Source organism: Netta rufina, assembly GCF_964035555.1.
Source record: "Netta rufina genome assembly, chromosome: 1".
In the NCBI taxonomy this organism is placed as follows: Eukaryota; Metazoa; Chordata; class Aves; order Anseriformes; family Anatidae; genus Netta; species Netta rufina.
In genome coordinates this window covers 115,040,706-115,101,653 of record NC_140123.1, presented here as the reverse complement: position 1 = coordinate 115,101,653, position 60,948 = coordinate 115,040,706, and the positions used below count along the sequence as shown (strand labels likewise).

Here is a 60,948-nt window from a genome sequence, read left to right as displayed (position 1 = left end):
TCTGGAATATTGAGCTGACCAAGGTGTTTCCCAGAAAATCTAGTCCAATTTTGAGCACTGATTAGATTAAGTGTTAAGTTAATTCAAGCCAGGCTTTGTTCTTAATTGATCCTGATAGGAGCCAATCTTACCTAGATGTTTATTGCCACATTTTAGATAGCAGATTAAAGAACCTGTACTTAAAATAAATAAATAAATCCCTGTTCTCTAGAAAGGTTGCATTTTGTGATATTGTCACTGTTTTATTATTCTGAACAGCGTTCATAGAGACCAAACAAGTTATTTGTACTGCATCAAACACCTTTTCTATTATACATGTATGTGGGCAAAGGTTTGTGTTCTGTAGTTGCCACAGTCCTTCGCGAGAGACAGAATAAAGAAGAGGAGAGATGTGGAGTCAAGAGTGAAAATTCTGAGGGAGAATTATTCCTGGAGCTGAGTGATTGGTATTGTCTGGGCTGGTTTTGACAACATCAAGCTCTCTGAATATATCAAATGTTATCTTCCTTGAAACAATGACAACAGATGCTACATCCATCACTGAATCCTTCAGATGCTGTGCCGCCTGCCGCTCTGTATGACTTTGAGTACGTTGGAAAGGTCGAAACTTTTTGTAATCAATTCCATTAGGTCCCCGTCTCTTTCCACACCGGTGATAAACTCTTCTAAAGTCAATTCCCCTAAAAGGAAATCAGATACTCTTTAGGAACCAAGGAATGCAACAATCACTCTCAACCCAACACGAGGCCATTCATGCCAGGTTGCATCCCCCAAGAAGATTCCCTGTACTTCTCTGCTGATATGCAAATGTAGGAAGAATATTGTCATATGTTTTCCCATTTTGCATTAGATCTTAGAGCTCATGTTCACTTTTCTTTATTAAACAGATCAAATACCACTTTCACAGAAGTCTAAGACAACTATAGTGTTTAGCATCTTCAATGACAGATGTGTGGGGTTCTAATTAAAGGTTCATTCTGGCATAATTCAGCTGCATGGAGCTATTCTTACCAAGCTAACCAGAGTTTAGTTTATAGGTGGTTTTAACAGAGATTAGGGGATGATTTGCTGAGGATTACCAAACACATCCCCTGTGTTGACTACAAGGATTATTTAGAGCCAGGATAAGATGATGAAAAAAAAAACAGTTAAGCGGTTTGATTAGGGAAATTCTTCCAAGCAACTGAAATGGTCATGATTTTAAAGATTTTTTTGGGAGTGTGTGATTTTTTTGGACTCATTCTAAAATCAGGTAATACTTTGGAAATTTCAAGACAACCTCCTTTTTGCAGGAACAGGAATACCATTTAACCTTTTTCTCCTGCTTACTTCCCTGGCAGCGATCTGTCTGCTGGCAAAGTACACTGGAGCGTACACGATTCTCTGGCTAGAAATTATTCCAGTGATACTGTTTTTATTTGAAAGGGGAAACAGGCCTTAGTTTAAGAGGAAGAATAATTCTTTCCTCTTAAGTTTTTTATTAAAATCATAAAAATGAATGATTTTTTACTGAAGTAAGAAATTGAAAGAGGCCAGGCAAAAAGAAACTTGCTGGATGACTAAGGTCCCCTGCATTCTGGGGCCCAGCAATGTAAATCACATGCACTTCTGGTAAATGCTTAGGTAGATTAATTTCAGCTATTTTCAGATTTAAGCAGTACCTGCATTTTTTTTTTTTTTGTTCGTTTGTTTTGTTTTTGTTTTGTTTTGTTTCTGTTTTGGTTTCTGTTCATGGCAAGTTTGGAAATTTAACCTGACTGAAAACCAAAAATGATCAGCATGTGAAGAATTTGAAAATGACCCATTGGCAATAAAGGCTGCTTCGTCTTTTGTCATATGGTCTCCACTGCACTGTGAGCAGGCTCACATACACACTAAGTGAAAGGAGCCCCTCTGACACAAGTCCTGGCTCTCAGGCTGCAACGAGAGGAGTAAGACCCTCTCCAGTGGTTGATGTACAGTGTCCTGAGGATGTTCACTCCTCCCCTATCAACCTCAGTGCCCTCATATAATCCCAGGAGCGGAGCCAGAAGGTGCTGTCTCTGCATACTTGTCTGCATCCTTCTGCTTTGCTACTTGTCCACTCACTTCCTCAGATCTTCCCCCCTGCTCCACATATTCCTCTTACTCCCCATCTCCTCCCCTCTTTGTCACCTTTGACTGACTGGAACGTGCAAATAGGGTTCCTGGACTCGTCAGAGTGACATGCTGCATCGCTTTCCTGCTTATGCAGGTTTCAGTCATCAGAACTGGACTGTCTGTTTCATGGTCTGTCCATTCCCTTGAGCAGGTCTTGACTTCCCTCCTTTGATCCCAGGGCTATATATTTCAAATTAACAATATCAGAATACAAGTGCACAAAGAACACTGCAGTTACCAGTGAAATGAAGTTATGCTAGCATCTCCAGGATCACTGGGACTGTGATGAGCCTGAAATTTCCTTTAAGTAATGAAAATAAATTGCAAGGCCATCAGGAGATTTGTTTTAGGGATTGCTCCCTGCTGCCATGAGATTATTTCTTGTACTTTAATGTGAGGAAGGCCATCACAGCTTATTTGTCTATTTACTTTTATTTATTTATTTTATTTTTAATAAGCAGCTACAAGGAGGCAGCATAGCTTAAGATAAACTTAGAAAAATGAGTCCCATTTCTCAGGCTGAGTTAGTCCTGCTGCTTTGCAGCTATTTAAAAAAGTATCTAGTTATGGAAAGCAGTTTGAAAGGGGAGTATTATGAAGAAGATTCTGAATAATTCATGTTCTGGCATCTCATTGCTAATATTGAAGACACAAGTTATTTTTTAGCTGATGGTCTAGCTCAGATACAACTATTACTTGGAAGTAAACATGATCAAAGAAGGGGTCAAAGTAAAAAGTATCATAGTATTGCGGTTACATTCTAGAATATGACTGTGTTGTTTGGAGTCTGTAATTTGCCTTCACCCTGAAAATGGGTGAAACAGGTGGGAAAAATGTTCTACCAGCTATTCATATGCATCACAAGATCACTATTTATATTCTGATTATATATTACAAACAGCTTCCTTAAAAATAACTTGAATACACCAAATGAGACCTCAAAAAAAAAAAAAAAAAGCTACAAATTCTTGGCTGGGATCTGATCTTGCTCTGCAATGCTTTCCTAACATTTCTAATTTGTCAATTACTACAGTGGTTGCCAGTAGAAGGAGCATATTCATGGTTAGGAATAGGAGGGAAGACATTAATGTGTGAAAATTTTTTTTACTAGAAATAATTCCAAAGCAGTGAATTGAAGTCTTAGTTTCCAATTGTAAATCCAATTGGCTTAATCCAGTTCTCCTGAGAAAAAACAATAGTATGTGTCTTAGCATGTGTTAACATTCAGACTTCAAGAGACATCCACTACGCTGTCCAGTCTTTCAAACATGATAGGGCATGTGCAACTATGCATCTTAGTTGGTTTTCTTGTTCAGTTTAAGTAGATTAAGCCATTGTGGATATACCGAAAAAATACCTTCATTTTGCTGTGCAACCAGAGCACTGTCATTTCAGATGAACAGTGCAAGACCTTTGTGTTTTAGCCACTACTGCATGTAATTCCTGTGCCAGGTTAATAGGGGCAGTACTGTTTAAATCTGGATGAGTATAGATAAAGAAGAACAGACAGGTTTTCAGTTTATCTAGAACAGACAGTTCTTCAGTAGTATGTTCAACTCCCCTCCTTATCCTACCCTCTCTCGTGGGGAAAAATATCCTGCCATTATCAAGAAAACCTAGATTCTTACCATCATTGTTCACATCTATCTTCTGAAATATCATGTTTGTGAATTCTTCAGCGGACATGTTGGTGTGCCCATTAATAGCCTGGATAGCCTGAAGACAGAAATGCAGAAAGTTCTTTCAGACTTTTTTTCCTTCAAGTTGTGAAAACAATACACTGGCAACCGCAGTAATTGGGATGCAGCTCTTTAGCTCACCAACCCTTTCAAAATCGCTAAATAAATAGCTATTTCAAGTAAATCTTCAGTAATGAGGATTGGAAATTTAATTAACATAACACCGCCTGAAGATTACAGACCTCATTTACATATCTCTGAAGGTCTTCTGAAACCATGTGGCACCTCTATTCTGCAATACACTTTAGATTCCACACCAGCATTTTTATCTCACCCTAGAGAGTTCTGTGTGTTTAGAGAGTGCCCTATGCTCTGTGTGATTTAAATATAGTATTATTTTTCGCAGCTGAAAGCACATGATGAGAAAGCCTAAGTCATTTTTCTATTAAAAAATATTTAACTTAGTAATCACAAATAAAGTTAGACTGGCAGTCCTGAAATTTGGCAGAATTTACTTGTCCTCCAAAGAAGTTAAGAAAAGTAATCTCCCCCCCTGCTTTTTCTGTGGCAAAGGTATCCAATATTTGGAGTAAAGGTATAAATGAATACCTTTGCAAAACTGTGTCCCATTCACTGAGACAATCATTTTTGCAATATGGTGATCATTCTGGCCAATAAAGAAGGAGCCTATATGTTAATAACTGGTGGCCAATATGCAACAAATGTGTTTACAGAGTTGGACTCAGAATCAGTATCACATTTAGTGATTGAGAAAATAGATACATATCTATGTATAAACATGCATTTGTGCTATATAATGGGCACACTGTAGTTTTTTTTGTTTGTTTGTTTTACTTTTTTTTTTTTTTTTTACCATCTAATTATCACGAGATGAATGGTGTTGTGTAGGGTAATTCACCATATTATTTTATATACTATTTTAAAACTCATTATATAGAATTACAATGTAAGCTAAACACATTCAGCACTGATGGCCAATTCCTAACCGTCACTGTCTTTACCATACTTTGCACAGAGTTCCTAAAGGCAGCAAGAATTTTAGAAAATGTAGGTACATAAACTTGTTTGTATTACTCAATCATACTATGGATACTTTTGGTATTTTGTATGCCTGACCCCGATGCAGCCTTCAAAAGGCTATACCTCCATCAAAGTTAAATTTGTTGCACCACTAAGAGGAAAGCAGTACTTCCTGAAGTACTTGAATCACTGACTCCCACAAAATCCCCCTAAATAACAAAATAAATTATCCGGGCTGTTAAAAAGGCACTGACAGGGTGCCTAGTGCTCTGGCAAGAATTTTGATGGCTTAAAATGATCTGCTGGTCCAAAGCTTGTATAGCTGTAGGGACAGATGAAGTTTTAATAGGACTTATTTGATTTATATTAAAGTCTCAGATCTGATATATCTTTTTGGATAAACCCTTGATTACTGATGCTCAGTATAATTAGAGCCCTCACTGGCTGTGAGCCAGATTTTTATTTTTGTTTAGAGTTTCATCTATTTTCATCTAGCGTAAGTCAAATGACTTGTACAGGTTTAAGTTAAAAGTTCTCTTACTCCAAAAGAGAAGTAGAAGTTTTAAAACCAGCTAAGCTAAAAAAAGAAATCTTTACATTAAAATGTTTTTAATTCCCGTTTTGGATAGAGTCCAAGACAAAGGCAGCTGCATCAATGCCTTCAAGTAGAAAATGATGGAGACTTGCAACAACAGAAAGATGACATCAGTCTTAAATGAGGAGAAATGTGGGCTATGCTAGGCCTCTCCTTCTGCATTTAGAAAGCCATTCTTTAGAAGGAGATGCATCAACTTAATTTGTTTGACCACATGGCTAATCTAGCTCTGGTTCCTTTCATTTGAGGCAGCAGCTCTTGAAAGTCTCTAACAATGACTAGCCAGGCACCAGCAGCAAGACAGAATCTTGGAAAACTACTTTCCTTGTTTATTATGACATTAAATCCCTATTTAGATTTTATGCTCCCTGCAGCAAAACCTTGATCTGTAACAAGTTCAGTACATTTAGAAAGAAGTATTACAAGTCATTCATATTTGCAAGGAACCCTATAATATCTTTTGGTTGAAAGCAGCTACTGAAGTGCAAAATATTAGCTCACCAGAGCAAGTTGAAAAATACGGAAATCGTTGTGCGGAAAGAATTATACTGCTTTGGTTTGTGGGCTTGAAATACACCCATTTTCAGGAAAAAAAAATCTACAATATTTGTATCAAAATGTCAGTGCAGGATTTAATGATAAAATTAACTTTCCCCAAGTTAATTTAAAAAAACAAGTAATGGCATTTGTAGTAAACAAATCTAAAAGCCTTTCAAAACGAATGAAAATATTTGAATATTTTGACAACATCTACATTTTTTTTTTGTGCAGAAAGTTCAGTTTGAGAAGCCATTTTTCCACAACAAACTGGCACAAATGCTTGCAAACAGCTGTTTTATTCATTATGCTACTTCAGCTCTACCCTGCCTTCTTACACAGTTTATCTCAATAGTGTTTCTCCTGTTTCTATAGTTTTGCATTTTCAGTAAATCAGCATATATAGAGAATTATGGTGTAAAGTAAAATACTACTTAGATATGTTTATTTCAGTAAGCAAGAAACCAATGACAAGAGTGTCACTAGCCAGAACAGTTCTGCTTTTATGACTGTAAAGCATTAGGTAAAATACAACATGCGATGTTTCAACTAATGTTTCAGAGATAACGCGCTATGCCAAACGCAATTATGATTGGTCATAATTTGCTTACCGTGAATATGCTTAATAGTTCTTTTTTGTCAATACATCCATTTCCATCAGCGTCATATAGCTTAAAATACCATTTCAATTTTTGGTCAATTTTCCCTCGTATAACCAAATTTATTGCAGCTATGAACTCCAAGAAGTCTATAAATCCATCCTAAGAGAGAAAGAGAGAAAACCTCCATTTAATAATGTTCACTTTCTGTTCATTCTGGCAATTTCACAGAAACAGGTCATTGAATTCAATATACAAGCTGATTTATAAAGCACTTTAACGTAGGAATATCCTGTGGTCTTTAACAAGGATGAGCTCAACTGGAAGCACTGTATGAAGAAGTGTTAGCTCAGATAGTTTTGTTCTTTCCTGAAAGCTGCAGGGGAAGCAAATCAATTCAGAGCAATTTCTATTGACATTGTTTGAAGAGAAGAAAAACAAGTTTGTGGTAGGCTTCTACATGCAAAAAAGGGGAGTCTGGGATATCCAGTTTGGTACTGTTGAGATTTCTGCAGTGGAGCTGTTTATCTTCATGCAATTGCTGCAGAAATTTGGATATTTTCCAGTGCAACAGAGATGCTCCAGGTGTTATTCATCTGTGAGATAATGCAATAAGAATCGTGCCTGGTAACCGGTAACCTGCCATGAGCTCCAGATACTGTGGTTTATCCGTATAAACCACATCAGATCTCTCTGACTGATACATTTTTCATGGGATATAAAGCCTTCAGGTCATAAGCTAGTTTATACATGTAAATAGTGAGGATTGGGGGATATTCATAGGGAAGGAACATTTGAGATTGACTTAATTCCTTATTTTCTGCTTCCTTCTCTGAAGCTACTGATGGACAGGACTCCATGGTCAGGTGGTCTAAGCTACTGTAACATTTCCTCTGTTTCTGTAAAAAAGCAGTGAGGATGGAAGAACAGTTGCTGAATTTGGAAAGTACTTGCTCCAACTGTTTCTTCTGTGCATATAAAAAGAATTAGCAGCTGGTAAATTTAATCTTGTGATCTTTATATTGGTCAGAATCCAAACACTTGGAAAACCTTGGAAAGGCTGTCATCAGCTTCAGCTGGCCTGTGACTTAGGTGATTGGATGAGTATCTACTAGGTTTAGCATGTTACTTATTTTTATTGTGATACATCAGCATTAATGTGTCCTCCTGACTTTATTAGAACAAAGGAAAAGAAGTCTCATAAAGGCATGGTGTGACTCATTGCCGTACTTGTAGTGCTTGTTTCCATTTCTGTGCAAAGTTGTTCTGTACAAAGCAGTAGCACCTAAGAGGTAAATCCAATCCAACACACTGGATTCAGTGTAGAGGCAGAAATTGTGTATGCATATCTTATGCAGGCTGACTTATGGTTTCACAGACTTTCTGTGCAGGTTCTGCCATCATTGCTGGATTTACTGTAATTTTAATTACAGTAAATTCAGTGAAGCCAAAGATACCCCTCAACTGCAGTTTGGGATGAAATTAAATCTGACAGTAACTGCATGTAGTTTTCCAGCAAGATTAGGCCCAGTATTACAAGCAGATACTTTGCCAAAAAATGGCACATTATATACCACAAACTTTATGCTTCTTTCTGGCACACCAACTTGGATTTTATTTTTGGAAATATTATTTCAAGAAACATCTCATCAGATATTTTACATTTCCACCCCCTAATTTTATAGATCTATTAAGAATGCGGTTACATGCGTTTCACATTGCTGCCTCTTCATTGAATTTCATACTACTTACTGAAACTGCAGATTAGTTTTAGGCTTTCTTCATGTCTGTGACTAGATTAATTTTCTTTTTTTTTTTTTTTCTTTTTTCTTTTTTTTTTTCCTCCCTTATATTTCACTCTGGGTTTTGGAAAACTGTATTTTGTTTGCTTTCTCTTTATGTCTTTGTTTTATTTCCATTGCTCTTACCAGCAACAGAATACCAGAAGTTTGGAAAATGTAAAAATCAGCTTAATGTTTTGTAGTATGAACTCTTATCTAGTGGATTATTTGGCCTGTCCCAAGTGGGAAGAGACTGAGGACCAAGGTAAAAGACAAACAACCAATCTCTGAAACACATCTGAGGGACCCTGTGGTAACTAGGAAAGCCCCAGACACATATGGCTGTAGCCACACAAAGACCACCAGCAACGTGTTAACCTCAGAAGCCACTGCTCCAGAAATATGAATACTGAGAAGGCCAACATGTTTACCTACATGGTATGGAACCAGAAACATGTTGCACAGAGGCATTGACAAGAAGCATGCTGTTTTTCCTTTCTCCATCAAAAAACATAAATATTTTCTGCCTATAATGTATGTGATATGAAAGCTATAGAAATCATGATACACATATCCAGAGCTTTTTCAAAGAAAGAAAAATACTGCATTTTTGACAGTGGCATAGAGAAGCCTTAGTATAGTGCATTAAATAATGGAAAAAATCATAACAATAACCTATGAAGATAATCCCTCGTTCTTCAAGTACAATTAATAGTCCAATAAATGTATTATGATGTTATTAAAAGAATACTGCAGTGCTGATTTACCCATCTGCTGCTCTATAACCATTCACAATACAAATCCCTAGGTATCTCCTCATGTGTCTCCAGGCTCTGTAAAGTTTCATGCTGTGCAGCACACATGGTAAGGTATCTGTTGCTAATTAGGATGTCACTCAATCACAAGCAAAGGGACACCATAAAAATAGTAAAATAAATAATAAGAAAATAATAATAAAGAAAAACAACAACAAAGCACCAAAACCACAATAAGCTGAGTTGTTTACTAGCTGGAAGATAGAAATAATTTACTTCCAGTGCTTCACTGTGTTATTGCAAAGTGCTCATTCAAAATATTTTTATTCAAAGGAGTTAGCACTAGTGAAACCTGCTTATTTCACATTTTAGGACACTGGACAGAGTAAGGTGACTGATGGAGTTGTTGAATGTCAGGGCTTATTGTCTGTGCCTGTGTGGAGCTGGAACCTGCCTACCTCAAAGGCAACATGCTACTCAATACTGCTGGCTTTCAGAGGGAGAGTGAATTTATCCTCCCTTCCCTGCCCGCATACACAAAGTCTGCTGGGTTAAGCTCACAAGATACATCCTCTACGTACAGTGGAAAAGCAGGAAAAACTCCCTCCCCAAATGGGGGAAATCTCCCCAAAGCGGTTCTGAGGAGTGGGCCAGAGAGCCAACAAAAAGCCCTCAAAACTTCTTTTACATGTCCCTGAGTAAGTCTTATAGACTTACTCCTTACCTTAACATTTATTTATTCAAAATAAATAAATGAATAAATGTATTTTTAGCCTGCACCAGCTTGATCAGGAGAACCACAAGCTTAAGGGCAGACTGAACCACATGATGGTTGTGCACGCTAGTTCCCCTTGATGCTGTGATTGGCTTTCAGTTCACTGATGGGCATTTCCGAAGCCCTTTGTGACAGTGTTTCATTCACAAAACAAGCACAAAAGCAGATTCCAAAACTGGAAGGAGAATTTTTTGGTTACATGACACTAATCCTCAGGGACCACATGGATTGCCCTGCACTGCCAGGCCCTATGCCCACTCCCTGGGCTCCAGGTGTGCCATCGGTTGAGGCCCTGGCCCGCCCTCTGTCCCCAGGCCCTGTGTAGGCCCTGCCTATGTGATGGTTGCCCTGTGCTCATCCTGCCTTAGCTGCTTGCCAACACAGAACTGCCACATTTACCCTCAGCCCCTACAGGGATGAGTTTTCTCTCACTTCTTGGCCCCTTTCCAGGGCCTGCACAATGCTCTGCACATGCTGTGCAGACCTTGCCTCCTGACAGAACTGCCCAGCTGGGTGACCTGCCTTGGAAACCATGTCTTTGGGCTTGCTAAGCTACTTACTGTCAGGAGGCTGTGTCAAGCGGGCCTTTATGAAACAAGACTTTCTGTTTAGTGGAGATCTTACCAATTACGCCCAGCAAAATTTGTCCCTTTCTTTTTAGCACACCTGTGACCTGGAAACATCAGACTAATTTGAGAACAAGCTTCCATGCAGGCAATAAAGGCGGTCAGCGGTCTCACCCTGCCATCAGCTCTTGACTCTGCTAACAGAAGCTTCTTGCACTGACACATATCCCACTGCCCAGATCCTGATCAGTAGAAAGCAGCTCAGTGACATTAGGACCGGAGAAAGAAGAAGACAAAAGAGCTGAATGCCCAAAAATCTGAGCTCAGCCTCACAATATTGAAAAGGTTGAAGTAAAAGCAAGCTGGAGCTGTGAATATCTGTTCTGAAGGAAAAGATTCAGGTGAAGAACTTTTAACTAAATTGGTTTTAAGCAACAGTGAATACCACAGGGTAAAAGGCCTCTGTTCACTACAGTCAAGGTCAGACTAGCAGAATGACACAGCCCACATACTGGAAAGAATGGTGGCAAAGTCTGAGGATTTACCATCCCAAAATTGAACGGTCTGAGGCAATTCCACGTTTGAAAATAACTAGCTTGAAAACCTAGCTAGAAAGAAGCAAATGACAGGTGACATCTTCCTTTATGCCAGAAACACGAGATTTCCCTGAATCTGGACAAGGGCAACATGGTATATAAAAATGGGACTATTCATCAGTTATTAAACTACTCTGTTATCAGGAGATCCCATGTTATCATTTTTTTTTTTTTTTTTTTCTTCTGTGTGAGACATTTTTGTTTCAGGATGTCAGTTTATGTGCAATTGCTGGAGGCTGCCCACTTATACTCAGTCAGGACAGAGCTGTGTTCTGTGAAGGAAAAGGGCAGTGAAGGAAGGCGGCCTTATGCAACAACTACTAGTACTCAAACCCTGAAAGCCTGAGAAGGGCTTTATGCTTTGGTTCCTAGAATAGTGTTGTTAATCTTCACAGGTCCTTAAAAAACTCTCACAGCTTTAAATTATTTGGACACAGATTAAAAATAATTGAATTGGAAGCTGTGAATACACAGCTAATCCTAAACAGTGCAGTAACTCAGGGTTTGGGCAGAACAACCAGAACTGGGCATTTTGGGTATGAAGCTCTTGTACACAATTTACTGACAGTGTTGATGCAGCCCTATGGAGACAGACATGGGCGAGCCAGCTTTCTTCAGCCACACACAACAGTTACACATATAGAAAGGGATGATTTCTGTCCCCACAAAACACCACTAATTGTGAACTCATTGTCTTGCCCAGAGTACTGAGGACTTTATTAATTGTCTGTAAGAGGTGCCTTGTTTTCAGATTTGCTCCTGAAAATTCTCTAAAACTCAACATGACAGCAGGAGAATAGCTCGACAGACTTTATCTGGATTAACAAGTGTGCAAATATAGACTGTCCAGGTATTTCAAACCAAGGGCTTAAAACATTAAGCCACCTTCCCTCCCCACCCCATCTTTTAGACTGCTATTTAAACCTGATAACGGAGAGAGAAGCGGTTATGTATATATTGGCACAGGTCAAATAGCAGATTACAACAGCTCAGAATAACTGTGTGAAATTTATAGCTAACCCTGTGTGCTCCTCCCTTTCTGTCTAGCCCTACCATTCATAGTACTGGTTTCTCCATCCTCAGAAAACTAAAGGTGGATTCATTTTGATCCATTGCATCTTCCCCTATTTTTTTGCTCTTTTTTTTTTTTTTTTTTTGTTATTGTTTGTTTGTGTGTTTCTAATTTCTGAAGACTTTCAGCTGTTCATCAAAGGCAGCATACAGATTATTGAAGAAATACAGAGCTACTTCTGACTCTACTACTTTGACATGTCCCTGGGGTCTGATGGAGTTTGGGGCTTGGAGAGGACTCCAGGCCTCCCTCTGGCTGTGGCCAAAATTACCAGTTTCCTCAGTAAACAAAGCTGGTGTTTGTCATGGGGCATGGGGGAAACTCTTGGCAAGCAAAGGCTATTAGGTAAGGACTAAGAAAGAAGCAGGGAATTAGGAGCAGCAAATCGTTAAGTGGTTTTGTGACAGCTGCATACCCACTGTTACATAAAGAGACCAGGCTATATTGATCAGCCTGTTACACAAGGTTCTGCTTTGTCAAGCTCGAGACCTGTGATATTTGGGGACAGAAAATACCAGGCTTTCAGGTGTGTTCACCACCCTGGAGAAACTGTTTGAAATCCAAAATGCTAGAATGAGTAACAATTATATTTCTTCAAAATTAACAGCTCCCCTTCTCCCTCCTTACTCCAACTAGCCGCCACCACACTCCATTTCCCTTCAAGGTTACTGGCCAAGCAGGGAGACAGGGATGTCACCAAGGCACTGGGCTGGGCCCTGCACTCAGCCTGCAGCATGGTAGAGCAGCATCCAGGAGGGCTGAACAGAAGGAAAGCACATGCTCAAGGACCTAGCCCTCCACCAATGCCTACCAGATGATGGGTTTCAGCTTCCTCCACCCCCTAATTTTGAGCCTCTGCTTATGCTTTTAGGAGCATCCTTCTCAATTTATAACAAAACAGTAGGCAAGGAAAAGAAAACAACAACAAAAAACAGCCATGACTCCATAGCCTTCTGTTTTTCTAGCAGAGTTTTGTTGATAGTTTAAGCAAATTTTTCTTGTTTGACAAACCTATAGAAAAAACACTTTGAAGACACAGATGCCTTCTAGTGGCAGATGCTCTATTTGGCAGATGATCACAGGTGGATCATATTTTAGGCATTGATGCTTCAAGGAATGCATGCAAGAAAGCATTAATTAAAGCACATTTCCTATCATTCTCTAGACTACTCTGTACTATCAGATAAAGGACCTCAAGGAAGAAAAAAGTTAATACTTTACCTTCTTTATCTCATAAGCATTTTTTATTTCTGTAATAATGGAAGATTATAGATCATGTCTCATCACAAGAACAATATAAATTTAATGTCATTACATGAGTTTGTGACCAAATTAGTTAAGAGAGATCATCCAATTTCTGTTGCATTTCTTCTGTAATTCTTATCATTCCCAAAGCTTGGTTCACCAACATCATTATCACCAACAGATGCATTAATCACAATTGCATATTTTTGGATATTTCAAAGTAACACTAAAGCGATAAAGGAAGAAAAAACAAAATGTAAACTAGAAGTACCCTTCAACTGCTCTATTCAGAATTATTAAGGCAATAAATAGAAAAAAGCTATGGTTGTACTTCTGAAAAATAATTTCTTTAAATAAAAGAAACATATTATTGAACTCTTTAAATTAATTGTTCTCTTTATCTACATCATAATTTAACAAGCAGTATTTTAAAGTAATTATGATTAACTGTGCAAAGTTAATCTTCATTGCCTGTTCACTTAATGTGATAAAATTCAACATTAACTGGTAATGTTAGTAATATGCTCCAAGTGCTTTTAAAGCTCAATGACAACTGCAGAGTACATGCTAATTTGTGTACACTTAAATTAAATTTTCAAAGAAGCCCTACACACTTTGCTACAAAAGTGTAATTGCTTCAGCTTGATGTATAAGATTGGTCATTGAGTAGGTGCACAGGAGAAAACTCTAAAGCTTTCCTTTTGTACAGGACCTAAGGGCTGGGCAGTCTTAGGCCGTGCAGATCTCATGTGCTGGGTCTTATTGCGAAAGGAGACTTCTGACAGCCAGCTGCCAAAGCAGTAGTGGGTGCAGCAGAATTCATCTGTACTCAAGAATTCAAGAATGCCCCTGTACTGACATTTAGCAAGTGATGGTTTTACTGATATTATTAAAATAGCCTTTTAGCTGGCAATGACACACTATTATAGTGTAAGTTAGTACTATTACAGCAATAAATCCTATACCAAACAATTAGAAAACAAAATTGTGGGATTGCACCAATAATTATGGGAAATCCTTACTAAGTAAAGGATTTCTACAGCCTTTTTGGAATCAATATAAAAAACGATTTAAAATAAAATAACTGGAGGTAAGAAGAAGAACAAAGACATTCTTTAAAACCATCTATAAATTGAGTAATGTTTCATGGAGCCAGATTAAATAGTTATAGAAAATCATTTCTATTCCATGGAATTTTTTTTACAGTACATTTAAAAGGCACTTAGGCGTACTGACAAAAATGATATAACTATACTACTTTGAACACAGCAAACCATATTTTAATCTTGTCCTTATTTACAGTAATCAGACTAGTTACTTTATGTTTGAGATAATTTTATGCAACATTACTTCAGATTAAGGCAAAACAAATGGTCTGGCTTTGTTGGTTTTGTTGCTTTTGTTGGATTGTGTCCAAAACTAATGTGAAAAGGATTTCTACATGTACATATCAACTCCAAAAAGCCAGAATATTTCAAGAAAAGCTGTAGATTTCTGTTACTTCTGACAGAAGGATTATTTCTGAGTAAGAAACATTTCTATTCTTATTTTCATCTAGCCCTTGGTTTAGAAGCTAATTAATTTTTTGACACACAGGTTTTTATTGCTGACTTTACAATGTGACAGCTATGATTGCCATGAAAAGAAAAACATTTTAAAAATATTTCCTGTTGTGTGGACTTATTTAGAGGCAATTTTGAGAATGAAAAACTGTTCAAAACCAGAAAAAGCAAGATTTATACTTCTCTAGGCAAAGTGGATTTATACTTCTCTAAGCACTACCCATGTGTGCTGAGCACAATGAATCTCAAGAAGCACAGAAAAGAAATGACATAAAACCTCGCATGTCTTGCAACCACAGTATCAGCTTATATGGCTTTTGACCCCTTATGTGTAATGTATATGTTGTTGTTGCAGTCTTACTGCTGTGGTTAACCTGGCTGGTTAGAGTAAGCTAGGAAAAGTTACTTGCCTGAAAAGTTATGCCAGCCTAAATATATCCCTAAAACTACATATGCAGCTGAATTTATGTTTCCAAAACTATTTGAAGACTTAGGATACAAAAAACAAAAGCTGTTCAGAAAAGTTTGGGAAAATATTTCTATAATTATCATCCTCTCACAACTATAAGCTATAACATCAAATGTGTGTCAACTTTGGTAGTGCCACTAGAGATGTAGGGATACAACAATCAGCCTAAGCAGTTTCTTAGGCAGCCTGACAATTCTTATCATAGCAGCTATTTGGGGTCCTCAAGACACTTCAGAGGAAGGCAGTCCAAGAAAGGAAGCCCAACTGGAGAACCAAATTTTAAGCAAAGGAAAGTTAACAGAGATACCCTGAGTCATTCTGATCTCATAAGAAATAGGAACGCTTAATATTTAGGTTCCAGGTAGTGTTTAAAGTATTGCACACTGGCAATGCTTTAAAAGCTCTTCATGCTCTCACGGGAACATGGAAGGCAGCTGTCACATAGTGACAGGAAACCACTGCATAGTTGGGCCATATCAAACATTTACAACTTATCATATAATGTCAAAGAAAATAACATTTCTTTGTCTCTCACACTTCTTAAGAAGGGGGAAAAAGTGGAGGAAAAAGCAACTGCAAGTCAATGAGTTGCAGTTTTCACTAAAACATCTATGAAAAACATTAAATATTTCTGTGAGCATTTTTATATTTTTCTAAGAATGAACTACAACCACTGCTTTCACAGAGGATTTCATAACATATAATGTACCTTTCCTTCTACTACAATACCCAAGAGGAGATATTGGCTAATCCCATTCAAGCCACTATAACCAGAGAGGGTAATATCTATTTATAGTCAGACCACAGAATAAGATGATGAAAAGTCTACCTGAAAATCACTGTAAATGAGAGTAAAAAAAATAAAGGCACAGAAGTACAGTAGGGTAGAGTGAGGAAAAAAGGAGTGGTTATCTGGCTCCCAACAAAAGATGTTTTGAGATTTAGTTTTCATTGCTATGTAGACATTTTGACAGACGACTGTTCTATTGAAGTAACACATTTTTGTGTTTCTTATTACCTGTTCTACAGTAAATAATGTGCTATGACTTTCTTTCCCTTTTCAAATTTTTTTTTTCTGTCCTAATCTGCCTAATGATGTCAGTTGAACTCTATCATAGGGCTACTTTAAATATTAAATGAAAAAGCACAAACTAGAAGGATGACTACAAATTAACATCAGCAGTTGATTACTTATGTAAAGATTTTGTAAACTCTTTGCTATGGAACATCCATTTTTCTGCATCTACCAACTTAATCTCTGCACAGGAGGTTTAGCAAAAACTGCCATTCTCTGTTGAGGACCATCGAATGCTTTACAAAATGTTAGCAGAAAATCCCTGAAATTGCATGTTTTTCCTCTGGAGCTACATACCAAAATCCTATTAATCCTCTTTACTCTTCATAGAGTACCTAACTTTTAAAATACAATTTTCTTACAAAGCAACAAGACATTTATTCTTGTAGCTAGTTTCAATTAATGCTGAAACAGGCAATAAGAGAACTACTATAGCTGCATCCCATTTTTCAGTACACTGTTTCACATGTTAAATGGCTATGTAAATTTTGTCCTTCACAGGTCACAAGAACTCAATCAATCTGTTCTTGCAGAATTCAATTATTAAATTTAGCAGTTGCAAACCTATCTAGAAGCCATTGGACGTGGATGACAGTAATCTGGATTTTTGTTTAAAGTGAGAGTATGATCCTGAGAAGACAAAGCTTGTGTCACTAAACTTCAACAGAAATGGGCACTGACTGGGAACAGCTTTTATCCATTGAACAGATGCACTCTGTTGAGACTTTGGCTTGAATACCTGTACAGGGCTATTCTCTGTCACATACAAACATGCAAGATTCATGGGTCCAGGAAGCCCTACAGTCACAGTAGCACTGCCTCTTCAGCATGGTAAATTAGTGCAATATTCCTTGCTAACATGCTTTGGCTATGGGCAAGGCCAGAAGTAACCTCAATATCTCCACACGAGACTGAACTGTGCTGTGAAGACGTACCCCCTACTGTCACGTTGACTGACCATAAAAAGGGTACTGAACTATTATCTCCAATTTAAAGAAATCCGAGGAACTCTAGGGTTTGGCTTGCAACTGAATTTATGTTAACAGTTATATGGATGATGTGAGTGAACCAAGCTTTGACTAGGCTATCAATCTGTCACTAACTGGTAAAAACAAAAACAAACAAACAAAAACCATAAGCTGCTATCACAATCATTTTTTTCACTGTTCCCAGTTCAATGGCAAGTGATTTAGTGATTTTTTTGTGTGTGCTTTTTTTTTTTTTTTTTTTTTTTTTTTGTTCTAAATCAAAATCCTAAGTAGACAAAAGATGTCTGTAACAAATCTCAACTGGAAGCAGAAAGGTTAACAAGGAGGTGAAATGCAATTCAGTACTCTAATTTTTTTTCCCCCACAAGCCTCATTGTCTTCCTATGAGGCTAATGGTTCACATTTTACCTTCTAGAAATTTTAAACTGGGCATATATGAAACATGGAGGAGAAAGCCTATGCGTTTTTTTAAGAGTGTTTAATTATAATATTCATGATGGAATATTTCTAGGCATGGGTGACCCCAACTTACCTCAAGAAGCATTAAGCTGCTATAATTGAAACTGTAGTTTAATCTCAGGCCCAGCACTTTAGCACAGCTTTCTGAGCAGATTTCTATTTGTGTGAAAACAGAAGCCCACATGAGAAATACATATTTTATGCTGACAGAAGAGGACCTGATTAAATGACTTAAGTTTCCAAGAATTAGTTTATTCAGATTTAGATGAACTTTAAACCCGTCCACAGACCATATGATTTTATATATAAACTTCAGCAATAGAAGTCATGACAGTGTTAAACTATAAAAACCCCACTTTTAAACCATGTTTTTGTCTGGCTACAAAAAGTTAGACAAGGGAAAAATCAGGTCATTTATCTATAAAAGTCAGCTAGGCAAAACATGGGAGAATGTTCAAGTTTGCTAGCTCTCCAGCTAAACACCACTGCTATATAAAAAGGTACTATTAAGCGAAAAGAAATCATTTCTATCAAGAAATTTTATATACTCCACCACTCACTGTGGTAATGACCCCTTTATTAGAAAGCAACAACCAGAGTGCAAAAGCAAAAGAAATCAAATTTTGACCTACAAACCTGAGAAGTCTCTGTAGTGCTGAGGGAAACTGATTGTAAGAAAAAGCCCAAATGACCAAATTATTTCTGAATCCATGCCTATTATGCATGCAACCACTCACATACATTAACTTCAGCGGTTTGCAGATGAAAGATTATCATCTGTTTAATATTGCAGAGTGCCTAAATGTTCTACATAATGTTGCAGAAGGATAAAGACACCTTATTTATACAATCATAGCTGCCATTTAAGAGCCCACAGTGTGATACTCCCAGTCAGCTATCCATTGACCACTCTTCACATATCTGTACTTAACTAAAAGCACCTTTCAGGATGAAAGCCTACATTTCCACCAAAAACCCCTGCAGAGAAGAAAAAGCTGTAGCAAGGGTACAGGACAAAAAGTGAACATGTGGAGTGAGGAGATCCTCTTATTTTAACTCATCAATAACATACACTGTTCCTTTCTCCTGCCCTGAGAGGCTGGTCTGTTGCTACTTTATTCTCAGCTTAACCACATAAAAGCATCATGGACAGGTACTTGAAAAGTGTTTGCCTGATACTTGTTATTTCCAAAAGTATACCTTAAAATAGTGGTTTTCAGTCTCAGAAACAAACAAAAAATATAATTAAGCTTATGAAAACAGTGTTGTTAACAACAGAGTGATAGAAAAAGAAGCAAAGCAATTCAGGCTGTATGGTAACAGAAACACAATCATTATAACTGAATAGAGATTAAAATACAAGTAATCAGAAATACAGAACAGAGACATGGAAAAGGCAGTAATAGGAAATACTTTCTCCTGTATTGGCTATACAGCCATAGCCTGCTGTCCCCTGAGAATGTATTCATAAAAGGTGTGAAGGTTAGCAATACAATGAGTAGTAAAGCAATTTTTCTGAGACTGATTTCCTCTACATTACCCCACAGATAGAGAAGTGACTATTAGCAAGGTGTTGCCATTTTAAATGCATCTGGCCACTGCCACAGCAACTAAACCTGAGCACATGTTCTTTCTGAAAGCTGCATTTATTTCACCCTCCACACTTCTATATCAATCCAGAGTTGTAGAGTGATCTGCAGAGCCTGTGCTGGTAGGCAGTGTCCTGGGACACTCCAGAACTGCCATGAGTGGAGGGCTCAAGCTGGCCAGCTCCAGGACCTAGAAGCATAAGGCAGTCCTCAAGACAGACCTAGGAAACAACCCACACTTGCCCAGCAGTCTGTCAGTTGTTAGATTCTTCCACGTTGTTTGCCTTCTTCCTTCACAACCACATGGTCTAAGGTCTTCTACACCTAGTGAAAGGTGCTGCACACAAGTACCAGATGGCCATAACTTGGGCATTGCTTACAAGTTAGGGAGAGCTGACTGCAACCACAAGCAGTTATTGCAGTTTCAGGGAGAGTAAATTGGAGATACAATGCAAAGAATCTGCTTTACCTCTTCATTTGGTAGTCTCTCTGGTCTCATAAGTTGGGCACTGTGTGTTATTTCCTAATCTTAGCTACATTTTCCTCTGTGTCACACATTCAATACAGTATTTTGGGCAAATCTGTGCATCTGTGATGCACTTTGTTGGTTAAGTGGAGACTATATTTTCCCCCTTGTCTAATATTGTTATGAAAAAGGAATTTGTTAACTAACTTTGTATTTGCACATACAAATATTTTTATATGCTCACATACAAGAACAGGATAAGCAAAGGATAGAAGAATAACCTGTGAACTGCAAATTACATCTAATTTTCAGAATTGTTTCTTGATATTTTTCAAGTGCACCTGGAAAGTACTAGTGAGAGTCCTACTCAAAGCTCACAAAGCACAGTCCCACCTCTTCACCTTTAGCGCACCACAGCAGCAACCCTGTCCATGACAGCAGTTTTGTGAGCAGATCACAAAGAAAAGCCTGCAGGCTACAACTCACAAACAATAGTATGACATTAAAGACATAAATAAAAGAAGGTTTACCTGGTTCAGATCAAAGATATCAAACACTCGTTTAATGTATAAATCTCCCTGTGGATCCAGCCCCTGCAGACCCAGGAGTTTCTTGAATTCATGCAGACTAAGTTGCCCGGATGGGCACTCTCTCATAAATTTGCTGTAATAATGGTGCATCTCTGGGACAGGGCCATCACTTGGCAATGATTCGTTGGCACCCATATTATTACACAAGTGTCTCTTTTATTCTGTTCACGATTATATCTCCCAGGTTCAGAGTCTTGCTCATGACCAGAACTCAGGCTAGTACTGCATTTAAAGGACCATGGTAAACCTCTTACAACTGAGTTTCTATTTTTATTTAACGACTATTTGTACCCACGTAAGATTACCTTTAATGCCTGGTTCTAAACCAGATGGGATTTCATAATGTGGCTAAAGTGGAAGTAAACAGAGCCATGCTCAAATTGTAGTTCTTGAAAAGCCAAACTCCCACTCACTACAAACATGCGTGCCAGAAAAACTAGGAGATCATCACAGTGTTTGACTATTAATTATATGCTAACCATTAGCAACAATAGAAGTCTAATTCTGGACTGACTTTAAGAAAAAGTTACACTTTATGCCATAAATAAGGATGGAGAAAGTTGAGAATGCAAACAGGCAGCCCGCTGTAACATCTTCTCCATTGTAGGTGTGCAATTGCACCCTATTTGCCCCCTCAGAGCACAGGTCCCCAAATAAAGTGCAACACTCTGGTCATAAGCCTCCTGACATAACCTGAGTAAAAGAGGAATCTTTTACAGGAACTCCTTTAACAAAAAATCAGCTTGGTCTGTTAAATAGATTAAATACAAGTTTCCTTGTTGTTGGTCAGTGCTGTAGTCCTGCTTTTTATTTTACAGCTTTCAGGAAGCAAATTCTTTCTTCCTCTGTGAGGTCAGGGAAGGGGTTAGGTATCAATAATACTTCTGTACTGATTAGCTTCTATACAGGGAGATGAGCGGCTCAGGGGCATTACTGTGTCACAGACAAATCTGGAGTTATAAATACCAGTGCAAAAATATAGGATGTTAGAGATGTAGGAGCAAGACAGTCCCACGTGCTTATCCTTTTCATTTACCATCACTTGGTGGAGTTAAAGAGCACAGTCCTGTGAAGCGCTGAGTGCCTTATGAAAAACAGTAACCTCACTTCAGCACAACTGTAGCCAGAGAATAATTAATATTTTATGGGGTTCAGTCAATTTCTGAAAAGGACTCCACATGCTCTTAATGGTTTTTGCTGCAGTTCTCTCTACAAGGACATTATTAAGTTTAATATCATATATGTCCTAGTGAGGCATATGAGCAAGAAAGCTTGAACACTCCTCAGAAGTGCCCACAAACTTTTGAAGATTGAGCAGGAAAGCACAAACTTTGTCATGGCTTTAGCCAAAGTTGTTCCAGTAGGCAGAGCATGCCCAGCAAACTGGGTGGTGGTTATGCTGTCCTTCCCCCAGAGGCCATCTCTGAGTCCTAGAGCTTCTATGTGATCCCAGTGACAGGGAGAGTGGGGACACATCTTGTGCAGGGAGCAGAGAAGTGTGTCTGTTCAGTCTGTGGTGCCTGTGGGCATGGGGGAGGTCCTGGGGCTGAGCAAGCAGTTCTGTTGCCACTCTTCAGGGAGGGCAGGAAAGTCCCTGTGGGGCTTAGGCCATCTACTGGAGCTGAGGCAAAAAGGGAGGGGGACACAACAGGATGCCATCCTTGCCACAAAACACTCTTCTCTGCAGAGGGAGGAGCACCCTAGCTGAAATCTACTGGCTGTCTGCAGATGAGCGTAGGCTGGAGCAGTGGGGGTAAGGGAAAAGGAAGCAAGGACAAGGGAGGTGAAGGGAAATAAGCAGACAAACTTTTTGGTTATGCACAACCTGACAAAAAAGCCCAATTTTCTTCCTCAGCCATCATACCTTAAAAAAAAAAGATGCACAGTCATTGTATCAAATACCAGAGAAGGACAGGGCACCAGGGACCTAACTTAGGCAGGCTGCAGACTTCACACGATATGACAGGTAAGGACTGTTCATCATTAACTCACCCAGCCCTGGACATCCTTCCTCTTCTCTCTCTGCTCTTGTGGAATCACATCACCTTCTGCAAACACTGCTCCCAGGCATGCCTCTTAGGCATAGGGAACTTGGGAATTGCCCACATCTATTTATCCCTCTCCATTCCCACCCATATTTCCCACCTTCTGCCCCCAAACTCCCCACATTTCCCCTGCTACTTTCTTCCAAATAACAAGTCATGAGAAAGTGTACCCATGGTGACTGAAGCACATTACAAAGACTGCTGTGCTGACGTAAAGCTGGGGCCTTAGAAGTCAGACTTTTGTCAGATTTTGCACTTTCTCATAAAACTAACAAGAAAACATTACTTTAAAATCATTCCAAGTTTAATTTAGTACTTGTTTTCAGGATCCCTTTCATTTAATAACAGTAACTAAAATATTTGTAAAAGACAGCAAAAATGCCTGGGGAAAAAGATCTGATTTATAGTTCACTGTCACAGCATCCTTAACCCCTAGTGGGAGACTGGAATAGTATGTAATGTTGATATTACATATGACAAAAAACAAAGCCAACCAAACAAAAAAAAACAAAAACACAAGGTGAGATTTATAGCATACAAAAAGGCTAAAATTTATAGCCTGCTGCATAGTTTGACAGCAGTTAATAAACTCGCAGGCAAAGTGTGTGATGAGATAGTAGAATTCTACAGAAATCACCTGTTCCTAAAGCCAATGGCATTGGAACATTTCTACTTAAAAAAAAAAAATAATAAGAAAAAAAAGTCATAACAATGTGGAGCTGCACTGAAGAAATTCATATAGCAAAGCCATCTCAAAGAGCACTGAAACAAAGGTTATAGGGACTAGCCTGTAGATAGGAAGCCCAGTGAATCAGTTTCAAATGAGCAATCTATGGCAAACCAAACTGATGGTGAAAGACCAAGATAAAATTTCAGTATCTATTGAGTTCTACATTAGAGATGCCAAGGAGCTTTCTGGAGTCTGTACAATATTTTGGGAAGTAAGAAAGTGGTACATACAGGTAATGGGGATACAATGTACTTGCACCAAATGTGACAATCCTATAATAAAGAAGATTGTTGGTTCAAGGACAGACTTCTGTGAAATTGCAAGAACATGGGGCACACAGAAAATTTACACTGTAGCTAAAGCAAAACTGTTTCTGTAGGCAAACATGAGAAAAACATCAGATTCAGTAATTCTGCTCTGAAAATGGTATAAAATCTCATCAGTATTGGAAGGCATGATGCCATCTGGATTTCTTTAGAAATAATAAAAAAGTAACCCTTCCACATAGGCTGATAATAGTGGCTGCTCCTCTTTTTATTCCTGTCTTCTATTTTTTTTTTTTTTTCTTCACAGAAAGGTTATTAGGAACTATCTTGATATGAAAAATGGCAGAAAAGTAAAATATTAAAGAAGGTACTCTCTTTATTATGAAAGCAGTGGTAACTCAATTATGAGCAGCAGATACTAAAACCCTGTGTTGTGAAACAAGGTCACATATCTTTAGATTGTGGTAGATTCAACTGAATACTACCTCTTTAAAGCATAAGACAAAAAAGACAATTGCTAGTGCTCAAAGTAGCAAATGACAAGTTTTAAATGCATTTGAATAAAAATCTTATCTACAAATTCTTATCTAAAAGTTGTATTCATTTCTTGTCTTTTCCCCTTGATTTTTGGATCGATTCTGACGATCTCCAATCCCACTGCCTTCTTCCTTCCTCAGCAAATCCTACCCACTGTTTGCTCTGAAAAGTGCCATTTCTCTCTCTTGTGTGATTCAGCTTGTGCTGCTGGACTTTACGCCCTCTCTTTCTCCTCCCATTCCTTTCCCCCCCATGCTCCACTGCTATCAAATGATGCCCCACTGGTGCTGAGTGTCTACAGACACCTGCAGATGTCGTTTAACCCTCACAAGGCATCTACCACTGTGCATATCAGTTGCAGAGGGGAGCTACCACAGAAAGCACCATTGCAGGCATTCCCATATTCCCAGCCTAGCCAGCTGAGTGAGGAGTGCTCTTCTTTCCCCATCCTGTCACCTCCCTCTGTTAACAGTATCACTGCGAGCTCCACATATGCATATGGCTACTGCCCACCTCCAACTAGCTTCAGAGTCCTTTTGTGAGGAGATCAAGTTAGGCTTTCTCCCTCCTGTATCTTTGTCATAATGGTGGTTTTCTTTTAAGGGTTGTTTTCCTCTCCTCCGTAAACCAGACAGCTTTTGCCATGATGAGGCAAGTTTGTAGTAGGACACAATCTTCAGTCTCTCTGCCTGAGAGCAGAGGACTCACTAAATTCCTGCTAACTCCAGCATGGGGAGGAGGAGATGAGAGTTCTTTACTGTTTCATATGGCCTCTTACCCATAGCATACAAGGCAAACTGTGTGGGATCAGGTGTACAGTCACTTGACTATTCTCTCACTGAAAACACTGATTCAGCACTGGCACAACTTTGTTAGGTCATAATCAAAGTCCTTGTGTGTCTTCTATTATATTTCTACAATGATCTCCTTGGCTTTATGTATGAACTTAAAACAGAAGGAGAAAGCAGCGACCATTTAGAAGTACACCTACAGAAGCCTTTTATGCCTGACTCCTTTTTTTACTACTGCCTCATTATTCCTGACATGGAGATCACAATGATACGTGTGCTGGTGATGAGAAAAGGAATTGTGCTTACCTGAGTTGTATGTACTCTAGCCCAGGCGTTTTTGTCATTAAACTAAGCACTCAGAGACATGATTCTGCTGATCTGGTTAGCTACACACACCAGTATCTATAAATAACCAGCAGACCGTGCATAATGAAATAATGTCTTATATTTCCCACAGAAACATTTGCAGCACAGTTGTTTTCATTTTAATGATTATGGGAAGCATTCTGAGATACTGACCTTATGCTTCCCATTTGGAATCAAAGACTTAACACAATAAGGGGCTCCTCCTGAAGCTGTTGTTTTCATTAAGGTTTCTAGTCACCAGAGAAACATATCCTCCTCAAGCAGCTATGCATGTGGGGTCAGGAATACTTTCTTTTTTGTAGCTATTGCAAGTTCACTGATTTTCCTGAACTGACGTCAAGCAAGTGGGACTGAAAACCTCTGTCTGAGGACAGAAAGGCAGTGTAATGACTATTAAACCGTTACTTTTAAGTGGTCTTACTAGAACCGACAGAAAACAGTCCTCTCATCAAGTCTAACCTGAGAGGTCAAGGAAGTGGCCTGGTTCTAACTGGGAGAAATAGAAAGAAAACAAATCCCTCAACTTTTGCACCCTGATAATCTGGGAAGAAAAAAAAAAAAAAGGCAGTACTTAATTTTGAAGAAAAAATAAAAATGCTCAATTATCAATTGTCTGTAAGTACCTTTTTAACATAAATTAATAAAAATCATTTTCGATTTAAGTTAATAAATTCTTGTTTCAAGAGTCCCCTAAATCTTTGTATTAAGGGCCATGTCTCTGAATTAACTCCCACCCCAATGACATTTTGATGCCACAGACTGTTTTCATAAAGGATTTCAGCTTAGACAAATTGGATTTTTCAAGTTAATAATGTTACGTACAGCTCTTTAACAGTTCTAAATCCTAGCTGCTGCTTCTTATCTGCCTACACAGCACAGCCATTTGGAAGAACTTTGGCTATTCAAGCACCCTTTCTATTTATTTATTTATTTATTCTGTCACCCCTCACCAGCAAAAAAACAAACAAACAAACAACAAAACACTGAGTTCAGCATTTTAGAAGAGGGAAAAGATAGCCAAAAGACAGAAATATTAGTAAATGTGTAATTGAAAGGAGAGCCTGCCTTCTTCAATCAAGCACCATCGTTTTGATGTTCTCTTTGGTGTCTCAAGCTGTTCCCAAGCCCAGCAGACACTGTGAGCAACTTGCATCTCCTAGTGGCTCCAGCTAGAGATGCAATGATTTGTTGCAGCTGCTAAATAGCAATTGCATATTGGTGTTCAGCAATTCTGTCCAAGTGCTTTCCTTGGCTTGTGGGAAAGGTGGGCTCTATGGAGCAATGCCCAAAGTGCTGGATCTTGGGGCTGCTATTCCTAGCCTCTTCTTTTACCTCTTACTGCAGCTCAACAGACTACCACGTTTATTCCTATACGCTTTTTTTTTTTTTTTTTTGTCCAAGTGTCAGCTCAGTTTTGGATAGAAAAGGGATCTGTCACTAAGATTTTAACTATCTTTTTAACACTCCTTCTCTGCAACCTGCATTTCAATTCCACAAGGGTTTGAACTAATATACCAAGTTGAGGTTAGACTACTTCTTCTTTTCACTCTTCGTACATTTTCATTTTATATATATATATATACATATATGTTGTTTATTTTCCAGTTTTCTTATTTCTCCTTCCTCCTGGATGGCTGGTATCTACTTATCTTATTCTTGCCTAATTGTATTTGTGATTCTATTTTTTTTTCTTTTTCCTCTGCACTTCTTGATTCTTTCCATTTATATTTAGAACAAATAACACCATCTTGGGAATTCTGATTTAATGTAATAATTTGAGTCTATCATCCTTCCTCTGCTCAGAATTATTATTATTATTATTTTTAAGGAGTTGGGAAGGGAAATATAACAGCTGTATTACTGTTTTACAAACTTTCCAAATAACAACAAGAATGGTAGTAATCAGATAAAGAAAATAAAATGATATTTATTGTAAATGTCCCCCAAAATGCAGCCTAATACAGCTGAAGAAACTTTACTTTAGAAACAGTGGGGAAAAACATGTTTTAAAAAGAGAATGAAGACAGAAATATTCACGCAAAATTTCAACAGCGAAAGGGAGGAACATGACAATTTTCAGACTTTTGGCCAGTCCTACCTGCAAGGAATCAAACATTTCTGGTAGATTTTTGAAGAGCTCTTCTCTTAAACCCCCTAAAAGACATTGGAAAGAATCCAACAAATCCAGTTTTCTGAATTTAAGCTGTGCTGATGAGAAAAAGTGAAACAAAAAACACCAAAACAACTTCTGTTTACCTACTCCTCCTTACTTGATATCACTAAGCCAAAATCTTCCACTGTGCAAACTAACATACACATTTTATGATGAAAATAGTCCAAGAAAGTTTCTTACCTGATTCATGTCAAAAATCTGAAACACCTGCTCAACATACATGTTCGCCTGAGGGTTCATATCACATAGACCGAGTATTGTCTTAAACTCATGGAGAGTAAGCTGTCCAGAAGGGCAATGGTTCATAAATCTCTTGTACCATTCACTGTTTTGTATTGCAGCAAAATCATCTGCTGATTCCCCAGCACCCATAACGCTGTCCGCCCTTCCTCTCCATCCACACTGCACTGTTTACACAGTGCTCCTGCGTTCCTTGGCTTGCCTCCAGCTAGAGCTGAACCACAGTCCAGGAGCTGTAAAACTACCATAAACCTCTCAAAGATCCCTGCAGATTAGGTAATCCCTATTAGGCAAAAATAGAAACTCCATAGGATCATCCTCCGCAATCTGTTTGAACACAAGCAGGTTTGTCAATAAGCACATACATCTCCCTGGCCAGAGCTACCTCAACACCTCGACATGTTCTCAGGGCTCATCCTGCATCTTCATGGGCTATCTTGAAGATGAAACATGACATTTTTGCTTATGCTGTGTACAAGCCTGTGTCAGGTTTGCAGCCCTGATACTCTTACTAAAATCATAATGCTTTGCACTAAAAATGTGCTGGCTATGATGACTTTGAATGCTTCCTAAACTGTGAAATGGTGCAGCAAATTCTGTGTCTTGTATGGGGGGTTTTACTTTCAACCCTTTGTAAAACAGAGAGAATCACAAATCCTGCAAAATACTAATGATGTATATGGTGACACTAATGCGTACTAATGCATGTTCATCCAGCTGACAGAGGATACTATATAAACAGACCACACAGTAGGATAACATTGGCATTGAATACAAATGTTCTGATAACCTCACACAGGAGACATCAGGTTATCTAAAAAAAAAAAAAAAAAAAAAAAAAGTGAATTTCACAGACCAGAAACAGAAAAAAGTACATAAATCAGAGCTAGTTAGATTTAGGACTTCTTCGAAGGGTTTGAAAGCACTCTTCATGACCCTCCAATTAAAACACATACTTTGAATTTGAATTACATCCTATCTATCCGAAGTAGGAGATAAATACCTCTCATATAATCTTGATGTAAAAAGAAGTAGGAACATGCCCTTAGTTATATAATTCTTAAGCAGTAAGAGTAACTAAAATGTAATCATATTGCTTCATTTGCATAATCCATTTAACACAAGTTCTATTCACACAATCTCAGTGATGGGTTCCCAGATAATACAGTGATGGAAATCAGTATATTTCAAGCATGTCTTATTGAAACTGGAAGCTGATAAAGCCACCTCCAGCAATTTCAGGTTCAGAAAGAAGCCTGCAGCACACCAACTCTGTTATTTGCTTACAACCTCAATTCCTAAATGACAGACATACTGCAAGATATGAGATCCCGAATTTTTCCTCATTCAGTAATGTCAAAGTTTTGGCAAGAGATCTTTACTATCATGGCAGTAGACAAAATCCGATCCTCTAGCAGAAGAAAAATAACACATAGACTTTAGAAAAAAAGAAAAACATCCCTGTAGTTTTCAACTTGCAGTGGGCAAGGCAGTCTGAATAATAACTTTTAGCATTTCTAAATGTTATGACCTGTCAGAAAGTTGATTTATACGTAGCTTTTTTCACAAACAGATAAAAGAGGATATCTCCTTATTCTATTAAGAAGTACTTAAATAGTTTTTGCTGACTGGATCAGGTAGGCTGTTATGCCACGGAAGTATGAGAGAAGGCAGAGAGGCTTGGTTCATGTAATGTGCGAAGAGCTGAGTCATCTTGTAGTAAGATCCTTTGGCTGAGCTTAGCATGGAAAGGAGCCTCGAGCTGGATTTCTGCATTAAGACCAGCATCCAAAAGACAAATCCATTTTGATTGCACTACTCAGAAGTCACACTTGTGTTAGGGAAGAGTTGATATGGTCAGAATGATCAAGAGCAGTATGAGGACATTTTCTAAGAAAGCCCATGACAAGCCATAAAAATTCCATGTGTTACAAGAGAAAAACATAACCAAGCTCATCTAGATGCTATGTGTAGTATCTGAATCCTGTTGCTATACTGAGGTAAAACACTGCAGTTCAGTTAATGCATTTCTTTAAGCCTTTCTAACCACTAAATTATACAAACAGATTGGACAAGGAGAAAAACTTGACAGCCTTTTATCTGGGAGTAGATGTCACATTTGTCTTAATATTCCCTGCTGCAAAAGGATACAGACCGTACAATCACAGGTATACGACGATTCTTAAAGTGCCCTGCCAATCCTGCCTTCAAAATACCTTTTCCTGAGCCTTCTGCCGCAACAGCTCAATTAAGAAAATATACAATGAAATCCATGCCTCAGATTACAGTAGCTAATGTCTGATTGTTAAAACATCTTGCAGAACTGGAAATGAAGATCAGATCTTTAGCTGGAGCTCATTATTAAATAATGAAGTTTTAAGCCTAGCATAAGCAGTTTTATAGTGGATTTTATGAAGCCCTAAAGGCCAAATCATTGTTTAATTTCATCAAAATGGGGGGAAGACTTCCAAATGGATAAAATATTGAAACATCTTTTTCTGTCTAACATGGAACATTAATTAAACAAGCTCTTCTGGGAAGAGCAAAACAAAAGCCTTCATTTGTACAGACTCTGTCTATTGTCTGCTAAATCTCCTCACCCTGGTACCCTGGCTCCACCCTGCATCCTCACCAGGCAAAAGAAAACAAGTGCCTGATTGCTGTGCCAACCAGCTGCTGCCTTGAACAATGAATAAAAGCTGAGTTCTGCATGAGTGGGGCAATCATCCTGGGTGTGTCCCTGCTACCCAGCTGCCAATTTTTATGACAACTTTAGGAACTAATAAGCTAAAATTCCTACTCCATGAAATTTTATTGAAATATGTCGATTGATTAAAATGTTATGGGTTGAGGAGAGAACAGGATTAGAGATCACTAGATGGGACCATGTAGCAATAAAACTCTGATGGGTGTATAACCTGGCAAGTTTAAGGCCTATGTCTTAGTATTCATCAGATAACCTGAGCAAGCTACTCCCTGGATACTAAGCTATTTGAACTAGAAGGAAGGCTCTGTCATCAGTAACTGGTAAAAAAAAAAACAAAAACAAAAACCACAGCTGATCAACTAAAAGACATTCCCCTTTTTATAAAGCTCTCCCCCTTGTTAGTTTTGAGCTCTTTCCCTATTTAGACAGGTGCCAGGTACACACATGTCTTGTCCTCATACAGAAAGGCTAGCTACTTTGACAACATATTTTTTTTTCCTATGGAAATAACATAGACATGGAAAACTGTTTTCCACAACTGTAATCTGTTGAACTGTAATTCCTCAAGTATATAAAAAGCAGATATCAACATCAATAACCACATTCTAAGTACTATGAGTATTACAAACAAGTGAAGAAAACTGTTACAGTTTTAATTATATTTACTATGACAAGGGTTACAGATAGTAGAAAAAGCTGAAAGAGGTGGTAAAGAGCAATTGCACCCTGAAAGTTTGTGATCTAACTTATTCTGCACTTGCTGCCTGTACTGGCCACACTATTTACTGAGTAGAATAGGTATTTTCAAAGATAGAAACCACTAGCAACAGTAGTGACAAGTTCTCCTGGGTATTTCTGTTGGTGCAAAACTATTCAAAATGGTACTTTGCTATTCCCTCTCCCCATCCTCAGCTATTCCACGGCAAGTACCCAGTTTCCTGATGCCTGCAGTTGGTCTTGCTGGGATGCCGTCACCTTGACAGAAATCTGATTTTCAAGAAGTGTTCGTTTCACATTCCAGTTTTCTGAAAAGTGACTTAAGCAAGTTGAGGGCTCAATTTTCTGATACACTAATGATTTTACTTATTTATGTATTAATGTTTTTACTCCATGATAGACCCATTTGCTTTTTCAGCTGGAAGCTGACTTTGATTGTTGTTTCTACTATTGACAAATCAGCCTAAACCTTACTTCAGTCAAGGACAAACATTTCTGTAGGAATTACAGATGACTCTCCATTTCTGTATTTAATAGAAATTTTTATTTTCTCATTTGGCTCAAGGAGAAAATAACAAGGCACAATCTTCTGGCTGGAAGTCTCATGGCTGGAAGGAAACTGTATGAAATCTGAGTTGGAAGAACAAATGACAGAACGGCAACCAACAGCTCCTGGAGGCTTTTGTGTTAACCTAGGATGTTAAGAAGTAAAATTGGGATGAGGGATTAAAATCAGAAAGATGTGTCTTTGGAAAAGGGGGATTGACCGATACCAACCTAAGTCATACCAGGTGCTCAGAATGGATCCAGAAACCTTTTATTTGGTGACAGAAGAAATTCTATCATGGCTGTGTTTTATATTCTTAAAGCATTAACAACAATGGACCCAGACAAAAATTTAGTGCTTTTAAAAATATTTTTTCAAGTAGAGTTATGCAAATAAACTTCCAACTACAAACACTCACAGAGAATAAAAATAAAAATACATGTTACGAAGATGAGAAGTTATTCAACAAATATTAGAACGTAGGCGATTTCCAAAACAGCAAAACGTGCTGGGAACAGAGCATTCAAAATTTTTTACCTGCCATTCCCATTTATTTGCCAGTAGTTTTCTATTGAATCACCTTTGATTCACTTCCATTACCTCTGAATGGCCAGCATTACCAGCACCCTGAGACATGTTGCTGAACATATAAAATGGTATAGCCATAAGAATGTCACAAAGTTAAAAATAAATTCTTACCTTATTCATGTCAAATGTGTGAAATACTTGTTCAACATAGCTGTTAGCTTCAGGAGTAAGTCCATGCAGATCCAGGACTTGTTTAAACTCATGCAGACAAAGTTGTCCAGATGGGCACTCCTTCATAAATTTTGTGTACCAATGGTGAATTTCCATAGCATTAATGTCATCAGCTGATCCAGCAGCACCCATAGTGTCAAACATACCAGGTAACCTTTTTCAGTATTTATTCATCCAAACGTTCATTCTTGCTTCCCAGCAACAATCATTCAAACACCAGCTCTGCCACTGAGAGCTACTTTAAACCTCTTATAGATCGCTACCAATATAGACTAAGTAAATATAGCACCCTAGCAAGATTACCAGTGCCCAGTTTCAGGGCACCATGGTTTTATCAGCTGATCACAGTCTTTGTGCACAGTCAGTTTGCAGAGCCTCAGCAGGGCATGAGGACACATTGTGCTGATTCTCATCTTGTGTTGGCATCTGTGGTGCTAAAGCTATATAAACTGGATGAATATTGAGTAAGCAACACGCAGGGACTTTGAAAGTAGTTTCTAAACCTGTTTTAATAATTCACAAGGTTTTAACTAGACCTTCAGCCCAGATGTCCTTTCACTGTTGCAGTGGTTATATTTACAAAGAAAGCACACACTCTTCACAGTAACTTGTGGAGTCTTGATAGAAACTACAGCATATTGGTAACCTGAAGGTTAGATGAGTTGCAGTCAGTTTCCCTTCTCACCTTTTTTTTTTTTTTTTTTTTTTTTTTTTTTTTTTTTTTTCCTGGGAAGAGGTTACAAAAGAAAAGATAAGCTACTGAATACATTAGAGGAAACAAGAAGTCGATCTAAGTCCTACCGTGGGACATCAAGATACATCTACAGGAGCTGAAAGAGTTTTAAATAGTAAAAAGCACATAAATAATGTTTTGGTGAGTGAGTTTCAAATACCACCCTCAAGTAAAGCTTCTATGAACATTTCTTCTATCCTTATTTTAATAGCTGGATAATATTTTGGATACTTTTTGGATGGCTGCCTTAAAGCAACTGACTTTTCATTTTTAGTACTTCTCTATATACATTGGTCCAAGTACAAGGTATTACCTTATAGGCCAAAACTATAAAATTATTTGACTTGGATAACCTGAAAAAATGAAAACAACTATACACTATACAACTATACCATGACATTGTCTTTAGAAAGCATTTGTACAAGTGTCTGAGTCTTACATAAGTTACTGCTGTCCTAAAAAATGTTCCCCCCACTGCCACTGTGCATGCAGTCTCATGCTTTCCCTTCCCTTAGGTCAGCATGAATTTTAGTGTGGTTGTACCAGGGAACAACTGTAAGAACAGATCCAGGTAAAAGCTTGCAATAAAATTGAATACTAATAAATATAGTTAGCTGAAACTACTTTATTTAAGCTTTGCATTGCCTGGTCTCACAAAACAGTGTGTTGTACAAGAAAATAGATCAATTGAGTGGGATGGAAAAGAGTGACCAGCAACAGAGTGAGTGAAAAGCTGCTTATTTTGTATAGAGAAATTGAATAATTGCAGCCGAATGCAGTCCTCCCATGGAGAAGTGTATAGCTGCATAACCTGAATTTTCTTTTGAGTGAAGAGTCAGTCTGGTTTAGTTGGGAATAGTCAACACAACAGCCATGAGAGACAGATGCTTTAGAAATTTCATCTCTATGGTACATTAGTTGTGTGTGCACAGAGAGGGAGGCATGAATGACCCTGGACCATGCTGCCTTTGTGTGTTTTGAGCTCTGTTTAATTTTTCAGGCGAATAAAGATTTGGGACACACTAATCATGTAAAATTAGAATGGCAAAATAGTCCAGAAGAAAAATGAAACATGAAACATGGAAGAAAAATCAAATGCAAATAGGAAATGTTTTCAAAGGAGTCCTTGTAGGCCACATTCCTGTTAGCATAGCTTTACTGGTGGATTATAGTGAAGTACAGAACTTAAGGGTTATGTTGGCAACTTTTTTTTTTTTTTAGCAATTTAACACTATCCTCACTTTCACTCCGAGGAAAACAGGCTTCTCTGGTTAAAGCACAATTGTTTCAGGTTCATTCTATTTACACACCAAGGTTAGTCAGGGATTACATATCTTCATATGTATGATGCTACAAAGCAAAGTCAAGAAGCAGAATGAGGGAGAATAACAAGGTAGTGAAAACTTTGGATTGCATATCTACAGGCAACATAACGGCAATGTAATATTGGGGGAAAAGCAGCTGGAAGAGGAAAACAAACACAGAGCAGAGAGACTGACAGGACTTTGAAAATGTATGGCCCTACAAGAAAAGATGAAAAAAATAATTTGATTCCATAAAAGAAGTACGTGGCCTGGAAATAAGAAGCTGAGTTTACATATCAGGTTGAAAAATGGATTTCAATTCCAAAGAAGTCCCCATTCCAAAGACCTCATCATCAACAGCTTTGCACATGGGCATGGAAAAAAACAGAACCAAAAAAACACGTCACGTGGAGCCTCTGCACACTCTACCGGATGACACCTGACTTAGACCTTCATGATGTAATGGAAGTTACTCAAGATCACTAACACAGGTTATAAAATAAAGGCCCTTGAGGCTCTGATAAATTGTCTAGTTAATGTCAAGTTTTCTACACATGATGCTATGAAATATGGGGGGAAATATAATGAGCATTTGAAACCTAAAATCGCAGACAGCAAATCCCATGGTATCACGACAGAGATATCAAGAGCTCTTTTATGGGAAAGCTTCAAGGGAGTAAACTCTAACCCCAGCATTTTGCCCATAGCAAAATTCTGACTAAGCCTCAAAGTGCTATATATTAGCACCATCAGTCTCTGCAATTCATAGCTTGCACTTGAAGTATGTAGGAAAATAGCACCATTTAGAATTTTTTATTTGATCCCTTTGCTACAGTGAGATGCAACAATCTTACTTGTGGCCATAAAAATTGCAGGCCTCTGAACTGAAAAAATCTTACTCTATTTCCAGAACTATTTGAAATGTTTCTGCAAAATAATTTGAGAAAGGATCACTTGGAAGTCTTAAAAAAATTAAACGTTTGCATTATTACACCATGGAACTAATTGTCCCACAGAAGTAAACAAATATAGGTTCAAAATGCAATTAGACAATTATGTATAAGAAAAGTTCATGAAAAAATTTATGGACGTTGTTATCTGACTAAGCAGCCATGGGCTGCTAGAAGCAGGGATGGTGGCTGAGGGGCATCTGTTCCCCAGATATATGCCCCTAGCTACTGCTGGAGACAGAACAGGAGACCAGAAGTACTTTTGAGCTGACTAATGAGTAGGGCTATTTTTACTGTCCAGACATGATCCAAAGAATGTTTAATTGCCTTATCTTTATCCAGCTGGTGGTCAGACTGAAGGAATGAAGGCCAATTATTTTGGAAAAAAACAAAGCTGTTTGTGAAAAAGGTCCTATCCTAGATGGATGTCTGGCTACAATACAGGCAAACCCAGTTTATTTGTAGTTTACATATTTATCATAAAATTATTGATGTCAGATTATTTTGCTTACAGTTTTCATTTGCATCTTCCCATCACCTTTTCCCGCAGGCTTAACACTTCCTTATTAGGATACTTTCTATTTAAGTTTTCCTATGAGCTTTTCAGTGTGCTTCTATCTGAAAATATGCAACTCTGAATACACAGTAATAAACCTGTAGATCAGTGATTTATTATTATGTCCTATACCTGTTCTCTAAGAGGCCAAAGCAAAACACATGTAGGAATCTGCCTGTTGTCAAAACCATGATGTGTACAGAGACAAAATTGGGTGACACTGATATAGCTAGTAAGAGAAGAAAATCAGAAGAGTTGTGACAGCACACACTAAGGAGACAGCTAGACCACAATTAACCTTTAATACTTCTTCTTATGTTGATTTTTTTTCTAAATTAGTTAATTACCAGTGGTTCTTGTAAACTTTGACAGATGTCTCTTGAAATGAATTTTGTAAATTGTTTCTAAAATGTTGGTAAGGTCACTTAAATAATATTCTAATTCTACTGAAGACCTTTATATAAAGAATTGAGGTGACATCATTTTCTGTCTGGAACTCTTATGCAACACAGACACCACGTTATCTTTTTTTTTGGTGTTAGAAAAAAAAAAAAAAAAAAAGACAACCAAACCTATTCCCTTCCCACCACCCTATGTGAGAAGAAAAAGACCGGAAAAATAATAAAAGTTATCCTTCCTTCAAAAGCATACTAAATATCATTGTTTCAATAATTCCTTTTGGTGAATTTTACAGTTAATGTTTATAAACTGACTAAAAACTAAAACCGAAAAACAAAAATAACATACTCAGCACCACCAGCCTTGAAAAGAAATCTTACATTTAAGAAGTAAATCATAACTTAATTTGACAGTAGTAATTGCATTTCATTTGTCAGTCCTTGCTGGTGTAGAGTCGGGGATTATCTAAAGGTCAAGATTAGTGCTCTGTGAACCAGCACAGGGATTCACAGCATGCAAAACACCACATTCCCCCTGAGTGTCTGGGCACAGAGAGACTCGGTAGGAAACTGAGCACACTGAGCTCCAGCACACCAGGGAACATCTCCCAAACTACAAATAATCCTTGTCCATATATTCTTGTACACAGACACACAGCCAATTTAGGAAGCCCAAGACACACCACATTTTTCTTCTTGTGTTCAATAACTAGAAATATTTGAAATTGAATGTCATTTACTCTCTGAATGCACTTCAGTAATTCTGCCATTTTCCCCCTTAGGCTAATAAGCTTTCCTTGACAAGCTGTGTTTGCAATTCACAGCGTTACTGTGTTTTGCTCACATACTCTGCTTTGTAGATGTGGTGAGGGACAAAATTATTTTCACTTTTTTTTTTTTTTTTTTTTTTTTTTTTTTTTTAAGAATTAAAATAGTCTTTCAAACCTAGAGAGGCTATTTTGTTTTATATCCTGGCTAAAGGCAAGCCTGTACTCCTTCCTGTATGTGGAAATTGAATGCATCCTTAGCAAGTTTGATGATGATACTAAACTGCGAGGTGCTGTTGGCTGTCTTAAAGGATGAGGGGCCTTGCAGAGAATCTAGATATATTGGAGCATTGGTCGATCAATCACCAATGGCATGAAATTCAACAAGGGTACATGCCAGGTGCTGCAGGGACAGAACAATGCCAGACACAGGTACAGAGGGACAGATGAGTGACTGGAGAGCAGCTGTGCAGAAAGAGACCTGGGGGTACTGGTTGACAGCAGGCTCAACATGAGCCATTAGTGTGCCCTGGCAGCCAAGAGGGTAATCCTCATTTAGGGATGCAATAAACACAGCATCGCCAGCCAGTCAAAAAAGGTGATTCTCCTCTCTCTCCCTCGGACAACACCCTCAATTAATATACTTTAACTTCTGGTTAGCCCTGAAGAGGTCAGGCAGTTGGACTCAATGATCTTCATTGGTCCCTTCCAACAGAACTTTTCTATTCTATGTCACATTTCTATTGAGAAGTACTATAAATAAGCATTTAAACGTGGAGAATTACTAGCTAATTACCCATAATGGTAACCCAGAACAAATGACATGCAAACAATGTCCTCTAAAGCATATCCACAGTTCAAGTATGGACAACAGCAGAATGAACTCAGGTGGTTACAGGAACTTACTGTATAACCTACCCAAAAAGTTTTCCCTGATTTTTTGCCACCCAAATTCCAGCTTTTTGCATTGCTGAGTTCTGCCTGAAAAGGCTGGGAAGTTTTGTTTTCTCATCCCCTCTTTTTTTTTTATTTTTTTGTCAGAAGGACCCCCAAATAATTGAAAGATCTATTAATAAGGGTTGGACAAAGAAAACAAGGAAGAAATTGATATTTTCTTATTATCAGATTCGGCATTACATCCTGAAAGGCAATACAGAAAAATAAAAACAGCATGGAATTCAATTTAAAGGAAAGATGTGGGAAAAATCTTTTGACCTTTTATACTAAATATTCCTCAAGAGGAATTTCATCACCACTGTGCTATGCGGCACTAACTGTTCTGCAAAGTTGTCTCACACAGCCATGATCCCTAAAACAGTTCCTGACTGCTGCAATTGGTAACAAATTTTAAGATGAAAAAATATCAGAAAGGACAACATTTATTCAAGTGTTTTTTGTTTTGTTTTGTTTTTAACTGAGAATTGATAAAGAGAACTCTGTTTCAATCTTAAAAGCTGAGACAAATACATCTCAGAGAATCTGTCTTCACTAAGAAGTTGCATGCTATGAACAGGAAGGCACAACTTCAGTGTTTTTAAAAAAAGGAATGTAAGAGCTTAATCACAGCATGCAATTAAAATAAAGACATGGGAAATCTGGTAGAGTTTAGAAAGTAACGAACAGAGTTTCCAGACAAAATTGATGGTGTATTACAATTTATTTATTTTATTTTGTTATATTTTATTTATTTATTTTTTCAAATTTAAGCTATTTTCATCATCATGTCAGCATACCAGCATTCACTGTTAAGAGTAAACTGCTGGAACTCGAAGCTCTGAAAAACTGCATTCAGATTTGCAATAACAATTTGAAAAGAAAGAAATGGGGGAAATGGTTTGGGTTCCAAAGCTGTTTGAAGATTCAAGAAAAGTGCTATCTAGTTTAAGTGGAGGTCACATGTTCAGTTTGTGCATTCAATTAGGTTCCTATCAGCCATTTTACTTAGTTGGAAAGAGAAATTTCAATGGATCTTCCAATTTAACAAGCTTGCATTTTTAGGAATTCTCTAATCTGTTCCAAACTTCCATGTTCTTAGAGGATATTGATATCCACTGAAGTGATAGAAACTACCAGGAAGATGGGAGAACAGAAAAAATTTCTCCTACCTTACAAATCACATGTTCAATGTACAAGGTTGAGTATGAAGATTTTACCAAATCTTTTCCATAGCAGATACAAAAGAAGAAATGTATTCTAAGTCCTCCAACTTCATTTACTTACTAAATCCAGCCTTATCCTTGAAATGCAAATCACAGTGAAATGCAAGCTATTTTTGACAAAGTGCTGTTTGCATGTACCTGGAAAACTAATCTTTAATGGAATAACTTTGCTTCCCCCACAGTTCTTAAAAATCACCATGCTGACATAATTTGTCTAAGACAGAAGATCCACCTCCTGAAGCAGTTCTTGTAAAGCTGAAGATTACTTAAAGATAGCTAGCCAAGTTTTGCAAACTGCACACACTAATAAATTTGAGACAAAAATTTCCAGTCTGTCTTCAGAAAAGTAACGTATTCCTACACATATGCACACACACACAAATATTTGCCCCCCAAAACCAACAAACCTGGGTGAACTAAATTCTTTCTTGTATTATTGCTTTTGATAGGCTTGACTGCTACAATATTTTACAGCACTAACTGAAAGTTAAAGCTGAGCTCAGTTTTTCTGTATTATGCATAACCTTTCTGTCTACCCTGCATAATTTAGGGTGGCTCTCTGGTGTATTAAATGTACTTATATTATTAAATTAAAGAATATAAATCAATAAATGCTCTATTCCTTGGAAAGTAAGCTCCACAAAGAATAATTACAGCTATATAATAGCACATCATCGTGGAATACAAATTAATTGTATATAGTATTTTTTACTTTGTAGAACCATTCTGACTTCTTTAATTGTTCAGGAGGAATCTCTGGTTATTCTTATAAATAAGAAAATAAGGAAAAAGTATTTAAGTATTATGTGTGTGTATAAAAGGAATCAGAAGAAATTTGTAAAGGAGACAACAGCTGAAGAAAAGCAAACAGGGAAAAGAAAAAAAAAAAAAGAGAAAGTATTTTCAAACACCAATTAATTCAGGAGGATATTGAAGCCTAGAAGTGTGAACTAATTCTTTACCATCAGCTGGAGAATAATGACATTTTCATAGCTGAGTTATCATTCTATGCCTTAACAGTGATATTGGGGTATTTAATAATTCTGTAGTACTGGAGAAAAAAATGCCAGGACAACTGATAAACCTGCCCTCAGATACTAATATAATTTTCAAATCCTGTAATCTAAAATGAAGCTCATCAGAAGATCCACAACAGGTGTACTGTGTACTGTTTCTGGAAATGTTTTAAAATTGAAGGCAGGTTCTTGCTGCAACAAACCTCAAAAAATGTGAATGTGTACTTCTGACAACCATCTGCTGTCACCTTCCAGTACCTAAGCCCTCAGTAGACATGCATATGTAGTAAACTTTACTGATGCTGCAAGACAGCATAGGACAAAACATAAAAAGATCCCCCCCCCAAAATAAATAAATAAATAAATAAATAAATAAATAAATAAATAAATAAATAAATAAATCTGTTTCTTGGGTCCTTGATCGGGAAGTAATTTAAAAGTTGCATGGAGAGAGCTGATCTTTAACTTTCACCTTAAAGCTGCCTGGAAGATGTTCCCTTTCTAAATTGAATTAGCAATATTTAGAAGCCAGAGAAAAGCAGCTTATTAACAGGCGCAGACTGAGCTGCAGCTTCCATGAATGGTCTCACAGTGGTGTATTTTGTGTTCATCACAGATCAGTGAAGTTTTAGAAGGTGGGGGGTAATAATTTGTCTACAGTAAAACATTGCAACTAAGCAGAAAGCACATGTAGTGTGGACTGGTAAAAAAAATCGAGGTTAGTACATACCTACCAAACTTGTACCTACCAAGAGTTACTCCCAAGGCATATATTTACTGGTGGTGGGTTGACTTTGGCTGGTGGTAAGATGGCCACCCAAATGCTCTCACTGCCTGTCCTCAACAGGACAGGGGGAGAAAATGCAATGAAATAGCTCATGGGTCTAGATGAAGATTTACCAACTATTGTCTTGAGCAAAACAGATTTCACCTTGATTAAATATATATATATATATATATTTTTTTTTTTTTCCAATGAAAATAGAATAGGATGGTGAGAAACAAAGACAGAACTAAAGGAAAATGTCCCCCTTTTCCCAGACTTATTCCTTCATTCATCACTCCTTCATTCTCTCCTCCTCTTCCTCCTGCCTCACAAAGCAGCACAGGAGGGATGGGGAATGGAAGATTACAGTCAGGTCCATAACAGCTCCTCTCTGCTGCTCCTTCCTACTCACACTTTTTCCTGCTCCAACATTGGCTCTCCATGGGCCACAGCTCCTTCAGAGCATGTCCACCTGCTCCACCATCATCCTCTCCTTGGCCACAGCATGGTTATCTGCACCATTGTGGTATTCTGCAGGAGTACCATGTTCTACCATGCCCTCCTCCAGATGCTGCAGTACAACTCCTGCTCTGGCACTTGGGCACCTATTCCTCTCCTTCTTCTTTGACCTTGGTGTTCATGAGGCTGTTTCTCACACTTTCCCTTAATTCCTCACTGTTGTGTGGTATTTTGTCCTCCCTTACCCTGGCTGTCCCCAGGATGGCTGCTAGGCCCAGCTGTGCCCTGTGATGGGGCCACTGGAGCCAGCTGGATGTGGCACAGCACAGCCCTGGCATCTCCTCACACAGCAGCCCCACAGCCCCCTGCCTCTTCCTGGGCACCTGAGCTTAGTAAAGTAGTTCAACCAAAATTTCAGTGCAGCTGAGGATGGGGACACAAGCAGACACTGCCTTAACCGAAAAACAGGAGAGGACCATCATTCCCTCACAAAACTCATTTGGAAAAATTGATTCAACGCATGCCTTGACGGCAATTCTGTGTCACCTTAGTGTATCTCTAAGTCATGTGAGATGTTACCTTGCTTTCCAATGAAACTGGACTTCTGCCTGTATCTGTGTATCAGGAGTATTTAAGAAAGCAGTATATTCCACCTAGTAAGAGTAATGAAGCATCATCTTTTTAATTATACCAGCTTGGACATTTTCTAGTGGAAGACACTAATTCTGAATGAATGTAATCAAATCAGACAGCTATAAGTCCAGATAGCTTAAGCATAGATGTTGGATCCCCCATCAATATGCCGGTAAGTGGTTCTTGTGATAGCTTTCATCTTAAAAATTACAGCGGAACTCTAAAAAATTAAATGACAATTAAAACAACTGTACATCAGTGATGAAGATTCCTAAAGCAACAAGGCCAGAGAAGTCATGTCCTGGTCTGGTTAAATAAAATGGTTAATAAAAATGTCAGCTGGGACATTTTTATTAAGGACCATTACCTCTAGCAAAGCTTTCTCTTGGTACAGTGAAGCAAACTGAGTGCAACAAGTAAAGCTATGGTCTCAAAAACCACAAAGTTTTAACTTCTTATAGCTCAGTAAGAAAAGGATTTATGGAGGAAGGTTGAAATCCTACATACAAACTGTGCTTACAAGATTTCAGTACACACCATTCCATTCCAAGAGCTATCAGAAATTTTACTTAGTGGGCAGTTTCCAATTTAGTACAATGTTAAGTGGCAGAAAACTTCTCAATTTTATGAAAATTAATTCTGTTTTTCAACCAGCTGTAGAAGATGACACTAAACCATCTGGCAGCCATCATGTATAATTTTCTGTGTTTAAAATTAAGGAACTGGACCGGAGGCCAATGATTTGTGCTATTCAGTGCATCTTCACTTTGTGTCTTTGCTATCCAATGCCATCAACTTGTCTTCTGCACACTGCCAACGGAAGGACAGAAATCTTTTTTTTATATTTCTTTATTTTTTATCTTAGATTCACATCACTGGTGGAAAAGGCTGTGTTTTACAAAAATACTTCCTTGTATTTCAGATATGAATCTGAAACAGAACTACAGAGAAACCATGCTGGGGTCAGAAAGAGCACATGCAGATCTGACACCTGATTTAGTCTCTTGATGTTTCAGGGATGAAGCTCCCTCCCAGTCTGTTCACTCTGTCCTTGGAAGAGGTGTAGAAGAAACAGCTTCCAGGGAGCAACATACAGATATTTACTCATATCACTGGCTGTATGCATGGTGGCTTTCAGTTTGGTAAGCAGGGTGAGGGGAGCAACAGAGTAAGAGGATGAAGAGGGAAGCAATGGAGAATGGAAGAGGATCTTTCTTCAGGCAGAATATTCATATTGCCTAGTCTGTGTTCCCTAATAACACTGCCTGAATTACTGAATTAATGAACACCGTTGGGATGAATGATAATCAATTTGTGGATACTATTCAATAAATGAAGCATGTCCCTGATCACAGACAGAGGTTTAGAACACCTGGCAACCATACTGCAAGCTCGTGTGCTTGCACATTCAGTTATTGTGCAACTTAACTCACAGAGTACGGGAAGCAAACTTCTCACAAGCTTAATTTTATCTGCAAAAATTCTGACTATAAAGACTGACACAGATGGTATTTCAGATACCTATACTTCTGGTATTAAGATAGCCATGCTTTCCCACAACAAAATAAAACAAAATCTGTGTTTAAAGTCTGTGTTTAATTCATTTCTCCCCATTGGCATAAAAGCCACCTTAGGAAACCACTGGTGGTACCTCTGGCAATTTTATTGGACAATTGCTCAGATTTAGAACCATGTTAAGGTTGAGGCTGCTATACCGTTATTGTAACACATATTTGAAGAAACTGGTTAATTCATGAAGTAAAGCCTGGCGATTCATTTGCAGCGAGTTCACACAATTTTGCAAACTATCTCTGCAGAATCAAATAGTAAGAGCACACATGAACAGTTTTTCTTCTATCACAGTTATTAAGAGGTTTTTGAGTGATTTCAACTCCCCCCCCCCCCCCCCCCCCGTTTGTTTCAGGAAATAAGACTTGGATTTTTACTACAGAGAAGGCAGTCCCAGAAGTGCAAGTGACTCAGCTTTCCTATGTGTTTCCCTATGTGAAACACAGTGTATCATGAGCCAAATTTAAAAAGCAGTAAAAAGTGAAAAGACACTTTCAAAGGGAGTTGACATAGCACTACTGCTACAATGTATCTAATTTCAATTCTAAATATAAAGTTTCAGTTTTGCCTTCAAATCCCCATTCCTGCCTCAAATCCAGTAGAAATAGCATCTGCCAAAAACATTAAGTATTCAATTTATGCAATTTCTTGACCACCAAGTTTAGCACTAAATAGAAGATTTCCTCCCTCATACAATGAAAAACTACTTGCAGCTTTGCTCTTTATTCAATTCATTGTCCAGAAGAAGGAACAGTCTTTCACTCCCTGAAAAAAGTCCTGAATACCCACAGGGAGTATGGCTATGAATGGCTTCAGAGAGAGACATAAGCGGTAGTAAGAGATGAAAATCCTCACTTCACCCTGCTAAATCCAGCATTACACTTCAGTGATGTGACAAGAAAAGAGCCAAATACCTGCCACTTTCATACTGCTGAAGTCCTGAAACCAGGATTAGAGTTATATAATGTTGTAAAATGGGAACTGAACTTGTGAAGGAAGGAATCTCTCAGTTCCCCTCTGTATTTAAAATGACTGACTGTGCAGCTGAATAGCATTTCCCCAACACAAACAACACAGAAGAGCCAAGTCCTCAAAACTGTAACTCTTGCCCAAGCACAGTCTTACAAGTGCACTCTCTATGTTAACTACATGCATCTGAGAATTTCTGCTCAAGAGTAAAACTGTTGGGCATGTCCTAGACAGGGAAAAATTTGATCAGATACTCGTTTTGTTCTGGATATTTTGTACAGTGCTCAATCTTTGTCTACATTTCTGCATAAACTCTGAATCAGAGACTGAAATTAAGACACACCTCAATGAATTCAGGGTTCAAATCCACAAGTGTGCAAGATGAACACAACAAGATTGCTTCAGGTACAGAAAAGCTTACCTTAAAAGAGAGGTTGGTATTTCTAGTGTCCTCCACATGCACAGGCCAGATCCCATGAATGCCATCACTGCACCCCATCTAATGACTAGTCCATGTTCAAATAAGCTCTACAAATAAGCAGAGCACAGAATAAACTTAACAGAGTTTGGAAATATCCTTTCTATTGCCTTCTTACAGTTAATATCTTAAAAGCTGCCACAGTAAACGTCAAATAAAACTTGAAATCAGGGAGACTACACAGTCTATTTCTGCAAGTCTGTCCTGGAAGCAGGTGAAATCTCCACCAGGTTGAGGGCACGGGCCCCAGGGACTCTGGACTAGGCAACTCTATTTTTTCTCAGCCCTGCAGCATGATCCAGAAGTCTAATTGGTCCTGAAAGCAGAGAGTAAGGGATGGCTGTCCCAAACTCTTCAGAGAGCAGAACATGTGCATTTCGAGCTGCAAGAGTAAAGTGAAAGTGAAGGGCTGACAGGGTGCACAAACTTGGCCCTGCCAAATTACAGCAGTACTAATGCCTTACAGGAAGAGGCATTGCATGTCCTCAAAGAGGGCTGGAAGACATTGAAAAAACTGGAGGGAAAGCACCTTGGCTACCCAAAATCTTTTTGTTTGGGAACCAAAGTGTAGATTGCTTGGCAGACAACAGTCTCTATGACAGGCTGGCTGTGTATGTTAGAGGGTGATACACACAGTGTAAGACAGGAAAATATTGATTAAATCAGCTGTTTTTTGGAGTTCAATAATATTGGACAAGGCTGAACAGAAGATATCATTCAACCTAATCTTGCATCAAACAGGAGACAGGTAATTTTACAGTAAAAAGACAAGTGAATTAGAGTTGTAAATTTTACTAAAGAACAAATAAGAACTGCTTGGTGAAATTATATCATAGAACTTAATTAGCTTAACAAGCTCAAAATCAAATAACAGGTGAATAGGTACTGTTGCAAAGAAGCAAGGAAGACTAAAAACAGACTAAATAATTTAAGAAACAGCTAGTGTGATGTACTTTGGATTTCTAAAATTGTTGGATATTTTATGTCAAAATGTCTAGTCTTTTAGTACTGACAAGCCAGTATTTTTGACTCATACCCTGACTCCATAAAAATTAAATTATTTTCATAAATCTGCTAAAACAAAGGTTTATTCAATGGGCTTCCTTTCACTGAGTTTTAAGAGAAGCACATGAGGAAAGCAACAAAATCAACAATTTACACAGTTTCAACACATAACTGCAATGCTCAGAAATTAATACTGCACTCAGCCGCAGTCCACGGTACCACATTAAGATAAATGATTAAACTACTGCAGGACATGTATTTGTCCAGATACTGCCTCATTCTGATACAGCATTAGTTTGGTACCCACATTACTATTGCTATTATTCAGTTTATCTTACCTCCATGTGGCACCTATTTACAGATATTTAAACTCATTCATCCAACAAAGCCGAAACAGTTGCCTGAATGCTACATTGCATGTGACCATCCTGACAAAACTAGTGTTAGGCATCCAACAACCCCAGCCTCAGGAGTCTTATTTCAGCAAATTTATGAGAGCAGATGTGGCTCCACGCCTTGCAAGACTATGTGTTGTGTTTGGCACACTGGAGTTAAGCAGCTACAGACTTTGTATTTTCCTACAGCTGCGTAAAGTACTAATTATATCAGTCTAACTACATGCTAAAAATGTATGACTGAAGCTATGTTAGCATGATTCAGGGATCTGAAATCTTGGATAAGTCCTTGCCTTTAATATACTGGGTGAACTGTTTGCAGCACTGCCTTGAAAAATAACAAAAAACAACAACTTTGTTTCATGGCAGTTTAAGTAACAGATGTTTAATCACTGGTTTTAAAGTCTTCTTTCTTGAAAACTGAAATTGTGTTTTTCACCAGGAATGTCAGGTTTATTGTATAAACCATATATTTATGAACATAGTACCAGAAGAGAAATGAAGAGAAGAGAAATGTAAACAAGAATGACATAGATATCATTTATAACAAGTGGTATTTATTTACAGAAAAAAGATTGCATGTAATATTAATTATTAGCAGTTTTTCACAATCAAGTAGAATAATGATTTAAATATTTTAAAGAATAGTTTCAATAGGTATGGAATGCAAAATTTCTTAAATTAGACTCAATCCATCTCATGCTCAAATCCAGAAAAACGTTGCTAGTAAGCAGAAGAGTGTCTATTGCTTTCATTAAAAGGAGAGGCTGCTGATTGTCTGCTGCACTAAAACATGGATCTTGATCAAGTTATGAACAGTTACACATGTATGACATAGCTGACTCTGGGATGAGGAGGTGGGAATTTATGTCTCAGAAAGATACTCCTGGTCATGCAATCCTCAGATAATATAATACTCTATTTTCATATATTAAATGTTATAATGAAGATACTCACAATTTACCATTGTACTTGGCAATAGAAATAAGCCTCTGGTCTGAAACGTTTTTAGAACTGGAATGTTTTTTGTAATCAGGTTATTATATAAGGTCAATTAAATAGATTTAGTGGTTATGCAGCCACCAAAAATAAAGCATAAATACAAGACATAATTCTCCAGGGAAGATCTCATCACCGAAACCTGAGGGGATCATTAGCCCCAATTTCAATTTCACTCTTATACAGCAGTCAACACTGTGCAATGCATTATGTTTTGTATCATTAGCTGCTGCTATGCCAAAGAGCACGGTTACTCTTCTCATCTATCCAGCTTAGAAGCAGCAAGCTGCTTCCTGTTTCATCCACAGCATCATCCCCATCAAACTAATACACGTGTCTGCATCACAATATTTTTGCTGCTCTCAAATAAGTCTACAGACTTGGCCAAGAACATCAGCTGAATTATTTGTAAGTGGTATCCCTAAAGAACTTTTAAACATGATTTCCTTTAGTAGAAGTACATATGCTTATTATTTGAAAAAATATATTAGTAATTATTTGCTTAAAAGAGCTTATACAGCAACATCATTTTGTTCTCTATAGAGTGCAAGCAGAACAAAAGACTCTTTGGCATAACTTCTCTTTCAGGTAAAAAAGCTGTAACAGGCAGGTGGCATTCAGACTGGTTAGTTGCTGTTCCACACGAAAAACTATCAGGTTTTGGTCCTGCTATGTAAATAGTTTTGTCAAAAAGCTCACTCAAAAGCAATGAAATCTCATGAATACAGATTAAAGCTCAGAATAGCAAATTTTCTCACTGTGATCAGTAAAGCCTACCTTTAACTCTCCTCATGCCGAAGTATTTAGTCTTACTGCTGAATCTAAAAAGCACATGAATCTAAAGTCTCTAAAATGTCACTTACAATTAATTTTTTTAGGCGTTAAACTACTTAGCTTTTCATAACAACATAGATATAGCTAAGAAGAGTTAGATGCTGTTGGTTCATCAAATGCATTCTGGATCTTGTTTTGTCTTTGCTTTTATTTTTATCAGAAATAACTCCACTTATGTTAATGGGTTCAAGAGGGCAGAGCTGAGCTATAAATACTTCCTTGCTAGTTGTTTCCCACTTCAATCCAACATAGTTCCAGACACCAGCTCATCATTATTATGAAACAGATTATGAAACTACCTTTATCTTGACCCACAAGTATTTCTCACATTTGCCCTTCTGAATCTCTTCCCTATTTGATGGAGGGTGAAGGTAGGGATGTTGCTGGCTGGGGTCAACCCACCACAATGACTGATTTGGGTTGATTACCTTCCACTCACATGCACTGTCACTTATCAGTACAGATAGCCTGGAAAGATGTTTTATGAAGAGTCCACGTAGAGTACTGTAAATTGGTAATAAAAGCAAGATGTCTACTGCTTATGATCAAATCAGACTAGCTATGTAAACTTAATCCTGAGTCTAGATGCTCAGTATAGAAGTCATGGAAAGTTAAAAATGATTAGCACACAAAAAGAGACAGACAAGCTTCTAGGCTAATGGAGGCACCAAAAAACCCCAAACCAAACCAAACAAAAAACAACAACAACAACAAAAGCACATAAGGAAAGAAAACAGAGAGATCCTGAAGTCCAGATTGATGTTAGCGTCCTGGGCATTTGGGACAGATTAGGACAGCAGGAGGAACAGCATCAAGGGCTCTGGTTTGACTCATGGCCACGGTAAGTTCTCAAGTCTGTTTACATGAGCCTTAGCTATTGCATTTCCCTGAAGTGTGTTGACATAGCTAATGACAACAAGGCCCAACAGATGATTGAAGAGATGTGAAAAGGAAGCCACATCATGCTTTCCAAGGAAAAAAATGATCGAGACAGATTTAACTTACACCAGTTCTTAGCATCACGTTCCTACAAATAGAGAGCAGTACTGGAGCTATTATTGTCACCATTCAGGCATGATAGGAAGTGTGAAAAATAATAAACTATCTGAACACATAAAATGAGCATAGTATAAAGCATAGTTATCAGACATTTCAACTATCTCTGAAACAGGAATAATGTGTGTTCTATGAACCATCCATCAAATCTATCCTACATTATTCCATCTGACAGATTAAATGGGTGATCTTCAGTTTATGTAAAATTGCGAGATATCCAGCGACTTGAGATGAACCAGCCTAGTTTTCACAAAAAATAAAAAAATAAAAATAGAGATTGAGTACAGTAGTGATGAAAATTACTACCTTCTTTTATTCTGTCAAAATGCCACAGTTTGCATGTCTTGAAACATAAAAATGAGAGAAAGACTATGCACAGGCAGACAGTTAAGTAAAGAAGGTAGGGTTAAGATGAACAAAAGCAGCTTGCAAATTGCCATCTTTAGGGCAACAGTAGCTGCTAAAGGAACACAAGACAATTAAATCTTAGGTTCATTTTCTAGCACAGAACAACTTAATTAAAAAGCAATTAAAGGTACATGAGTTAGGAGTGATCAGCTGACCTAATTTTTCATTAGCAATCAGAGACTAGATTGTCAGCTGTGATCAGCTAGTCCTTGTTTGGGCAAGTTATAAGTCTAAGAAATATGCATGTTTTAAACATATGCCTTAAATTGAGACAGTGGTGTAAAGGCTAAAAGAAACAGAGAGAACTAGAAGAGATAAGCATCATAGTGAGTGATATATCTGGAAAGAATTTTGCAGTAATTTTGAAAAGTTAATGTTTTAAAAAGAATATCACAGTTACCCAAGGGAAAAAAAAAATCATTATCCTTTGGGGGGAGTGTATAGCCATTCATCATTTATAGGACAACCAGGACAGTATCTAAGCAATACTTAAAGACTGATTAGGATCAAAGATTACAGAGGAGGGAAAACTTGTATCACAGTGAATCCTTAGTCAGTAAAGTAAATATTTCACTGTAACACAAGAACGTGACCTCAAAATGTAACTGGCTTAACAACATGTAGCACTGGGCATGGACCCACCTTTTGCTGAACAACAGAAATACAGACCCTCTGTTACAAGGAACAGACAGTGGTCAGGCAATTTTATTTGTAACATGACTTGGCAAGATCCACAAACTCAGGCCAAATAATACTAATTTATATTCCAATTCTATCACACATTCTGCCTCCTAAAAATGACATTATTTCCATACAGCCAGGTATTCATTTGCAGGAGAGACATGGAACACAAAGTGAGCAAATGCAACACAGCTATGGGTCATCTTAATCATAAAGACTACTAATGAAACAGCTTCCTGTGATATGAGCCCAAAATGGATGAGTTCTGAGGTCTGATAATAAATGACACATACTTCAGGAGATTGCTCACTGTTAGGCCTCCTATCCTTTATGAGAAACATTTGTGAGCTATAAGAACTCAAAACTTTACTGACAATTAGCTTAATGGAAGGAAATTATTTTACTTTCAGTAAGTTCAGAAATATTCTGCTTTTAAATTGACTGCTAATTCTTAATGCAAGCCTGTAATCCATCCACGCTCCAATTATAAAAACTGCACCTTAACTTAGAAGTCCTTCTCTTTCTCCACCAAAGGTGTCATAAATTGGTAGAGATTTCTCTTCTTTGTTACAAAGAGCATTAAGATTTTGTTGTTGTTATACACTTTGTATTTTAAAAGGCCCTTTCTGCACTGCAGTGAAGCACTGCAACAAATTCGTATTAAATAAATTGCTAATCTTCTAAGCTTTTTCTGATTTATCTTCTGCTTATACTTTACTCTGTTGATTCTGGGGTGTTCAATTAATGATATTTTCAGGAAATTGCTTTTCCTATATTTCTTTATAATTTTGCAAATTAACCTCTGGCTATCAAACTTCCATTTCTGAAAGCTAAGCCTCCTATAATACTATATAAGGGGGTTTCTATTATTATTATTATATTTTATTTTGTTCCAAAGAGGGAGGGAGAGAGAGAAGGGAAGATAAACCTGCTATTTAGAGAGTTCAGTATTACTGTAAGTGAATTGTAAGGAAGTATTAATTGAAATCATGTATTAGGTTATAGGTTGACTTTCACTGCATCACCAAATGATGTTTTCAAGAAAACGCCAGCAGTTTGAGACAGCTGATCCACAAGTAATTAAGGCAAATGATACCTTAAGCTGGAGATTTAGAGTGCTCAGTCACCCTGTTAAGAGTATTACTGGCTTTAAGGCATTTAAAGACCATCCATGCTAAAGACCATCCATCCATACCACTTTGCCTACTATTGCAAGGTCTTTTATCATAATAAACTTCGTAAATTCATATTTTTACACTATGGCTCTCAATCCTCAATGGTAGTACAATATTACAAGCCACCAGCTTTAAATGTGGCATTTAAACAACAGAAGGTTTAGGATCACATTTGATTTTGTTATAATTTGTTCCCATATAACAGTTTTGGTGCTTTAAAGAAATTCCTTGCACAGGTAATTTCTAGATCACTATCTTTCACTTCAGTTGTAACAACACACATGCTTCACAGAGCAGGTATTTTTCTCTAGGCTGTAAAGGGGTATCTGAAAAGTAGGAAACAGATAGATTGGAGACATTTCTAGCCCAACAACATGTAAGTTGAATCCCTTTGTAGTCTGCAATCATTCCCTGGGATGTCTCCTTCTGTGCTGCAATGCAGACTAAGTTTTTTTTCAAAAGTTCTCGAGTTTGTTACGGGATGATTTGGGTATGACCGTATGTCATACAGTGAATGGTATGCATGAGGATCTTGGAAGAGATGCTGTGTGAACCTTTCTGGACTGTGTACTGCACATGGCTGTGTAGGACCATGGAGACAGCTGTCTGTTCAGCAACACAAAGATTCATCTGCCTACAAAGATACCATTAAATTGTCCTACAAATCACTGCTTTCACAGGATAAGTTACAAGTACTGAAGATACACTGTTAGATCACAATTTCAGGGAACATACATGTTCAAATATCCTGTTTTTTAATTCTGATTTTCAGGTGGAATTCTCAAGAAAGTAGCTTCTGTTTTTAAGGCACCATTTTCATGAGCAACATCCTGCTTGCAGCTTTTGTAGAAAACCATGGGTGTAATGGGCTGCTTTTACCTTTCTCTGATTGTCTTCATGGAAAAAAACAGGTTTTCAGTTTTCAGCTTATTGTCTGACAGCCCTTTATTTTGATGATAGTACTTAGCTCAATGACAGGTTAATCTTCCAAAGACTGAGATTTGACACACCTCTTTTTCTGGAAATCAGAAAACAAAATACTAATCAGTTCATATGAAGCCATATAATTCCTCACTATTGCTTGCTACAAATATGACCGATAATTATTTTATCGGGTTAAACTGATATTTCTTTTAATCTCCATCAGGATTCAACAAGAGGGAAGAGCAAATAAACCAGCGTGCAAACAACAGATTCATCAAACTTGTAGTGAAAGAAGGAAGAGAAGGAAGAGAGGATGAATTTTTTTCCTGACCTTTTTGAGTGATCAATGCACATCCTGAAGCGTGAAGACTGACAGCACCAGTAAGTTTTTGTCCCAGCCAGTTTAACTGCAAGTATTACTCATGACGTGTCTTATAATTTAGATTCATATTAACATGCAGCTTTATTTACTGCTTTCTGACATTCTGTTTCCTCCAGCAAGACATAGAAACATTGGCCAGGTTGAATTATACCAGCTATAATGTGACAATGTTATTTTCCCAATTGTATACACATTAACATTCTGATCCTTTTCTTTTGGAAATGAAATCTGAAGTGCTAGAGGCCTGGTCTCTATCCAAAGCAAAGCCATTTATCTAGTTCAATGTATTATTTTTTTTCTTTAATCTTTAAAGATATATATGGGGGTGGAATTTTCAGCCATCTGAAATAAAAGAGTTTCCAGGTTTTTGACACTTGAGGGAATGTGAGAACAATCTAATTCGAGAAAAGTTTTTTTTTTTTTTTTTTTTTTTAAATAGAATAAAAACCTGTAGCAAAGTCCCGTGAGCTCTCTGAAAATGGCTTGGGATCTATTCTAATGAAAAAACCATAGACATAAACAAACTGCCAGAAGAGCAGTGTAATTAGTCCTCTTGTCAAAGGAATGACCTGCAATATCACTGTGTAAGATGCTACTGACAAATCCAAGAAGCATTAATCCTGAGTTGATCTGATCACTGTAATAAAATTACCAACGTAGAAGATAAGCTTAATTATCATTCATGAGCTACAAGATGACTTGAAATGCTTGTGGATCAGCATATGAATGTCCTTTCCAAATAGCTTGCTAACTATAACGTATATACTAAACACATGCTCCTGTACTTAGTATTTCATACAACCCGCATCAAAGGCAGTAAACCAGACCACCGTCTTGCCTGGAACTGCTACATTAGTTTCAAAGTGAAGATGCTGAAACCTGTAGTTAGTGCCCATAATCACAAGGAAACTTCACTGACATACGAGATAGAGTAAAATGTATTCAGCGTATCTACTATACTAAAAAAATAAAAAATGAAACAAGGGTCAGGGTAAAGGTCTTAGGAGCATGACTTTTTAACAGGCACACCAAGCTCCACATGCTGGAGAGAAGAACATCAGAGGTTCCCCAAACAACCACCATCATAAAGTAAACAGTAAGAGTTAAACATACATTTGTGTTTTAATATCCAGTAAATGGGAATCAAGAAAATAGAGAGCTACATGTAAATAGACATGTAACAACAGTGGAAAGAGCACATGCTTATTGCTGGCAGACTCAGAGATTGTTCCAGGGAAGCTAGTAGCCATTGTAATGCTGAGCAAAGCTGTTGTTTATTCATTAAAATCTAACCAAACCAGCTTAACATTAATTGCATTAATCCTTCCTGTACAATCAAATATCACTTAGAGTATACGCAAGTTTCTGTATCTGTCTTGCACCTTAGGCTACTCTTATTCTCACTGTTGAGCCTTCCCTGTGTAGTATGTAACAGAACGTTTTAACATGTCCCTTTCCTGTGTGCCTCTGGCTGTCAAATGACAAAGGGAAAGCTTGTGTTTCAGCACACACACAAATACTGATCTCCTGGGGAAACATCTTTAATTTTTACTTATTTTAAAACTATCTTAGAATCTGAAATAAAGTTTCCTGTGTTGTTATTTGTCAATCAGAAAGGAAAATACAAAATCATTTACTATATACACTCCAACAGCATTTTAAGGATGGGTTTTGTAGGGCAAGGACCCTTTTAAAAAGTATCAATAGCAATATCTACCTCAAAAAACTTATTCCAGTAACTAAGTTTCTAAAGCAAGATCTAGTACTAGCTGTCCCCTCACATCAGCCTCCACTATATAACAAACCTCTTCCTGAGGCAGTCTTGCTGTGAGCTCTTGATATTTAGCATGCAGAGCTGTAGTGAAGAAACTGGTCACTGCCATGCCTGCACAGCAGCCAGTTAGTTACTCAAGAACCCACAGGTGAAAACAACTCAGCAGTCACAAATGACAGTGCAGGAGACAGCTGAGCCTGCTGTGTGAACATCTTGTGGTATTTTACTTCAGATTAGGTCCAGTGAATCTCCTTTGATAGTTTTTGCACTGTTTTTACTTTTTCTGATAGCACATTTTAAATTGCTTGGGTATGAAATAAACACTTCACAAACACAGAGCTAACTAAAGGAGGGAAATGACAGATTGTTATATTGTACCTCAGAAGCACAGGGATGCACCACAGGGTCTGAAAAGGCAAGAGAGCTTGTTTCTCAATGAAGTGATCTAGTTTTCTTCTGGGATGGAGATATCTGTCTTGGAAAACCTATTTTTAAAGCTTGCTTCCTGCATGTGGCCTTTTTTCTTCCCTACAGATGTCTAGGCACAGAAATGGTAGAACTGACCCCTTATGGATCCAAAGCAGTTCTGGTACACTCATTTGTGTCCATTCATGTTTTCCTTAGGAAAAGGAAGCTTCCAGCTGAACTTTAGTTAGTCCCGTTTAACAATCGTCTGTGTTTGATTTTACAGTGTAATTCATTAATAAGTGTAAAGTTTGACCTTTTATAGTTCCCCAGTACTTGTAAATTATTTTCCAGGCAGGCAGACTGTCTCTATATGGTGAAACATAGCTTTTTTTTTCTGGGGCAAACTTCTATTTTGCATGACATAAAAACAAAAATTGACTGTGCATGGACTATTTTTGTTCTTATCCTAGCTCTGTTTTGTAGGTGGTTTGTCAGAAAGCACAAAACCAAACAATGAAATACTCACATTTGTTCATGGGGCTCTCCTGCCTGCAGAATGAAGAGCCATCTGTGGTCCTAACAAACAAGGCTTTTGTGAAAAAGATGCATGAAATTTAGGCACGTAATTATATATGTCTGTCATGAAATGGTAAAGGCTCCCTAAATTACCATTCAAAAGATTAGCAGCTGACATTTTGAGTTAATGCTCAGATTTAGTATGCCCCCTGGTGTAGTGGCACAAAGAAACAACTAAAGAAATAAGCTGCAAAGCCCCTTTCAGAATGACTTCTGACTACCCTTACAAGCCTGTGGAGAAAAAAGGTCACCTCAGCTACAGACACCTACTCTTTCTAAGATTATGAATCCTGGGCATGTTCACATCACCTCATACTAGGCCCCCCACCTCTGTGCAGATCAACCCTATAGGCTACATACGCATAATTTTTACAATTTGTTGACAATTCAAGAGAGCATTAATGGGCATTACTGAACACTTGCATTTTCTGAACCCTGCATTTTCTGGTTTTAATAAAATCAGGAAATGAGAATTTGAAATGACACTTCATTTTTTTACTTTTCAAAGGTCTTGAGCTTTGGCTTTAACCAGACTCTCCAGAAGACTGCATGATAAGCAGAATGCTAATTTATGTTTCTTCCACATTTTTTTTTTACTTTCAAAAAAATGGGAATAGTAATCCAGATTTTTAATATGAGCAGTTTGCATAATAAATTATAATGAAAAAGGCTATTTCAAGATCCAGATTACAGCTCACCTTGTATTTCTTTAAAAGCTACTCTATATACCTTTTCAATTCACATAAAACTTTTTATGCACGCTAATAATTTGCATAATATTCTTTGCATAAGGAATACGGGCTTTGTTATTAAAGCACTCATTCAGCATAGAATTGTGTTGGGACCTTCTTGATTGAATAAACAGATGTAACAATTTCATAAATATGAGGCTGAATCGTTACAGCTATGCTGGTGACCTCCTTCAGCACAAGGATCCACCTTGCCGTGTATTATGTTCCCAGAAGTATTGTAAGAAAATGCTGAGGGGAGAACAGGAATAGGGCAAGCCATATGTAATAATTCTGCAACAGCTTTCAGCTACTTTCAGCTGAATTTTTACATTAAATTTTCATAAGCTGTATAAATAGTTGAAGTATGTTTATGCATGAAAACAAATGCAAATTTTCTGAAATATGAAAGCACTTATATTTCCTGTCCTGCAAAAAGTTAGTTTCACTTAAAAAATGTGTAATAATTACTATTCTCCCTCTCTCTCTCTCTCTTAAGAATAAAAAGTTTGCTCTGCATTTTGGAAAGTACACATTATGAATCCTATTTCTGAATTGTTATCCCTAAATTTTAGGAATTCATTTATTATTCTTTGCTAGGTGACTTAAGCACAAAAAATTATCCAAAAAGTCCTTGACTCCTCTTCATCTGAAAATCCTGAAAAGATTCTGTAGTTTGAAATAATTTTTTTTTTTTAAAAAAAGAAGACTAGCAATAGCAATGATGCTTCAGTTGAAAAGACGCATTATAAATAGCATAAAGAGGTAGCATAAAGCTACCACAATAATGTGTGCATTTTTCTAAATTCCATAGGATCCATGCACCACTGAAGTATTATTGCATACTCATTTGCACAGTGGAAAGAAAATTTATTTTATCTATAAGTGTCCTTTGAAGGTATTACTACCTAGATAAAGGCAAATTCATAGGATGTAGTTATATTTAGCTTTTCAAAAGCATTTGACAAGGGATTTCAATCAAAGCAACAGAAGCTACAATAGAATTTGGGATAAAAAAGCTGTCTGAAGAACAAAAGGAAAAGCCTCATAGCTTGAAGCTTTTCACTATGAACAGAAATGTCGCCTGCGTTCTTTCTGCCCTGTGAAGGGGCAGTTTTGGAGCTAGGAGGAGATCTCCCACGGATGAAAAGTCAATAGTTGAGATGAGGTACTTTATAAGAAACAAACAGCCAGTCATGCAGTAACACAAGTGTATTAAATTAAATTTCAAAGTAAAATTTCAGCATCCCTATGATAGCTCGTGCATGGTAGCTAATGAAATCTGTGTTCAATTTATGAACAGTAAGTAAATTCATATATTCTGTATGTTCTGAACTCTTAGCTTTAATAAATCCTTGTATCATATTCATTTTGGGACAAGTAACAGACTAGTATAAGTGGAGCAGGATTAAGAACTGCAAATATTGGACTGTTGCTAAATATAATATGGGTTATGTTTTCAGGCAATTACCAAGATAAACAACATATAAAGAAGATAAACAAGCATAAATGATGCTGGAATGGAAAAACAGCAGAAAAGGAGAATTAGATGAAGACTTAAGTAATCCAATCAGTTAACTTGCTAAGAAGCAACATTTCTAGAAGAAATACTAAAAAAAAAAAAAAAAAAAAAAAAAAATCTTGCTAAGAAGGGAAGAAATGTCCATTTGGCACACCACACAAGAAGTGCTGAATCATGAAGAACTTAACTCATAACTTAATTTAGTGGTAATTTCTAGCCATTTTATCAGCTATTTAGGGAGACACAATTTGTTCTAGAAAAAGAGGGAAATATGAAAAGAAAACTTGATATTTCATGTTAAGGAACTTGTTCGTAAATCTCTAGAGAAGAAACAAAGAGGTTAGAAATACTAGATGAGATGAAGAGAAAAAGAGAAGATTATTGCCAAGCTTGCTAAGAACATCACAAGAGATGTGGTGATTTACTTTTCTGTAGTTAAAGTGATTTCAGTCTTACTCTTAAAAACAGATTTCAAAAAATCTACACGCCTACTGAACATCCTTGTGTGATCATACTTCTGGTAGGTAGCAAGTAGCTTTTGCAAGATTTGAGATTTGTTCAAGCATTTGATTATTATATAAACTGTGGTGAGAAATCCTTAATAAAACAGATATTGCCCCGAGTGAAATGGTGAAACCCCAAAGAAAACTAGCTTCTCGAAAATGTAGAGACTTAAATGGAAAATCCAATGAAGCAACAGATAAACAGATGCCACTATAGAGATATAAAGCACATCATCTGTGAAGCTGAGGACAGACAAAAAGGGAGAGCCTGTGAAGCAAGAATCAGGACCAGCCTAAGATGCAGTTAACAGCAATACAGAAAGGAGACTCCATGATTTAGAAAAAGAAATTGATCTTCTGAAGTGACATTTAATAGAGGGGATAGAGCAGGGAAAGAAAATGATTGTGAGAACAGTGTCCCTACCATGCAGAACTCCTGCCAGTAATGAGGGAGCAGCAGCAGGATGGCATGCCACTTAATTCTCACTTCATCGCAGAACTGTAATAAAAGCAATCGTTTTAGAAATCCTGTGCAAAATCTGTTGTCTCACATGTGCCCTACGAGATAAACAAACGACCTTGAGCAACTGAATATGGCTCTTGAAAAGAATCCATTATACATTCTGATAATTATCTTATACACAGTCCCGGTGTCCCACTTGTGGTGGCAGCCCAGGCCAGCTGCAGGGGATGGGGCAGAAGGGTACGTGGGCTGCCATGCTGAGCAGCTTACGTAGTGAGTGAACCACACGGCTGCAAACAAGTTCACCACATTTTAGGCAACTTATGATGTATAAATATCAGCTTTGTGAGAATTTCAGAAAACAGTTTTGGATACAGTTACGAAGATCTAAAGACAGATAAAACATGAAAATATTTCCTATCCTTTTGTGAGAAACACTCCGTAGCCAATAACTTAGGCTCAGGCGAGGATCTCAGTGAAGTAGTAATTTATTCGCGATTGCAATGGTGGGCGCTCCACAAGCAGGAGAGAGCGCATCTACTAGTTCCAAAACACAGTTTATATAATTTTTGATGACAGGACCCTCCCCTGTTTCCCCACTGAGCGTGTAATCCAGGTTCACAATCTATCTGATGCTTCACAAACAATGCATGGCTTTCAGTTGCCGGCCTGTTAAATTTCTGTTTCCTTTTGCCATTTTTACCGTTTGAAGTGGTAATGTTTCTTCACTTATCTGACTTGACTTAACACCGTGATTTTCACCTAATTGTCCTAAGGAGTCTGGTTGTCTGCATTTTACAAGGTCACCTGCTTAAGCTTTCTTATTACTGTAAGCATATCTCAGTACCACATTCCTTCCTTCTAAACAATGAAACTCTGCAAAAACAACATTTCTATTCCTACACTTTTATCACTACAGATCGAAGGATAAAAATTACAACTTGTGAGGCACTGCCTCTTCATCTCTGATCACTAACAGCTCTATCAAGTCCCTTCTTGGAAAACAGTAGAATAATTTGGTGAAGAGCATGATGTGACAGAAAGATGGAATTAGATGACCTAAAAATGAACAAGCTAAGTAATTTTTGGAACTCTACCACTACTGCAGATCTACTTGATAAGGAAAATTTCAATTGTTAAGATGGCAATTATACATAAAAAATATTTATGGAAGGCCTTATGATTTCTTTTTCCCTCAAAGCAAGACAGAATTGGAAATCAGAATGAAAAGAATATTATATGTCGTGAAGTGATAACTTGACCAAACAGTAATTTTCTGTTCCTAAAATATGGCAGAAACAAGCAGATGTCCTTGTTCACACTATTGAAGCTTGCTTCTGACAAAAGCACTTTGTCATCCAAAGAAGTACTATACCATGCAGTTTTGTGATGCAAATTCTTGCTAACAGCAGATGTTTATTTAGCCCCTGCCCTTTGATCTAATGCAACAATTCTTGATGCAGGATTTCTTCTTGGAAACTAAACATTGGGGTTAGGCTCAGGAACCTGAAAGTTTTACTTAGCTTCGTACTTCTTTGATCATCATTTTTGTGGGAGAAGGTACTTAACTTTTAAGCACATTCAGCAAACAACTTGCCTGTAAACTGTTGATATATCCCATTCCTAACCATCTACAGTTCCAAAATGTATTACAACTTCAACGCAAAAAAAAAGAAAAAAAAAAGGTATCTATATTCCATGTATATTCCATGTATAGGAGCAGGAAGGTCTACATCCTTCAAAGTGATCGCTGTCTGTTTTATTCATAGTAAACTCAGTGTTTAGCAAAACTATATATTTTTTTTCAAGTGTTATTACCTTTTGTGTTGCATTTGGATACAGCAGCTGATTCCAGAATCCTAATGCTTACCTGAAAAAACCTGGTTCGAGACAAACTCATA

The 60,948-nt window shown here is 37.6% G+C and overlaps 1 protein-coding gene across 1 annotated transcript; it reads right to left on the bottom strand.

Moving 5' to 3' along the window:
• Nucleotides 1-549: 549 nt before the first annotated feature.
• Nucleotides 550-32,601, bottom strand: GUCA1C (guanylate cyclase activator 1C; the record flags this gene model as incomplete). Its single annotated transcript, XM_084291947.1, has 4 exons — nucleotides 550-680; nucleotides 3,768-3,855; nucleotides 6,603-6,752; nucleotides 32,398-32,601. The coding sequence occupies 4 exons, from the start codon at nucleotides 32,599-32,601 to the stop codon at nucleotides 550-552; spliced, it is 573 nt and encodes a 190-aa protein (XP_084148073.1).
• Between the last annotated feature and the right edge of the window lie 28,347 nt (nucleotides 32,602-60,948).